The 72,089-nt window shown below is 43.1% G+C and overlaps 2 protein-coding genes across 2 annotated transcripts; both read left to right on the top strand.

Moving 5' to 3' along the window:
• Window positions 1-33,205: 33,205 nt before the first annotated feature.
• On the top strand, window positions 33,206-37,775 carry LOC140453734 (claudin-7-like). The gene is made up of 2 exons (XM_072548692.1): window positions 33,206-33,773; window positions 37,654-37,775. The coding sequence occupies exons 1-2, from the start codon at window positions 33,206-33,208 to the stop codon at window positions 37,773-37,775; spliced, it is 690 nt and encodes a 229-aa protein (XP_072404793.1).
• A 9,659-nt stretch (window positions 37,776-47,434) lies between these two features.
• On the top strand, window positions 47,435-48,106 carry LOC140453735 (claudin-4-like). The gene has a single exon (XM_072548693.1). The coding sequence runs from the start codon at window positions 47,435-47,437 to the stop codon at window positions 48,104-48,106; it is 672 nt and encodes a 223-aa protein (XP_072404794.1).
• The last annotated feature ends 23,983 nt before the right edge of the window (window positions 48,107-72,089 follow it).

Below are 72,089 nucleotides of genomic sequence, written 5' to 3' on the forward strand. Positions count from 1 at the left end.
TAGCTGAAGAAATAAAATCTCGCATTTGTAATTGTAAAGTTATAACCTTTGTCACAACTTTAAGACGTTGAAAAGTGTTTCAAACTAATTATTATTCACATTTGAAGTGTTTCTGTATTGTTATTTAGGCAACATGGCTGCCAGTTTGTGCACTCTCTCATACATGCAAAAAAACAATAATCACATAATCTGGTTTTTGTTGAGACATAATCATTGACTAGGAGACTGGGGAGAACTGTTCAATTCTTCTTCACAATAGAGCTGTTTTTTTTCACATTTACATGTGAGAAGAGAGGTGCCCTTGCTTTACCATCTCATCTGAAAGACAGATTGGAGTATATGCTCAAAGTTTGGAGTGGAACGTGAGCCCACAAAAGTTTTAGAATGAAGGCAAGTCTGTCACTAGCTGAGGTAGGGCAGGTACAAATCGAAAAATTACTGGTGATCGTTGGGGAAGAGACTGAATGGCCAGATTCAACATAGCAACAGGACTGAATCAATATGCATCCGACTGAGAGCTGTCAATGCTGTCAAGGTCACAAGGCTGTATTTAGCCACATTACCACCTGTAGTGTTGATATGAATGTAGCATTTGTATCTTGATATAAAAATCTTATCCATTTCACTGAGCCCAGCTTTGCAATACATGATTAACATAGCTTAGAATGTTCTGGTGGGTTAGTGAGTTTAAAAGTAATAATCAAAAAGAGACGGTTGGTCACGCAAGATGGAGCTGGGATCATTCCAGTCAGAGGAAATAAGTCGCATAGGCAGAGGTATGAAGGTTGAATGTTCATGAGTGAAAATCCTGGGGACCAACACTCTAATGAGAAATCTTGAGTCAGGGACTCAGTGACAGAACTGACTAGACTAAGACTGATCAACTTGGCTTGACATGGGATGTGATTGTGAAGTTTGCATATTGTTTGTAATTGGTTTGTTATGTGATTTATTAATAAAACATATTACACTCATTGTTGGTGTCTGTGTCATTTGTTGCTGTTAACCTTATTGAGTCTTGATAACACTGGCCAGGAGTTGGACAACAGCAGGTTGAGTCAATATGCCTAAAGAAAAGATACAAGAACTTGGTAGTTTAGGTTCACGATGAAGATTTTCAACTTACACCAAGGGGGTTTTAACACTGTTACTGAAATTCTTGACGTGAGATTCAAGCAAACTTGAATGAACTTTTAAAAAAATACTGTCTAGGCCTCAGCTGGAGTAATGTGTCTGATTGTGGGCGCCACAGTTTAGGAAGGCTTTCAGGGAGATTTAGTAGATGTGCAAAACTATGAAGGATTTGACTAGAGACCATAAGGAGAAAAATGTTTCCAATGCTATGGTGCTGGGAAGATCCAGATGGAAAGAATTGACTGAAGAGCCAGTTGGGAGATGAAACACTTTGCCTTTTGTGCAGAGAGCTGTGGGGGTCTGGAATGAACGGCCTGACCTGTGGAGGGAGCAGCTGAAGTGGTAATTTTGAAAGAGGTAAACATTTGAAAAGAAAATTTTCTGGATGTGGAGAATGGTGCAGACTGGATCATTATTTGACAGGTACAGTAAGTTTAATTGTCTCTTTCCACTCGGCAACAGGACATCAGGACGGTTCCTGATGAAGGGCTTGTGCCCGAAACATCGACATTCCTGCTCCTCGGATACTGCGCTTTTCCAGCACCACTCTAACCTTGACTCTAATCTCCAGCATCTGCAGTACCCAATTCCGCCCAACAGGACATTATATCCTATCCAAATGATCCCATTTTAATTCACGGAGTGAAATTAGTGTCAGGGGAGTCAGAATGACAATCCTGAGGAAGTGCAGGGTATGCCTACAATCCAAATTGGCATGAAAACAACTTTGAGAAAGAAGTGCAGGAAGGGGACCTGACTCTGCAAAGGAAGTATCATATCTTCTCAAGCTTCTGACATAAAATTAAATTCTGATCGTTGTAATTTCTGTGAGAGAGAAAAAAGAACCGGTTGCATTTCTCGAAAGGTTAATATAGAATTACCCTATCCTTCCACGGCCGAACAAAGAAATGTCAGTTCCTAATAATCGCATCAAATTTCATGGAACAGAGTTATATGTTGAACAGTAATTGGCAATTTCCTCCAGAGACACACATGGCAGGTTTACCACAGTAAGATTTTAGAAACCTCACAACACAGAAGAAAGAGGAAGTAGGGCTAGCACCGGATGACCCTTATCTATAACTTGGTGCTCTCTCAGCTGACGTCAACCTCCGTCATTTACTGCTCAATCCTTGCACAAGATCACTGTTACTTTTCTTGTGAACAGCACAGAGCACATTTCTCAGCCCGGGACACCTGGAAACATTTTGTGGCGCCTTGGTTAACTTCTCGATAAGACAAACTATCGGGGGCTTTCCTGCTCTCGGGGCCACGAGAGAAATAAAACTCAATAAAATGGAAAATATTAGTGTGTTATAGAGCAGAGAAAGCAAAACTACGCAAATACACCTTACTGTAATTCTTCTGCTGTCAGGTTCGATAGCAGGAAAGGTGCTCAAAACGACAATCATTTACCAGCGAGCTAAACCTGGCCGCGTTATTGATAAGAGTGTGTGAATCCACAGGGCCAGTCCGGAACTAAGATATTTGCTGATTGGTTTTCATTTTGCGCCCAATTCCTTCCGCACGACAGTGCAATGGGACATCAACAGATAATGCAGAAGGACCTTCAACAGGCCAGGCAAGGTCTGTACTAACCCTTCATCTCAGTGAGCTCTCATCAAAGCTAGCTAGCAGGGTGGGGGCATTTAAACAGCTTTTCAGCAAATATCGAGCAAGTATAGGCAATGAGGAGGTTCAGGTTAGAGTGGGGCTGGAAAAGCACAGCTGGTCAGGCAGCATCCGAGGAGCAGGATATTCGACGTTTCGGCCAAAAGCCCTTCATCAGGAATAGAGGCAGGAAGCCTCCAGGGTGGAGAGATAAATGGGAAGGGGTGGGGCTGGGCAGAAGGTTGCAAAGACTGCAATAGATGAATGGGGGTGGGGATGAAGGTGATAGGCCAGAGAGGAGGGTGGAACGGATAGGTGGGTAGGGAGGTAGGACAGGTCATGAGGTAAAAACGAGGTAAGGTGCTGAGCTGGAAGGTTGGAACTCCATTAAAGTGGGGGGGAGGGAAAATGAGAAAACTGGTGAAGTCCACATTGATGCCCTGGGATTGAAGTGTTCTGAGGTGGAAGATGAGGTGTACTTCCCCCAGGCGTTGGGTAGTGAGGGAGTGGCTGTAGACGGGGTCCAGGACCTGCATGTCCTCAGCAGAGTGGGAGTGGGAGGAGGAGTTGAAAGGTTCAGACACGGGGCAGTGGGGTTGATTGGTGCTGATGTCCTGGAAATATTCCCTAGAGGAGGTTCAGCCAGGACCGGGAATAAAAGCAGAAATGAATGTCCACAGTAGGATGGAGGTCAGGTGAGCTAAAGCAGAAACTGGATGGTGGGGCAGAAGTGAACAGTAAAGTAAAAGCAAAACATGAATCTGAAGGAACTGTAAGTGGTTACAGAGGGGTGAATGTCAGCAGTTACGGCATCATTTATAGCTGCTGACCATTCTGATGAAACACGATCAAACTGAAACTGGGGAGCAATTTTTATTGGAAAGACTAAGAAAGGTTCTGGATGGGGAGCTAAAGGATTTGGGGAAAAAGGACCTAACATCTTAAAATCAGGTTATCAACCTGGCTGGAACTGAGAGGGGAATGCATGCATATGACCAAAGCATTGAGTTCACTATAATCATGAAATCACGAGTGTGTTGTTATTCTACTTTTCATCTTTAGATGTAGCTGATCAGGTTTCCTGAGCCTCTGCATAACACAGCAGCGACATCCAGAAATAGTTTGGAGGATGCAGTTCAGGAGGTAAAGTGCCTTCACTCCAATGTTCCTGGAGTCAGAATGTTCTATCTAAGCAACTCCCTGAGCAGGCATCTGCTCCAGGCCTCAAATCCAGAACACCACCACAAGACCTCCCACTCAGGCCTCTGACCAATCTAACGTCCATGTTCTTCACTAGAAAGCCCTCCAGTGCCTTTTCTAAGCCTCTAACAGCCAATCTCAAGCCCCCAGCACTCATCGAGAGGTCTCCAATAACACCAACGTAATCCTCCAACCCACTGAAACCTCTACTTCTCCTCAATCCTGAGACAACCTCAATGTCTCTGGGCTGCTTCATATCCCATTCTTAGGGCCGTGACCCTGCACCAGAGAGCCACCAATGGCCTCTTCCACCCCCACCCCACTCGCTGTTCACTTCGGCCTCTGATATAGCTGCCCAAAATATTGCCACCAAAGCTGCTAATTATCTCTCCTACCTGAAACCTGGAATTGTCCCCACCCTCTGAGCGTGGCCTCTCCCAAACCTGTCAGTGCTCACTTCCCTGATACCGTTAACCAACTGAGTCCTCACCAGACTGGAAGCCATTTCACAATAGACTAAAACCACATTGTGCATTGGATTCCCAACCTCTGGGCTCCCTATACCTTTCTGATGTATCCTCTCCTTCCACTCGACATGAGTAAAGATTCAATTTTCTTCCTCCCTCTACAGAGACTGCAGACCCACTGAGTTTTCCAGCTTTTTCTGTTTTTATTTCTGATTTCCAGCACCCACAGAATTTGATGAGACATTGGAATCTAGTGTAATCTAGGCTCAGAGGCCTGAGCTGATAATGAATGGGTTGTTCTGAACACCAATGGTCGGGGGAGACAGAGTTTCTGTTATATATTGGCTGTTCTAAACTAAGGCCACTTTTCAGGGTTAGATAACACAGGCAACTGACTGTGTGGAGTTTGCACATTCTCCCCGTGTCTGCGTGGGTTTCCTCCGGGTGCTCCGGTTTTCTCCCACAGTCACAAAGATGTGCAGGTCAGGTGAATTGGCCATGCTAAATTGCCCGTACTGTTAGGTGAGGGATAAATGTAGGGGTATGGGTGGGTTGCGCTTCGGCGGGTCGGTGTGGACTTGTTGGGCCGAAGGGCCTGTTTCCACACTAATCTAATCTAATCTAATAAGGAGCAAAAAGGTTGAAGTTATTCAAAGATTTGCCAGAAGATCTGGAGAAGATACATTGACCTCATGAATCCAGCTTTGAAACTTTATGTCTGCACTGCCCTGGAAGTCTTTGAGGAGACAGTGTGGAGACCCTCATTCTGTATCTCACCCATCTGTGAAATGCTTAGCGTAACACTGCTTGGGGCAGGGGGGGCGATCGGAGTTAGTCTGTGTCTAACTGTACCAGACCTGGAAGTTTTGATGGGACAGTATGGAGGGAGATTTACGCAATGTCAAACTCATCTTGTAACTAGCCTTGAACTGTTTAATAGGACAATGTAGAAGGGACTTTATTCTCATCTCATCCATACTGTACCTGCCCTGGAAGTATTTGATGAGACAGTGTAACGAGTTTTATTTTGTATCGAGCTAATGTACCTACCGCAGGAACATTTGACAACGTGGAAGGAACTTTACTCAGTATCTTGCCTGTGTTGCACTTACCTGGGAGTGTCTAACAGGACAGAGGTAGCTTTATAAGCTACAGCTGACCTGAGAGTGGGGATTGAGGAATGTGTGGGGTGGATGATTAAAAACTTTGAAGGAGCAAGAAAAAGTTGAATAGACGAGGTTAATTATTGATACGATTGAGATGGACAAGAATCAGAAGAAGTTTGCAGAACAAGTTTTTCTCATATTATGCATTGTAGGTCAGGTTCTTGCTAATCCTCCCAGGTGCAGAACAGTATCAAATTTTGGATGGTCTTGAGAATTGCCATTCATTATTAAAAGAAAAGTCTGTTGGGGAAAAAAAAGACTTTAAAAAGATTTTTATCAGTGATTGGTGTAGGAAGTGTATCCACAATAAGTACAAAATAGTTGCCAGTGGGGTACACAGAAAGGAAATCCATGGTTGACGTATTCACATATACAAATCTATTCTATGCAGCATATGAGAGGTGTAGTTCTTTTATTAGAAATAATGAAAGTGAGTATAAACGAAGAAATCATAGTGTGGGGAGTTGTAAGCATGTGTGGGCTGAAAGGAGAGAGGTGTCAAGGGCATTCTCCCTGGGAAAGTTTTGTAATTATACACTTTAGCATTAACCATGATGCATAATCAGCCAAAACATGACTGATCAATTTGGCCACTTTCCAAGTCTATTTGATCAGCCCATATTGCCCTAAAGCTGGAAAACACCCTGGAGCATTCTCCTTGTATGACCTTGACAGTATGTCATTAGTGAATGGGAATACATCTGCAAGATGTGCTTGACCTAGAAATAGATTTGTGCCTGGCCTGAGACATGCCCAATGTTGAACCTCAGGTCTCACTTACCAGACCAGCAAGCTGTTACAGTTGCTCTGCCTTCTAAGGCAGTTCACTGGTGAAGATAAGTTTAGGTTTTCATCCATTGCGGGCTCGATGGGCCTTATCTCTGTGCTGTAGACCTCCATGACACTACGAGTCTAGTTTTGCCCATCGCTTTGCCAGTACTTGTCTTCTTGTAGATGTGGGATGAGGTGTGTAGCTGGTGAGTGGAGGAGCAGGACGAGGTGATCAGGAAGGCAGGAGAAGGAATGAGTGTTCTAGATGGAGGAGGAAATTAAGAAATTGTGATCTTGTTGGAGAGAGAGATTGCAAAAGCGGAAGGTGGGAGGGAATAAATAGTCTGGCAATAATTAATTCTCCTGGAGTGAGAAAGGGAGAGATTGACTGAGGTGAAATTGTGTGGCATGGTGGTTAGTGCTGTTTCTGGAGTTGAACATGGTGAGGTGTCCTGAGAGAGTGAGTAGGCAATGCACAGGCCATGCAGTGTTAGTGGTATGGGATGATTGGGTGGGTGAGAATGAGTGAGGGAAGATATTGTGATCATTGTAGACCATGAGCATCATGTGTGTAGTAGGAGAATTAGAGTGAGGGAGGTAACAGAGAGATGATGTGGATAAGTTTGGATGTTGAATCTTGAGGAGGGCTAAATTTGTCCAGTTCCAAAGATGGGTGGGGAAATAAATTGTCAAGAGGAGGTAAAGTGTCTGCAAAGGGATATGGAAGGTTAAGAGACTGTAGAAGAAAATTAGCAGAGGGCGTATAACATGGGTAAATATATGAAGGGCTTTTGCCCGAAACGTCGATTTCGCTGCTCGTTGGATGCTGCCTGAACTGCTGTGCTCTTCCAGCACCACTAATCCAGTATTTGCTTTCCAGCATCTGCAGTTATTGTTTTTACCTCCATGGGTAAATATAGTCAGGCAACACACGACACTGGGCTATAGTCCAAGTGACTTCACGACAAAGGGTCAGCGTTCTGAAAGCTTGTGATTTCAAATAAACCAGTTGGACTATAACCTGCTGTCATGTGAGAAAAAGAAGGAAGCATATGTCAGGTAGACAGGAGAGATTAAATGAGTCCTTGCAGTAGGAGTATACTTAGGTGAGAAATCAGGAGGGCAAAAAGGAGACATGAGATAGCTTTGTCAAATAAAGTTAAGGAGAATCCAAAGAGTTTTTACAAATACATTAAGGACAAAAGGGTAACTAGGGAGAGAATAGGGCCCCTCAAACAAGGCAGCCTTTGTGTGGAACTGCAGGAGATGGGGGAGATATTAAATGAGTATTTCGCATCAGTGTTTACTGTGGAAAAGGACATGGAAGATATTGAATGTAGGGAAATAGATGTGGACATCTTGAAAAATGCCCATATTACACATGAGGAACTGCTGGATATCTTGAAACCCAGAAAAGTGGATAAATCCCCAGGACCTAATCAGATGTAACCTGGAACTCTGTGGGAAACTAGGGAAGTGACTACTGGGCCTCTTGCTGAGATATTTGCATCATTGATAGTCACAGGTGAGCTGCCAGAAGACTGGAGGTTGGCTAATGCCGTGCCACGCTTTAAGAAGGGTAGTAAGGACAAGCATGGGAACTATAGACCAGTGAGCCTGACCTCAGTGGTGGACAAGTTGTTGGAGGGAATCCTGAGGGACAGGAGGTACATGTATTTAGAAAGGAAAGGACTGATTGCGGAAAGTCAACATGGCTTTATGCATGAAAAATCATGTCTCACAAACTTGATTGAGTTATTTTGAAGAAGTAACAAAGAGGTTTGATGAGGGCAGAGCAGTGGATGTGATCTATATGAACTTCAGTAAGACATTTGACAAGGTTCCCCATGGGAGACTGGTTAGCAAGCTTAGCTCTCATGGAATACAGGGAGAACTAGCCATTTGAATACAGAACTGGCTCAAAGGTGGTGGTGGAGGATTGTTTTTCAGACTGGAGGCCTGTGACCAGTGGAGTGCCACAAGGATCAGTGCTGGGTTCGCTACTTTTCCTCATTTATATAAATGATTTGGGTGTGAGCATTGGAAGTATAGTTAGTAAGTTTGCAGATGACACCAAAATTGGAGGTGTAGTGGTCAGCGAAGAAGGTTACCTCAGATTACAACGGGATCTTGACCAGATGAGTTAATCGGCTGAGAAGTGATAGATGGAGTTTAATTTAGATAAAGTGAGGTGCTGCATTTTGGGAAAGCAAATCTTAGCAGGACTTATACACTTAATGGTAAGGTCTTAGGGAATGTTGCTAAACAAAGAGACCTTGGAGTGCAGGTTTATAGCTCCTTGAAAGTGGAATCGCAGGTAGATAGGATAGTGAAGAAGGCATTTGGTACACAAACCTTTATTGGCCAGAGTACTGAGTGCAGGAGTTGGGAGGTCATGTTGCAGCTGTACAGGACATTGGTTAGGCCACTTTTGCAATATTATGCGCAATTCTGGTCTCCTTCCTATCAGAAAGATGTTGTGAAACTTGAAAGGGTTCAGAAAAGATTTACAAGGATGTTGCCAGGTTTGGAGGATTTGACGTGTAGAGAGAGATTGAATAGGCTAGGGCTGTTTCCCTGGAGTGTCGGAGGCTGAGGGGGTGATGTTATAGAGGTCAATAAAATCATGAGGGGCATGGATAGGATAAATAGACAAAATCTCTTCCCTGGGATGGGGAGTCCAGAACTAGAGGACATAGGTTTAGGGTGAGGGGAAAGATATAAAAGTGACCTGTGGGGGCAACTTCTTCACACAGAGGGTGGTACGTGTATGGAATGAGCTGCCAGAGGAAGTGGTGGAGGATAGTACAATTGCAACATTTAAAATGCATTTGGATGGGTATATGAATAGGAAGGGTTTGGAGGGATATGGGCCAAGTGCTGGCAGGTGGGACTAGATTGGGTTAGGATATCTGGTCGGCATGGATGGGTTGGACCAAAGGGTCTGTTTCCATTCTGTACATCTCTGACTCTCTGACTTCTGACTTGGTGTACCCAAGTTCAACACAGGCACCTCCACATCACAGGTAAATATGATCTTGTCTATTTTGACATGAAGAATTGAAAAACAGTATGTCATTTAAATGGAGAGAGATTGCAGAACTTGGTGATCCCAAGGGATCTGAGTGGTGTTAGTACATGAATCACGTAAAATTATTATGCAGATACCATGAGTGATCAGGAAGGCAAATTTGACGTTGTTGTTGATTGCAAGGAAAATGGAATATAAATGAAGGAAGTTTACAGCATTTGTACAGGGTGTTTGTGAAACCTCACCTTGAGTACTCCATACAGTTTGGTCTCCTTTATTTGAAGAAAAGATAGAATTCCTTTAGAAGCAGTTCAGAGGAGGCTCGTTCAATTCAGTGATGGGTTGAAAGGAAAGGTTGAACATTTACCCAGAGGAGTTTAGAAGAATGAGAGGTAAACTCTTGACAATGTTTTGAGGGGACTGAATGGTGAAGTACAAAGTGGGTATTTACTCTCATGGGTGACATTGTTTAAGAATGAGAGAGAATAACGGAATAATTTTTTTTCAGAGGATCATTAGAGTGTGGAGTTCAGTTCTTGCAAAGTGGAGGCTGGGTCTTTAAATGAATCAAGACTCAGTTAAATAGATTATTTGATAGACAAGGCAGTCAAAACTTGTGGGGGTGGGGGTGGGAAAGATTGGGGGGCAGCCAGGAAAAGTGGAGATATGACCACAGCCAGATTAGCCATGATCTTGGGGAGTTGGCTCAAAGGTATGAAATGGCTCGCTCATCGTCCTCTGTTTTCATGTTCATAAAATATCCCCAAAGAGAAGGAGATGGACAATAACATAGAGATACAGAGATAAGAGCAGATAGAGACACATAAGAGGATAACCAGAGAGAGTGAGTCAAAGAGGAAGATGAGCGTGAGTGTGAAAGGGAGAACAAGGAACATGCTGGGACTAAGTTCGGAAGTAGCCGATACTGAACGCTGATTGCAAGGGAATTTTCTGCAAAGTATTGGCCTCCTTGTTCAAAGTGTGTCACCATGTGTTTCTCCTTTAAGCAGAGTGGAAACAACCAGTGTGTAATGTGAATTAACATCCTTGCAACCTATATAAAAATCCCCCATTCCTGTGAGATGTTGTTTGACCTACCCTTGTGGTGCTCCACCCTCTTTCACCTACTGCAGTAAACATTAGTTGAGAGTGCGAGCATTCACAAAATATTAGCCCATCCCATACTTCCTTCTATTTTTCCTTTTTTTTTGGTGCAGGTTTTTGCAAACTAATTTCCTTAGGCCAGATTCTGAAATAGATATTGGATTATCGCTTCTGTTTTCAAAAACAGAATGTCTCATTGAATGTCAGTCCATAGTTGAACACTGATAATTCTTGCTGCAACGTTGTATGTACTCACACTGATACTATTATGATTGTCCCAATTATCTTTACTCTGCTTTAACATAAGTTTCAGTTTCTGCATATGAATCCTCATCTATAACTTCAATATCTCAGGGTTAACACTTTAAAACTGATGATGTTGCTTGTTATGTTTTATGTCAGACTTTTCCTTATCAGTGGTTATTTCAGAGGATGAAAGATAACAGTCACAATTCTCTTAACAGTTTCATCTGTTAATTTATTATTGTTTGTAAAGGGAATTTTAAGAGAATAAAGAAATTACATTTATATAGCTCCTTTCATAAACTTGAGACATACCACAGTAAATTAAAAAGTTTTAAAATAGTTACTGGTAAACGTAAAAAAAACTTGGCAGCAATTTTATCTACTAAAAGCTCCCACAACTTGTAATAATGCAATAGCCTGTTAATCTCTGTTGATATTATTGAGATAAGTATTGGATAGCACACAAATGAAAAAGCACTTATGGAACATTTACATTCACTCAAATCTTAGAATAGAATCTTTGTCTTAAAATGAGAAGATGCCACACTTAATTTCCTATCCAGAGATGCAGCCCACTAAGAGAAACACTCTTTCAGAACTGGAACTGTTGTTCCAGATTGTGTGCTGAATGAAGTCTCTGTATGTAATCCAAAAGCTGTTTGGTAGGGTAGAGGTGGAGAAAATGGGAGGATTTTATAAAGCCTTACAAGAGTGGGAAATGTGGCTTGTGGGGTGACTGAACGAGGTGGGCGGTGAAACTTTGATTGACCAATAATGGCTTGTAATGTCGAGATTGAATTAGTAGTCTGTAGAGTATTGGGTCTCACAGCATCCTGTGACAGGTTCCCACCTGTGATATGTTGCGTGCCATAAATACTCATAAGTGCAAATGTTTTAAAATTACACTCTACCTTCAAGATAAAGTCAGAGCGTAGTTCATGTTCATTTAAAGATGGTGCACACCAGTCAGCTTTGGGCAGTTGTATCTGAAGTCTATGGTTTTATTTGTTATATTCTGTGGGGCAAAGGAACGGAAGAAGGTGGCATGGAGGCTTCAGAATGGCAAGGATGAATCAGTAGAGGAGAGCCACAAGTGGAGGAGCTCAGGGTCTTAGAGGAATGGAATAGGGAAGAGCCCGGTAGTGGAGACAGTCAGTCAAGGTCGGAAAATGAAGGGCTAAGAGGTAGGATCAGTACTGTCCACGTGTGAGTCCATCTCAGGGTGTTGGCTAGCAGTGTCCTTACAAAACTTTCAGTTCAACTGCAACACTGCAAATATCCTCACTGAGAGTGATCTAAGATCATATCCTGTATAATTCAACATTTTTTCACACAGAAGGTGATGCATGTATAGAATGGGCTGTCAGAGGAAGTGGTGGAGGCTGGTACAATTACAGCATCTAAAAGGTATCAGGATAGGCACGTGAGTAGGAAGGGTTTAGAGGGATATGGGCTAAGTGCTGGCAAATAAGACTAGATTAGCTTAGGATATGTGGTTGTCATGGACAGGTTGAACTGAAGGGTCTGTTTCTGTGCTGTACAACTCTATGATTCTATAAAAAATGATGAGGTATGGATAGGGTGGATGGTTATAGTCTTTTTCCCAGGCAGGAAATATAAGGGCCAAATATTTACGTTTAAAGTAAGAGGGAGAAAATTGTCGGGAATGTGATGCCAGGGGAGTTGGTAGAAGCAGATGTGATAGCAATGTTTAAAAGGCATTGAGGTGGACAGGCAAGCAATAGATGGATATGGACTGTGTGTAGGCAGGTGGGATTAGATTAGAATGACATCATGGCCGGTACAGACATAGTGGGCTGAAGGGCCTGTTCCTGTGCTCTATTGTTCTATGTTCTAATAAAGAAATGTTCCTAACTCGTGGGTAACGAGCAGTTTGTGCCAACCATGAGGTGTGTCAGATCATATAACTCTCTGACTAAGCTAGTCTCAACAAATACCAATGACGTACACATGAATAACATGAGAAATGTTTACAAGGGAAATTTAAACATACAAAACAGCCATGCCCTGTTTTACTGTCAATAAATCTGATGTTAACAGAGAATGGAGTTGGGCAGGGACATTACGGCCGTGATGAGGAGCCTCACTGTTAGTCCAAGAGGCAGTTTATAAGCCTCCTGTTTTGTCTTCTCCCATGTGTTCAACATGTCACACACACGTACGGTGCCAGCATTTTAAACTTTAATGAGAATCACATGAGAATCAGCAAAGAACCAGCAATAAGAGGGCTGAAATGACACCCAGTTCTTGTTCTGCTGTTGGGAACTGTTAGGGTTATAGAGCCATAGGCCCTTCAGCCCTCCATGTCTCTGCTGATACTAAATAGCAAACTATATAAATCTCATTTACCTGCACTTGTTCCATATGCCCTGATGCTGCTTAAATGTTGCAAGAGTATCTGCCTCCACCACTCTCTCAGGCAGCACGTTCCTTTTATTTACCACTGGCTGGGTGAAAGAAGCTTTCCTTGGATCTCCCCTAAACCACTTCCTCCTCAACTTAAATGTATGCCTTCTAGTCTTAGACACATCTGCCAATGGGGAAGAGATTCTCATGATCTACACTGTCTATGGCTCTCATAATTTTGTGTACCTCAATCAGATTCCTCCTCAACATCCTCTATTCCAAGGAAATCAAACCCAGTTTATCCAGTTTCTCCTCATAAATTAAACTTTTCATTCTAGACAGTATTTGATGAACCTCCTGTGCACCCCCTCCATTGCAATCATGTCCTTTCAATCGTGCGGCAACCAGAACTGCACACAGTATTCTATCTCTGGTCTAAGCAATGTTTTATAAAGTTGAATGAAGACTTCCATGCTCCTATCTTCCATGTCCCAGCAAATGTAAACAAGCATCATGTTTCTTCTTTCCCCTGACTATCTGAGCTGATACATTCAGGGATCTATGGACTTGTACTCCATGGTCCCCTTGTTCCTCAGTACTCTCGGGACCTAGCATTCATTGTGCATGCCTTTCCCTTATTAGACCTCCCAAAATGCATCACCTTGCACTTATCAGTATTAAATTCCATTTGTCATTGTTCTGCCCAATTTACCAGTTGATCAATGCCAGTAGATCGAGATCACCCTCCTCAATACCACCAATTTTTAAGTCATCTGCAAACTTACTAATTATACCTTCTACATTGGTCTCAATAACTGATACACTGTTGGTCACAGGCTTCTAATCAAAACGTTATGGTTAAAACATCACTGGTAAAATTCCACCTAATCTTTGAAATTGCAGGAAAGATAAATATTTATCCACTTCCTTTTTGAAAGTGCCCGTTGGATCTGCATCTACTACTCATTTAGGATCGGTTTTTTTTGTGCCATATTTCTTAGCTCTTGGACCTTCTGGTTACTGACCTTCCTATTACTTGAAACCATTTCTCCTTATTAACTATATCAAAACAATTTGAATACCTGTATCAAATCTACCCACATATGCATGTCATGGCAGGCAATATAGCTGCATCTTGCATTTCGATTCATTTTAGAATAATTACCAGAAATGTTGTTCTGAGCACTGGAAGCTTAGCAAGTTGTTTGTGACAGTGTTGTGAAATTTTTGGTCCTCGTGTATGTATCTGATTCCGGGAAATTCCAACTTATATTAATACCAGAAATCCTTGAATTTGAAGTAAACAATGCATACCGTCACCTTTATCCTGTTGTGTTGAAGCATACACTAGCTTTGTTAACTGTGGCTGAATGATAGCACTCCTGCCTGTGATAATTATGGGTCTTGTTCCATTATACTTGAGCTCATAATTCAGGCTGTCACTCAAAGAAGGAGTGCTGCTTGTGGGAGTTGTTGTCTCTTAGATGAGATCATAAACTGAAACCATGTCTTCACCTCTCAGGTGGACCTGACTTGCCACATTACTCCTTCAATATCCAGTACTGAATGACGATAAATTTCCTCCAATTACTTATCTGGAAGGTCATTTCTGGCCTCTTCAGCTATAAGAAACATGTTGTGAAACTTGAAAGAGTTCAGAAAAGATGTTGCTGGGACTGGAGTGTTTGACCTGCAGAGAGAGGCTGAATAGGTTGGGGCATTTTTCCCTGGAGCAGCAGAGGCTAAGGGGTGACCGTATAGAAGTTTATAAAATCATTATTAAGCTGGAGAAGATTCAGAAAAGATTTACCATGTTGTTGCCGCGTATGGAATGTTTGAGTTATCAGAAAAGGCTGGATAGGTTGGGACATTTTTCACTGGAGCGTAGGAGGTCGAAGCCTTGTAGAAGTTTATAAAATAATGAGGGGTATGGATAGAGTTAATGGTAGTTGTCTTTTCCCGACGATGGGAGATTTCAAGACTGGGGACACATTTTTAAGGTGGGAGGAGAGAGATTTACAAACAAGAGGAGTAAAGTTTTTACACAGAAGTGGTACACATGTGAAATTACCATCTTGAGGAAGTGGTGGATGTAGGTACAATTACAACATTTAAAAGATATTTGGATAAGTACATGAATAGGAAAGGTTTGGATGGATGTGGGTCAGGAGCAGGCAGGTGGGACTGGTCTAGTTAGGGATTGTGTTCGGCATGGACTGGTTGGATCAAAGAGTCTGTTTCCATGCTGTATGACTATGGACAGGTGAACAGCTAAGTTCTTTTCCCCAGGGTAGATGAGTCCAGAACTAGAGAGCATAGGTGAGAGGGGAAGGATTTAAAGGTGACCAAAGGGCAACTTTTTCACATGGAGGGTGTTGCATGTATGGAATGAGCTACCAGAGGAAGTGGTGGAGGCACTTACAATAACAATATTTAAAAGGCATCTGGATGGGTATATGAATAGGAAGGATTTATAGGTATATGGCGAAATGCTGCCAAGTGGCACAAGGTTAATTTAGGATATCTGGTCGGCATGGACAAATGGGACTAAAGGGTTTGTTTTCATGATGTACATCTCTATGACTCTATAACTGAAGTTATTATCTTAAGTCTTTGCCACAAACTGGTTTCTAGCTGACAATTCTATCCCTCCCCCCGATCATTGTCCGAGACTGAATCTATGTTCACAACCTCAGTATCCTGTAACACTGAGATGAGCTTCTGATCGCAAGTGCTCTCCATTACCATCACCTATTTCATAATACAGCCTGCTTCCACCTCTGCCTCAACCCATAAGCAGCTGAACTTCCCCATCCATGCACTTGTTATCTCCATATTGACTATTGCAATGCTCTCCTAGCCAACTCTCTTCCTCCATAGCCTTCGGCTCAACCAAATCTCTGCTGCCTATCCTTTCCAATCATCACCCTCTGCTCACTGACCGAAATTGTCTCCTGGTCCAACAATGCCAGAAGTATAAAATTCTCATTCTTGTGTTTTTAATCCCAGTGTCGCCACCTTCTTTCCTAACTTTTTAATTCCTTTTGTCAAATGACGTCACAAGAACTCTTCACGCAGTTTTGACTTCATGTGAAACCTTGACTATATTTTCTCCATTGTTGTCAGCTCTGCCTTTGTCCGCTTAAACAAACATCGCTGGAATTTGGTCCCTAAATCATTTCGCCTCATCACTCTTCCATCATGACATTCCTTACATTCTATATACTTGAAGGATTTTGGCTACTAATTCCAGCACATGATCTTTCGAAAGATCATTAAGCTGGAATGTTAACTCTGTTTCTGTTTCCACCGATACTGCCTGGCTTGCTCAGCATTTCAAGCATTTCCTGTTGTTATTTGAGGTTTCCCATTTCTGAACATCTGCAGGGTGAATCACTCCAAGGGAGTACAATCAGTATTTTGCCTTTGATTTTGTCAAGTAGTTATGTTCTAAGGAGCACTTTAAAGAAAATAGGAGAGAGGCAGAGTGACAGTAAGCTTTAGAGTGCCCAAAGCAAGTGATTAGTACAATTTGGCATCTATTTTCTTGTATCTCCTAGGCATGATGCTCCTTACAGGTAATCACTACATAGAATTTACAGCACAGAGTCTGTCCTACACAGTTATGTATGCTCTGTATGAGCTCTTTCCCATCTCTCTTCACCTAAACCCAGCATTGTATCTTACTGGAACATTTGTCACTCATGTTTACCCTGCTTGCCTATGAAGATATCAATACTAATCACCTCAATCAATGTGTGAGGCAACACATTTCACATCCTCCACATCCTGAATAAAGACATCTGTCATGGGTTTCAGATTGGATTTAATAGTGACTACTTTACATTTAGAACCACAAGCCTTGGTCTTCTGGCAAATGGAAACATCATGGAGTCAATCTTTACAGATTAGGAAGCCTGGGGAGTGTACTACTCAATGGGAGAGCAATCACCCACAGGGTCAGCTCATTCATTTCTCACTTCCCTGACAACTTGTTTGACCGTTAAGTTCTAATTGGCAGGTTTGCAAATCAGAAGCACGGAGCTTGGCATCTGATCAAAAATGCAGAGATCAACCAAGATTTCCAGGATTAGTTCAGGCAGGATAGAAATGTATCTGGAGTTTCTGATCTGGTTTTTCATTTCTTCCTGGAGGCCTCAGGATTGCTCTGGGGAGTGAATATACAATGGCACTTTGTTATAATGTGAATGTTGGTGTCAAGAGGTGAACCCCTGCTTTAGATGTAATAGTTGGACTGTGTTGATAAGAACCTTCTTTTTTTCCCCTATTGTTAAATAGCAAAATGAAAACTTCAAAAAGCATTTACCTCTTTTGACAGCTATAAGACCCCTGCTGTAAAACTGAATTTCTCTTTCTCCCAGGTGTCGCCTCATGACTGATGATGACTTCTTTCTACTCTGTTATGGTAGGTCATTAAAACGGTCCAATACTGAATCCACATGCCCTGCTACACAGTGGGCTGAGTCTGTTTGAAGAAAGGCACTCTGGTTCCCATACACTACATCAACTGTTGGCACTTGGTCTCCAACTGGACCTGTCAGATATGCTGAAAATGGTTGGCATCAATGGAGATGCTTCTTCACCAGTTTTGGGCAAAAGACACTCAACAATTCCACAAGAACGTTGCTTTTTTGCAGGGCAACTTTGAGGATATTCTTGAAGAATTTGGTCTGGCTCTCTGGTAACTGATTGCTGTGACAAAAGTTTTGATACTCTTGCACTACGCATGCAGATGATGTGGTCCACCCAACCCTAATGCTGGGGACACAGTCACAAATGCATAGAAATAGGCCCTTTGGCCCACCAGATCTATGCTGACCAACAAGCATTAAACTGCATTTACCTGCGCTTGGTCCATAGCCTGCTATGTCCTGACATTTTAAGTACTAATTCAGAGGCTTCTTCAATGTTGAGAGTATCTGCCTTCCCCACCCTCTCAGGCAGCACATTGCTACTACCCTCTGGAAGAAAAGTTATTTCTCAGATCTCCTCTAAACCACTTACTCCTCACCTTAAATGTATGCCCTCTGGTCTTAGATATGGCTGTCTTGGAAAGAAATTCTTACAATCTACATCGTCTATACCTCTCATAGTTTTGTATACCCCAAACAGCCTCCTCTGCTCCATGGAAAACAAGTCCAGCCAATCAGGTCTCTTCTTATAACTGAGACATTTCATTCCTGGTATATTGAATAATGGTATACCAGACTGTCACTGTTTGGTGATACACAAGGTATTGTGAATAGTCTGGGTCAAGGTTTGATGGAGCAGAGGCTCTTTAACTCTCTGTCGTTATTCATTTGGTTTTTCATGTGCTGTCCCGTTCAGCAAGACTCCAGGCCAGCTGTAGTAATAAGTAAAACATATCTTTTCAACTGTGGTCTTGCAGGTTACAAATGCATCAGGTTCAACTGATTTTGGCCTTGCATTCAACCTTCAGCTTCGTTCATCTCCTTGATTTCCTTTCTCTTTACATTCCTGTAGATTGAAAAGACATTCTCAGTGAAGAGTCCAGTGTACTGGTATAAAACAGAAACCAGGAATGTTACAGAAACTCACCAGGTCTGGCAGTATCTGTGGAGATAGAAACAAGAGTTAAGGCTTTGACTACAATATGTCTCTTTTTTTTAGAACGTAGAACAGTACAGCATAGAAATAGGCCCTTTGGCCCACAATATTGTGCCGAACATGATGCCAAGTTAAACTAATCCCTTTCTGCCTGTCCATGGTCCATATCCCTGCTTTCCTTGCATATTCATGTGCTTACCTAAAAGCCCCTTAAACCTCCACCACCCACCCCTCCTCCCATCACATCTGCCTCCATGCCTACCCCGGCAAAGCGTTTCAGGCACCTACCACTCTCTGTCTAAAAACACTTACCTCACAAATCTCCTAAGAACTTTTCCCCTCTTACCTTAATTGCATGAAATCTGGAATTAGACATTTCAACTCTGGGACAAAGTTTTTCCCCCATGACCAATTGGATAAGCAACAGACACTTTTAGTTACCCAAGTTGAAGATTGTTGAGCATTGGTTTTTCAGAAGAGAGAAGGATGGAACGTGGTGGGGTTTTTTGATATTTTTTTTCTTTAAATGAACCTGCTCAGATGTATTATGTTAAACCTTTGGAGCAGGTGGATCATAAACTTAGGTTTTCTAAATGGACACTACCAGTGCACAGCAAGAGCCCTCAGTGGTGGCTTTTTAAATTATTGAGAGAGCGTGAGGGTGAGTGAGTGAAACGCTTGGTGAGGGTCTAATTCCAGGTTTTGTTTCTTAATATTATCAGTCAAGGTACCTTACCACTGGGTTCATTCTTTCAGATTAAACCATCTGTGCCTCAATGGTCACCACATCCTATTCTGAAACGAAAAATAAAATCAAATGAAAGAAATCAAACAGTATTTTACTTTCAAAGTTGAACATTGTCGTAGTTTTGACATGTAGCCATTCTTCCTTCATTTTAAATATGGCTGCCAGTGGATTCCTGAGGGATTCACCACATGACTACCAGCTTCTAACCATCATTTCCCACCCCCTCCAAGTCCCACCTCTCACCACTGGCCACACAGCATGGCCATTCTTGAAGTTCCCCCTCCATCCCCAACTCAGTGCACTTTCCATGACCAACTGGAAAAGCAACAGACACTTTAGTGCAGATTAGATTCCCTACAGTGTGGAAACAGGCCCTTTGGCCCAACAAGTCCACACCGACCCTCCGAAGAGCAACCCACCCAGACCCATTCCTCTACATTTACCCCTTCACCTAACACTATGGGCTATTTAGCATGGCCAATTCACCTAACCTGCACATTATTGAACTGTGGGTGGAAACAAAGCACCCGGAGGAAACCCACGCAGACACGGGGAGAACGTGCAAACTCCACACAGACCGTTGCCTGAGGCGGGAATTGAACCAGGGTCTCTGGCACTGTGAGGCAGCAGTGCTAACCACTGTGACACCGTGCCGCCCACTTTGTTACCAAAAGTGGTGATTGTGGAGTATCAGACCAACATCTTTTGACTTTGTTTGTTGTGGCATCCAGCAGACTAATCTTTTTTTGATACTCCACTACATTTCTGGATAGTTGGTAACACTTCACTTTAGAGGTTACACAGTGTTTCCTGATTTATAATAGATCACTATATTATGAATGTTTATGATATGATACCATAATTTATGGTATTACTACGAGTCATCCTCACACTCCTTTCTACCCATAATTCATTATTGTTTAACAAAAGGGTAAGTTTCTTTGCCAGGTATCAGCTTGTGCTCCATGCTTCTGATTTTTCAGCTGCTCCTCGCCTTATCATTCAATCATTTTGTTCTCGAAGCATGTCATAATATTGGGAATTGTGAGAGATCACCTTTAAATGTTTCACACAGCAGAAAAAGTGTAGAAAAGCCTAGAATTTTGTCAGTGGCACCAGAAAATTTCCAATCTTTCTGCATTAGCTTAACCCCGTCAACAGCCAAACATTCTTGTATTAATGATCCCATTCATAGTCAAAATTACACAGTTACTAGGATAGCAATGAGCAGTTAAGTTATGATACAAAAAATTGCCTGAAAATAAAAATATTATACTTCATCTGTCGTGACACTGCCAGTCAATTTACCTTGCAAGACCTCATTATTTTTCATGTTTAATATTTCTGACAAAGGTATTGGTCTGAGATGTTGGGCTGGATTTTTTAAGGCATCTGGAACTGCTCTCAGAGTCAACAGGCAGTATGGTGGAGGTGGGTATGGGAGGGGAGCCTGGAATCATCTTGTTGCAATGGCATTTATTCAGCAGGGAAAGTCTCCATGGCATGGGCATCTAGCGGATGTCTACCTGCGACAATTAGTTGCCCATGTAAGGACCACTTCCTGTCCCTGCTGGCACATTACCGGTTTATTAATATATCAGTCAAGGTACCTTACCACTGGGTTCATTCTTCCAGATTAAACCATCCAAGCCTCAATGGTCACCACATCATACTCTGTAACGGAAAATAAAATCAAATGAAAGCAATCAAATGGTATTTTACTTTCAAAGTTGACCATTGCCGTTACAGCATTGTGCAATGAGACTGCCGTAGTGGGTTTCCAGGATTTGAAAGCCTTTGTAGATGTGGGCACTATGGCTTTGGAAAGGAAGCCCAGTAGCAATGGTCACCCTGGAATCCCAACTCCCATTCCCCAATGGGGCTTTCTAATGGTGCTGGCAGCTTTGTGGGCAAGCAATTTTCCTCAAATAGCTGACAACCTCAAAGATGGTCAATAAATAGACCATCATCTATAAAAAGCAACCTCAGGGCCCTGCTTATTTCATAGAATTTTAGAATCTCTACAGTGTTTTATTTGCCAGAGAAATCTCAATTCCTGCTTTCCCAATTTCCTAAGCTGCAGAAAAGTCCTGTTTAAAGAGATTTGGATAACGATTTTATGAGTGGCAGTGGAGTTTGCCACATAGCTATGGAGAACAGAGGAAAAAAAGATATTTCAAGGTTTCCTGTATACTGTCAGAATGGATGAACATCCTAGAGTTCTGTCTGATTTGCCTTTGAAATGTTTATATCGGATTTTACACCATAGACTTGGGAACAGGATGAAATAAGTGTCTGGAAACTGTGTTCAGGAAGAACGCACTTGCATGGTGGAAAGTGTGACAGTCTCTGACCCTAAAAGCAATATGCTCAGGATAGTTTGTAACTTGTTTGAAAGGTGTATGAAGCCTGTCATTTTTTTTTGTAAGCATTTTTGCAAAAGATCTTTAAGAGTTTGCATGAATTGTAAAGATATCTTTTGTAATTCTCCTGAATAGGAAGTGTTGTGCTTGTGATCTGATGACTCTGACTGGAAACAGGGCTAACAACAAGAAAAAGGCCATGTGGCTGGATACAAAAGAGAAATGCAGATATGAAGGAGAGCAGCAAGCAGAGAAGCTCAGGGTAAAGATAAAGCTGTGGGTGTAAAGAAAAAGTAGACTGAGACAGAGAAAAAGGAACACATCAAATTCTTGTGAGAAGTACAGCACTCAGGAAGTGGTCAATTTTTCTGTTTGACAGAAGTGAAGGTGGGAGCTCCTGGAATGACAGTGTGAGCTGGTTATAAGGAATTAAACCTGGAAAGTTATGTGAATACCTCAGGATTTCCAAACAACTCTGTTTTTCCCAGAATTGGTTAAACTCTGGTCTGGGGTGTTAATAAGTTTGTGGTTGAAAAGGATTTCTGGAATGGTACAGCATGAGGATTTTCAAGACTGGGGTGGGTGGGGGGTGGTGGGTGGTGGGGAGAGGGGATGAGGATTTGTGGATGTGTTTGGCCAATGTAAATAACATCTTTGAAACTTGAAGGTGAAAGCTGTTGTCGGTTAAGGCCCCTAACCTACCCAGCATGAATAAAGAACAATTTGTCATGGTACTGTTCAGCTACATGGTGTTGCATTTATCCAGGGAGTGCTGGGGGTTGCATTAAATGCATCTTTAATACTACAAATGCTGGGAATTTGAAACGGAATGCAGGTGAAACCTAGCAGGTCTGGCAGTTTCTGCGGAGAGAGAAACATTTTGAGTCTGGTATGACACTTGCTGAGTTTCTGCAGGATTCTTTGTTTCAGATGCATTTTTTTGTGTTCTTGACTATTTGCAGTGAAATCTATGTTTTTATTTGAAGTATCATTTGTTGGTTAATTCACATAATTTGTATTGGATCTGATTTGTGGAAATGAAAAGCTACAAAATGTGAAATATTATAGTAAATTTGAAGCTTATTTAGTAAGGTTGGTTATCACTGGTTTACAGATTCTCCATTGGAATTAAAACAAAGGTGATTAACAGGGTGCATCATCATAGTGCACATGGTCTGTGGAAAGAAATAAATTAATTAAAATAAAGTTCACTATGCAGTGTAGATGACCAGATCCCAGGACTGATAGACGGAAAAGACCTTTCACACACCTGCTTTTCTTGGTTTAGAATAATCTTAGAAATTCTTTGTTTTCAATGCTCAGCCTAAATCTATCCCTCCCCATTCCTTTGCTCTATTTCTTACGCCTAACTCTTTTTTTAATCTTGTTATCTCTGTGTCTTTCTCTATCACTCTTTCTTTTGAAATGTTTATTTCATGTTTGTAGGTTTTGAACAGCTGCCTAAAAGAAATTCACCAATCAATATTAGATTACTTACAGTGTGGAAACAAGCCCTTCAGCCCAACAAGTCCACACATTCCCTCCGAATAGCTACCCACCCAGACCCATTCCCCTACATTTACCCCTTCACCTAACACTATGGGCAATTTAGCACGGCCAATTCACCTATGCACATTTTTGGACTGTGGGTGGAAACGGGAGCACCTGGAGGAAACCCATGCAGACACAGGGAGAACGTGTAAACTCTACACAGAGAGTTGTCTGAGGCGAGAATTGAACCCATGTCTCTAGCACTGTGAGGCAGCAGTGCTAACCACTGTGCCACCATGCCGCCCATTAAAAGTGGGACAACTCATGGCTGCATTATCGGCTCACTGTCTTTTCCAGTGCCCAACGTTTTTGGCCTTCATCTTCAATGCTTTTACATTTGATCGATGCATTAAATTTACAAGCATTTTGAGATGGATAAATAATGGGGAATGCATCTTCATCAACCCTTGAGGTGTTAAGTAAAGGACCTCCATTTAACAACATCACTAAAGAAAGAAGGAAGAATGAAAATGAATTAAGGTTAAAATGGCTGCTAAAACCTGTCTGCAATAGATGCAGTACTCACAACAATTTATAAAAGTGAGTTGGGTTAATGCCATAATGGGAGAGCAGCCGATACTGATTGCTATGGATTGTGGGACTATCCTTCTCGAAATGCTTGTAAATTTAATGCATTGATCAGATGTAAAAACGTTGAAGGTGAAGGCCGAAAGAGTGATTAAGCTATGTGAGAAACAGCATGGAATCAGTGTGAAAGGACTAACAGCAATCAAAGGCATGGTACACTCAAGCAGATTGGATGAGGACTAGTTCTGTGCCTTGTTTGGGTGAACATTTATTAGCACATGTGGCAGTGTGTTTTCAAGTTCTGGTGAAACTGGAATGTGCACGAAAGGTAATCTCTTGCTTCAATCATGCCAACTTTCCTGGCTGGTTTAAACATCACCTCTTGCTTGGCTGCCAGTTTCTACTTCTATAAGGAGAGACTGAGAAAATTGGGTCTGTATTAGTTTAGAAGAATGAGAGGCAATCTCATAGAAACTCACAAGTTTCTAAAGGGCTAATCAATGTAGGTGAAGAAAGGGTTTTACACCTAGCTGTGCTATCTGGAACGAGGGTAGAGACTTAAAAAAAGCTGCAGATGCTGGAATCCAAAGTAGACCAGCAGGAGGCTGGAAGAACACAGCAAGCCAGGCAGCACAAGGAGGTGGAGAAATCGACGTTTTGGGTGAAGAAGGGTTACACCTTCTGTACCTCCTGATGCTGCCTGGCTTGCTGTGTTCTTCCAACCTCCTGCCTATCTAGTCTGGATCTGGGAACCAGTCTCAACATCAAGCCATTTGAGACTAAGATTCGGAGAGGGATTTCTTAACTCAGAGGATGGTGGGTGTTTAGAATTGTCAGCCCCAGACACTGTGGTAACTCAGTAAAGAAATTTGAAACAGAGATTGATAGAGCCTTAAGCCAAATCGATCCAGCCACAGAATGATACAGACAATGGAAAGAAAGTTAGGAAGAATTGCGTGAGATCAGCGGCAAGGGGATTCCCAATGTCAAGAGTAAAACCCCATTTTCAGACCAATTGTTGAATGGTGAGATGGGACTCTCATGAGTGAGTGGTGAGTGTGTGTTAACATCCTCATTATTACTTAATCTGGCCTCATTGAGATGCAGTTTCCATTTGGAGTAGGGATGGGAAAGTGATGTTGAGGTAGATAATCGGGCATGATCTGGAGTGGTGAAGTAGACTGGATGGGCCGAATGGCCTATTTTGACTCTTATATTTGAAAGAAAAACAAGGCAGGATCATGGAATAACGGCTTTTAGAGAACTCTTATGATATTGATGGACCAAATGACCTTCTTCAAGAATTAAATAGGGACTACTTACAGTGTGGAAATAGGCCCTTTGGCCCAACAAGTCCACACTGACCCTCTAAAGAGCAACCCAACCAGACCCATTCCCCTACACCTAACACTACAGGCAATTTAGCATGGCCAATTCATCTAACCTGCACATCTTTGGACTGTGGGAGAAAACCAGTGCACCTGGAGAAAACCCACGCAGACATGGGGAGAATGTGCAAACTCCACACAGACAGTTGCCCAAGGCAGGAATTGAACCGGGGTCCCTGGTGCTGTGAGGCAGCAGTGCCAGCCACTGTGCCACCGTGCTGCCCAAAGGAACAAAGGTCCCACTAAGGCTTGGGCTAAGATTGCTGGATTCAGAGTGTAAAGTGCTAACAGTTCTACCATGGGAGCTGCTCACACCTGTGCTGTAAAATTCCATGATATAATATCGTATAAGAACAATAAAATATGATCGACAAAATTATAGTTACATAGTCCTATTCATGAATGCAGAAGATCCCAAAGTATTTCAGATCCAATGAAGTACATTTTAAAATACATTGACTGTTTCATGATTTTGGAGGTGCCAGGGTTGGACTGGGGTGTACAAAGTTAAAAGTCACACAACACCAGGTGATATTTGGTACCCCTAGCTTTTGGAGCGCTGCTCCTTCATCAGGTGGTTGTGGAGTATAAGATCGTAAGACACAGAATTTATAGCAAAAGTTTACAGTGTCAGTGAGTCATAGAGTCATAGAGATGTACAGCACGAAACAGACCTTTCGGTCCAACCCGTCCATGCCGATCAGATATCCCAACCCAATCTAGTCCTACCTGCCAGCACCCAGCCCATATCCCTCCAAACCCTTCCTATTCATATACCCATCCAAATGCCTTTTAAATGTTGCAATTGTACCAGCCTCCACCACTTCCTCTGGCAGCTCACTCCATATACGTACCACCCTCTGCTTGAAGAAGTTGCCCCTTAGGTCCCTTTTATATCTTTCCCCGCTCACCCTAAACCTATGCCCTCTATTCTGGACTCCCCCACCCCAGGGAAGAGACTTTGTCTATTTATCCTATCCATGCCCCTCATGATTTTATAAACCTCTACAAGGTCACCTGTCAGCCTCCGAGCAAGGAGACCAGAATTGCACATAATATTGCAAAAGTGGCCGAACCAATGTCCTGTACAGCTGCAACATGACCTCCCAACACCTGCACTCAATACTCTGACCAATAAAGAAAAGCATACCAAACGCCTTTTTCACTATTCTATCTACCTGCAATTCCAATTTCAAGGAGCACTGAACCTGCACTCCAAGGTCAGCAACTTGACTCTTATATTTGAAAGAAAAACAAGGCAGGATCATGGAATAACGGCTTTTAGAGAGCTCTTATGATATTGATGGACCAAATGACCTTCTTCAAGAATTGAATAGGGAATAGATTGGCTTACTTACAGTGTGGAAATAGGCCCTTTGGCCCAACAAGTCCACACTGTCCCTCCAAAGAGCAACCCAACCAGACCCATTCCCCTACACCTAACACTACAGGCAATTTAGCATGGCCAATTCATCTAACCTGCACATCTTTGGACTGTGGGAGATGATTGTTCCCACACTCAGCAACACTCCCTAAGACCTTATATGTGTATACGTGCTGCTAAGATTTGCTTTCCCAAAATGCAGTACCTCGCATTTATCTGAATTAAACTCCATCTACCACTCCTCAGCCCATTGGCCCATCTGTCAAGATCCCGTTGTAACCTGAGGTAACTTTCTTCGCTGACCACTACACCTCCAATTTTGGTGTCATCTGCAAACTTACTAACTACACCTCTTATGCTCACATTCAAATCATTTATATAAATGGACCCAGCACTGATCCTTGTGGTACTCCACTGGTCACAGGCCTAAAGTCTGGAAAGATCCCTCCACCACCACCTTTGACCTTTAAGCCAGTTCTGTATCCAAATGGCTAGTTCTCCCTGTATTCCATGAGATCTAACCTTGCTAACCAGTCTCCCAGTGTTTACATCACACTGTAAACCTTTGCTATAAATTCTGTGTCTTACGCTCATATACTCCACAGCCACCTGACGAAGGAGCAATGCTGTGAAATCTAGTGCTTCCAAATAAATTGTGTGATTTTTAACTTTGACTGTTTCAGTGTTAGAACTACCCCACAAACAGCAATGTGACAAGAATGAGATACTGTATTTTTAGTTTAGTTGATTGATTGAGGGTTAAATACTAGCCTAGACTTTGAGGAGAACCACCCTTCTCTTTTTTGAAATCCAGCCATATGCAGCTGAGGCAATTGGCAAGGCTTCAATTCAACAACGTCCCTCGGAAAGAGAGCACCTTTTGAAGATGCAGTATGCTTTCCATTGTGGGAGGCGAGCTCCCGACATACTTCACCTTCTTGGGCAGGTCCTTCAGGATCGAGGATGACTTTCTTCCATTCCTGAGGTGTGGGTGTTGAGGTGCCTAAATAATTCAATATTGGATCCAAACATATTGCCACATCATAAGATCACAGAATAAAAAGGAAGGGAATTAGAAAGGTATTGAAACTGAATAACAATGTGCAATCTAAATTAGGTCATAAACACAGTTTATTCTAAGTGATTATATGTTTAATTAGGTTATAGTTGCTCTTTTAAGCACTTTGCAGATTCCCTATGTTATGATAAGATGGAAACCGATTCATTTCCTGGTTATTCAGTGATTAAGCTATGTGAGTAAGAGCACAGAATTAGTACGAAAGGACTAACAGCAATCAAAGGCATAGCCCTCATAAGCAGATTGGATGAGGACTGATTCTGTGCCTCGATTGGGTGAAAGTTTATTAGCACATGTGGGAGTGTGTATTCAAGTTCTGATGAAACCGGAATGTGTGCGAAAGGTAATCTCTTGTTTCAATTGTGCCAGCTTTCCTGGCTGGCTTGAGCATTAACTCTTGCTTGGCTGCCAGTTTCCACTTCTAGTTGGATGATCTCAGCTGAAACAAAGGCAAAATAGACAGTGTATTAGCAAATGAAATAAAAGCCGCAAATTCTGGGACAATCCATGGGCAGCATCTCCTCAGAGGCTGACAAATTTTCATCGGAACTGGGAAAAGTTAGAAACTTAAATCATTTGAGGCAAGTGAAAGTGGGGTGAGGAAAAGAACAAAATTGATTACTTGTGATATGGTGGAAGACAGAGGAGATAAAGTGAGAAAAGAGTTGGGATTGCACAGCCAATGAAGTGGTGATAGAACAACTAACAAAGCTGTGTCTCAGATGGTGTGAATGACAGATTCATGAACTGCTGCCTATGGAATGCAGAAACAAGAAAATTGAGTTAGAACCAAACCCTGAAAAGAGAAAGGCAACAAAATGGAGATGAATTGTACAATTTGAAGTTATTTGAATCTATATTGAGACCAAAAGGCTATAAAGCATGTGCTGAATCGAAATACCAATGCCAAAAAAGTGATGGCCTCCTTTTTCTCTGGTGGTTTCAGTAGTTTTCAGTGGGTTTGAACCTGACATGTTCTGGGCACTATGCAAGGTCACGTGATCCTACCTGCACTCATTGACACTAAAGTAATAAACTCATTCATAAAGAATATAATGTGCCTACTAGGACAATTAGGGGGAGAAAAGGACCAGTGGACAACAAAACAGGGGGTTGAGGTGGAGAGGTAATTAGTGTCATAGAGTCATAGAGTTGTACAGCACGGAAACAGACCTTTTATTCCCCAATTAGATATCCTAAATTGATCTAGTCTTATTTGCCAGCATTTGGCCTATATCCCTCTAAACCCTTTCTGTTCATGTGCCCATTCAAGATGCCTGTTAAATTTTGGAATTGTACCCACCCCCACCTCCTCTAGCAACTTGTTCCAAACACATATCATTTTAAATGTACAAAGTTAAAAATCACACAACACCAGGTTATAGTCCAACAGGTTTAATTGGAAGCACAGTAGCTTTCAGATCGCCATTCCTTCATCAGGTGGTAAGGAGCGGTGCTCCGAAAGCTAGTGTGCTTCCAATTAAACCTGTTGGACTATAACCTGGTGTTGTGTGATTTTTAGCTTTGTACATCCCAGTCCAACACCGGCATCTCCATATCATTTTATGTGTGTTCTTTACATTACGATTAATTCTTTTAGGTAGTGTTGAGGTGAAGACTCTGACCTGCAAGCACCTAAGAATGGAGCCAAGTGTGAAAAGAGCGATAGCGATCAAAGATGTGTCCTCACAAAGCAAGTTAGATGAGGTCATCAGTTTCTTTGGCACCTTCAGCTGGAGTCAATTTGCTTATCGTAATGTAAGATGTCACCAGCATCAACAACCTTCCACATTTAAAAACATAAACATCAGACGTAAGAAGAAAAAAGTTCCTTAATAAAAACAAAAAAGTGCTCTAAATACTCATTGAGTCAAATGTGATCTGGGTGGAGAAAATTCAAAATAATGTTTCAGATAAATAAATTTTCTTGTTTGTTGAATAGATTACTGGTTTTACTGTGCTCACATGGGACAACAGAGACAAGAGAGAGTGAGAGGTGGGTTTGATTTGGAGCAAGAGGGGTAAGAGAAGAACAAAAGGGATGGCAGTGAGGAGGTTAAATGAGAGCAGACATAGCAATGTAAGTCAAAAAGAATTTGGTGATGGCACAAATGGAGAAGCAAAAGCTGGGTCGAGCAGATCTGTAATTGTCAGCAGCAGAATTTATATTTTACTCTCTGTGAAAATGGGAACAGAGATTCTGAAGCTGGATGACTTTCTGAAAAGGAAGAATGTATAAAGTTAAATTTAAAATGGCTAGTGGGTAAGGGTACCGGCTCATTGCTCACTCATAGAGCCAGCAGATAAAATGGGCTGAATGGCCTCTTTCTGTGCTGTAACAATTCCATGATTCTGTGATTGATGAACACAATGTTCAGTCAAGAAGGCTGTAAAATTGAAAAGTAGAATGCTTGTTCTATGCTCTGCTAGTTTCTTTCTGTCACTTTTCCTGCCTCTCATACTGACTGCTGGTTCCTGTGAGGACAGGGCAGATTTCACCTCAACCACAAGATGGAGCTCTTTATGACAAACTATTGAATTTCCAGCCACAGCCTCAGAACTTCCCAAAATGGTCCACCGTCAAGGAGGTGCTTTCCTGACGTGGAGTTGTTGTTGCAATGTGAAGAAATGCAACAGTAGATTGAGCACAGCAAGATTCCACAATTGCCATTAAGATTAATGGCTAATTAAGTAACTACTGATGTCTGTTTGGGAATAAACGCTCATCAGGTCAAAGGAGAATTTGCGATTTCATTTGGAGTCAGCATGGAAACAGACCCTTCGGCCCAACTCATCCACGCTAACCAGATATCCTAAATTAATCTAGTCCCATTTACCATCATTTGGCGATTATCTTCCAATTCATATACCCATCCAGATGCCTTTGAAATGTTGTAATTGTACCAGCCTCCACCACTTCCTCTGGCAGCTCATTCCAGTTGCATGCCACCTTGTGCATGAAAAGATTGCCCATAAGATCCCTTTTAAATCTTTCCCCTCTCACTTTAAATCTTGGCCCTTTAGTTTTGGACTCCCCTACCCTGAGGAGAAGAACTTGACTACTTATCCTATCCTTGCCTTTCATGATTTTATAAACTTCTATAACTTGAATAAAAGTGGAGCACCGACACACCCAAAAGGGTAAACGTCTTATTGTTGAGCATCTTATTCAATGTGCAACACCTTTGTCAATGCAACACTCCCTTTACTGAAGACTTAGAACAAGGGGCTTGAACTCACAACTTTGAGGTCAACAGCTACTAATGAAGTAAACTGACCCTGAAAGGGTTAAAATAAAACAAATAATCGTGGATGCTGAAAATCTGAAACAAAAACAGAAATTGCTGGAGAATTTCTGTTTTTGTCTTTAAGGATGAATATTTTCTGAAGGTAGAGGTTCAAAATACAGCAGGGGCTAATGACACTGGTATTGGGCCACAATGAGTCTGTGAACCTTATTTTTGATTCCGATTGAGGGACTGGATAGGCCATGTTGAGTCGTTTGAAGTCACGCATATCGTAAGCTGGGGACAGAAGACAAATGACCATCAGCATAGACCATTTAAAATATTCCGACAGCAGGTCTCCTTTAGCTCAGAGTCAAAGGTAAAGGGCAGCATGGTGGCTCAGTGGTTTGCACTGTTAACTCACAGTGCCAGGGTTCGATTCCAACTTTGGGTGACTGTCTGTGTGGCCTGTGTCTGTGTGGGTTTCCTCTGGGTACACTGATATTCAGGTTGTGTGCATTAGCCATGGGGATTGTGAGGGTAGTGGGATGGTGTGTTGTGTTTGGGTGCGATGTGCTTCAGAGGGTTGGTGCAGACTTGATGGGCCAAATGGTCTCTATCTGCACAGTAGATTTTCAATGAAAATGAGTGAATGAAAGACTAATTTTACACCATGCATCTCATGACTTCAGACCATCCAGTACTCATCACAGCCAATGAGGTCCATCGGAAGTGTAGGAAGTATGCACAGTCAAATCCCACAAATGGCCATGCAATGTTCTCCTGATGTGGGTTGTAGGATCAAGGCACGGGGGAAGGCGGGTCACACTACCCTGCACTTCTCCAATTATAGAGCGGTGGGATCTTTGACAGAGATTTGTTTTAATATTTCCCACATGCAGTAGAGTCTCTAACTCAAGAATCAGAAGTGGGGCTTAGAACCACAACTTTTTGATGCAGAAGCAGGAGCGGGCTCACCACTGAACTAGGAAGCAGGGGAAACAGGGCAACAAATACTGAATGAATGGTGCACATCTTTCAATCATATTGACTGAGGCTGAGTAGACAGTGTGTTCTGGAGATATGTCATCATGATTCATCCTGATTGGGTAATATGTAAGTGAGTGATGAGACACATTAAAGTTAATGTTCAAGGTCTAGCCGTGGTGTTGTGGGTCCAGGGCAGCTCCTCATACAAACTTGCGCACACACGCACAAACACGTGTACATACACACACACATAAACACACACATACACACAAACATGTGTGCAGGCACGCACACAGAAACATGTGCGTGCACACATGCATACACAAACACACACACGCGCACACCCAAGCACATGCATGCACACAATCACGTGCACACACACCAACACATAAACACATGAGCGTGCGTGCGCGCACCCATTCATACAAACATGTGCGTGCACATATACACACACAGACCAACACATAAACACATGAGCGCATGCACGCACACACACACACCTACATACATACAAACACGTGAGTGCACATACACACTTCGGAATAGCTGAAGTGTCAGGAGCTTCTGCTGTGGGGAGGAGAACACCCTCAGCTATCAGACTAGAGCACCACCCCCTGGTATTTGGTGATAAGTATCTCAAGAATTTAAGAGATGATGGGGACAGTGAAGAAAGAGTAACTGAGGTGGACGATCGGCCTTTTATTGTTGAATGACAGAGCAGGCTCAAGTAGCTGCATGGCCTACACCTGCTCCTAATTCTTCTATTCCTAGTCATTTATTTCATCCATTCAGGAACCCAGTTAATGCAGCCAAAACACCGCAGGAAATCGGCCAAGGGAATATTCTATCGAGACCTTATATATTGCTTCTGATGTTTCGAGGCAACAGCAGCATTTACAACATTACAGCAATGTGAGGCCACTGTCAAACACTTGAAGATCAGCAGCTTTGCCACTCGCTTGTAGTTCTAACTGGTGTCTCTCAGATCTGTCAGTCCTTTTCTATTCCCTCTCCCTGCTCCTCCCACACAGAAATCCATCCTTCAGTATGTGCAGGGAGAGCTGCTGACAGTATCACTTCCTTTGTGCCTTTGGCAGTGAGAGATGGTCGAGGTGAGAGCCCTTCACTCAGGGGCCTACCTTTCTCTTTGGCATTACGGCAAGTTAACCCGGTGACCCTGACGGTCAACCAGGGAGAGAGTTGCTGCGGGGACAGCAGTTCAGCATTTCTGGGAAGTTGCTGAGGGATTTTGGGCAGATCCTATGGCGAGTGCCGGCTTCCAAGTGGTGGGATTCGTCGCTGGCTTGGTCGGGTGGTTCATGGCCTGCGTTGCTATGGCGATCCCACAGTGGAAGATCTGCAACCTCGGCGGCAGTACGATTCTGACAGTGGAGGAGGGCTGGGTGGGGATCTGGATGAGCTGCATCAACGACAGCGGGGGTCTCCTGAGCTGCGATGTGTACGATTCACTGCTAGCCCTGCCATCTGACCTCCAGGCAGCCCGGGCCCTCATGTGCTTGGCCGTGGCATTGGGCATTTTCGCTGCGGTGGTGTCATGCGGGGGCTTGAAGTGCACCAAGTTTGCCAGGGCTGAGGAGAGGTTGAAAGCCTCACTGACCATAACTGGAGGGATTTTATTTATCGTGGCAGGAATATGTGTCCTGATTCCTGTCTCCTGGACTGCTGCCAATATCGTGGCTGATTTCTACAACCCGCTTGTGCCCATGTCCATGAAGACAGATCTGGGAGATGCCCTGTTCCTAGGCTGGGGCTCAGCTTTTGTGCTTGTCCTAGGGGGGAGCATCCTCTGCTGCTCATGTCCAGCAGCCAGTGAGCACAGTGAAGGCTACGTGAGGAATTGTACTCACTATCAGCTCACAGCCCCTGCAAACAGGTAATGGTCGCAGACAAAATCCTCAACTCTGTCCTTTCTCACAACTCGGCTCAACAATCTCCTGACTAGAGACCCACAATCTAACTTTTTTAAACTTCAACTCATCCAGATTTCTGCTGCCTCTGTGCTTGCACCAAATCCCATTCATCCAATGCCTGTATTTAATGACTTCCATGTTGAATCCCAATACACTGGAATATTACCATCACTACTCTAAGGCCTCATCCTTCCCAGAACCACCTTGCTCGGTAAAAGATCCTACCTAAATGTAGATTGTTGTTGTTTCTATGGAAGGGTTCACCTGATTCAGTCAGCCATGAGCACCTCAGCAGTAAGGTCACAGTTTGTTATAAATGGAGGATGCCAAATACTCTAGAGTGGGAATTATCCTGGTCAACAATGTCATAAGGTGTCTTTGGTCCCTGGGGCTGAGTTGAATCAAGCTCAAGTTAAACTAGAGGTCTTGCAATTTCAATAATGGAACAAAAATACTTTGGAGTGAGTTACCAAGCTGAAATTTAATTGAGAGGCTCAGGGAGTTTACATTGAATAACAGAATCCAGGGAATGAATTTGAGGCTGGAGATTAATCGAGGAATTCAAGAGGATGAATTGTGGAATAACAGATGTCCAGGAATGAAGTACAGAGTAGAATCTAAACAAGGCATGTAAAAGTTTATGGAGAGTATCAGATATCTGGCAATGGAATGGATCAAAGTAGCAGTGTGAATCCTGACTGAATTTTATTCTTTTGGTCACTAGCTGAGGAACACCATACATTCTTTGCAGATCTCCTCAGAATATTCAAAATAAGGTCAGCTGTCTGAACTCAGACCAGAGGAATTAAATCCAGGATGCTCAGACTCAGTTAAACTCAGTGAGACAGCAAAAGAGGATGATGTTTGCTGCTGTTTGGGGAATCCAGGAAGTTAGCCTGCCAATTCTGCCTTTATTTCTATCACCTACGTAACCTTCGTGAAGCTTTGAGTAAAAATGAAAGCTGTCAAATGCCGACCACAGCACTATGGCTGAGCTGGAGTTTGATGATTGTGAACTGAATATTTTTACAGGGCTTTGTAGAACTTTCTGGAAAGTTATGCCGTCGTTATTCACACTCTGAAATGACCTCTTCATGGCAATGATGGTTAGAACCATCATAGAGGATTGATAAAGGAATGATTATGCAGCATGAAGCAAGATCAGGTGTAGCAGCTATGAATACTGTAACTGATCCCTGTACAATTAGAAGTCTCTTAAACCATCATTCATTAATAGAGACATCTCACTTTCACTCAGAGAAATGTAGTGCTTGATTGCAGGATCACCTCCAAGTCTGGCTTAGTAAATAAATGATGTAAGCGCTGTGCTGTGCCACTGATGTGTAATCCATAGGAATAGAGTCATAGAGATGTACAGCACAGTCCCTTCAGTCCAACTTGTCCATGCCGACCAGTTATCCTAAATTCATCTAGTCTCATTTGCCAGCACTTGGCCCATAGCACTGAGGAGTGTGGAATTGTCAGAGCTGCCCTCTCAGATGGGCTTAAAAAATCTCTTTGTACTATTTCAAAGAAGTCCTGTCTCCTGAAAAATGTTTGTTCCTCAATTAAACATATTACCAGGTCATTAGCACATTGATACTTGTAAGAGCTTGCTGTATGTAAATTAGTTGCCTTGTTTCCTGCATTGCAATAGTGTCTGTGCTTCAGAATTGTTCCATTAACCATAAAGAGTTTTGCAATGTGTGACGGTCAGGTAATGTCCTCTAAAGATGAAAGATGAAAGTTTTGCATTGGGATAGGCATATAAAGATTTGTGTTGAGAGTGTGGTGCTGGAAAAGCACAGCAGGTCAGGCAGCATTCGCGGAGCAGGTGAATTGACGTTTCGGGCATAAGCCCTTCATCAGAAATTCCAGATGAAATTTGGAATTTCTGATGAAGGGCTTATGCCCGAAACGTTGATTCACCTGCTCCTCGGATGCTGCCTGACCTGCTGTGCTTTTCCAGCACCACAATCTTGACTCTGATCTCCAGCATCTGCAGTCCTCACTTTCTCCCACATAAGGATTTGTGTACATTTTGTGTATATCCATGATTATATACACACATCCTAATTTGCACTAATTCTGGTTCTTCTGTAATCCTGTGTTATCTGACTTCTAGCTAAGTAAAGTTTCTGTTCACAAATTCTTAACCCTCCATAGTCTCATCCCTTTGTAACTTCCTCCAGTGCCACAACTATCCATGAATCCAGCATTTGTCCAACTGACATGCCCCTTATGAACACCCAATTTTTGATCACTCCACCAATGGCTACTATGCCTTCAGCTTTCTAGCTCCCAGCTTTGAAATTCACACACATTCCCTCCCAACCTCTTTACCTCTCTCTTCCTGAAAATTGTTCCTTTAAATCTCCATATTTGACCAACCTTTGGTCACCTAAACAAACATATCCTTGTGTAGCTTTAACTGAAACTGAGTCTGGTAGTGTTCCCTGTGAAGTGACGTGGGACATTTTGTTATATGAACAGTAGTTGTGTGTACATATCTGGAAATAAACTAGTATTTTCATTGAGATGTTTATTTCAATAATTTCACATGATGATTTATTTGTAAATCCCAGGATCAACATCTGAATCTGCGTTTATGATTCTACAATATGGACCAGGAAGCATATTCAGAATTCCTGCAAAATTCTCTACCCAGACAGTTTTGAGGATTAAAGAGAAATCATCAAACTCTATTATGAAATATATATATAACAGACGTAATGAAGCTGTGCAGAGTGACCTTTACTCAGATTGATCGCCAACTGGTCCAAAACGGAAACTGTTCTGCTTTCTAGAACTGAAATCTTCTAAACCTGATAAATGCAATGTGTAGGTGAATATCTCATTTTACTATGATTGTCACTGCCCTGACCACTGGTGTGAGTGGAATATAGTGTTACATATTTTTATGGCAGTATTTTTGGAATGAATTGTTTATTGGAAATTTATTTTAAAAATTGGCAGTGACAACTTTAAATCCATTGCTTCTCACTCATCCTATGTAAATATGGAAGCAGGTCAGAGGCTGGGAATTCCGTGCGTTGGTAGGTTGCATCCTGTAACCTCAGAGCACTATCTCCAGAGCACGATTCAGGAGTGTCCTGGCATGCTCTTCTCTTGCCTGGATGAGTATAACTCCAGGGGGCTTGGCATATATTATGGTTCGACATGGAATCTGTTAGTATTTTACAAAAAGGAGGCTATACGGGTTAAGTGATCTGAATAAGTGCATTTATTGGCAGTAAATATATAGTAAAAATGAATTGCACGTTCCTTTGTCTGTTGGGGACTCCCTGAGATGGCTGGTCTGGAGAACTCGGTTCCTGGCATTAGTCACGATCCCAGTCCAAGGTGAAACAAAGTCTCTGATATTGATACCATCTGACGACTGTCAGCACTTTCCCAGACATTCCATTGTGCAGAAAACATCATCCAGGTGACTCCAACTACACAAAAGAATGGTTCCCCCCAGACAATCAAGGTCATGCAGGAAAAACAGGCTGTCCTTATATTAGGATTGGAATTTTCCACTTGTCTCCAATTGCTCATTCTCATGTCAAATTAACCTTTAACGAATAAACCTGAGTGGTCTGGTTTGAAGGCATCATTTTTTTTCAGGGTACTACTACAGCACCATTCAGAATGAAGGACGGGGATTACATGATTGGTACCCCATCTATCACAATAAACATTCACTCCCTCCACCACCAATGCTCAGTAGCAGCAGTGTGTACCAGCTACAAGATGCACTGCAGAAATGTACTAAGGCTCCTCTAACAGCACCTACCAAACCCACAAAAACTTCTATCGAGAAGGACAAGGGAGCAGATGTATGGGATCACTGCCACCTGTTGCAGCAGAGGGGTTGAATTCAAGAGTCGTGAGGTGATGTTGCAGCTGTACAGGACCTTGGTAAGGCCACATTTGGAGTACTGTGTGCAGTTCTGGTCGCCTCACTTTAGGAAAGATGTGGAAGCTTTGGAGAGGGTGCAGAGGAGATTTACCAGGATGTTGCCTGGAATGGAGAATAGGTCGTACGAGGATAGGTTGAGAGTGCTAGGCCTTTTCTCATTGGAATGGCGAAGGATGAGGGGTGACTTGATCGAGGTTTATAAGATGATCAGGGGAATAGATCGACAGTCAGAGACTTTTTCCCCGGGTACAACAGAGTGTTACAAGGGGACATAAATTTAAGGAGAAGGGTGGAAGGTATAGGGGGGAATGTCAGGGGTAGGTTCTTTACCCAGAGAGTGATGGGGGTATGGAATGCGCTGCCTGTGGGAGTGGCAGAGTCAGAATCATTGGTGACCTTTAAGCGGCAATTGGATAGGTACATGGATAGGTGCTTAAGCTAAGACAAATGTTCAGCACAACATCGTGGGCCGAAGGGCCTGTTCTGTGCTGTATTGTTCTATGTTCTATGTTCTATTGTTCCCCTCCAAGCCAATCACCATCCTGACTTGGAAGTATATTGCCATTTCTTCAGTGTCGCTGGGTCAAAATTCTGGAACTTGCTCACTCAGGGCATTGTGGGCCTACCCACAGCACATGGACTGCAGAGGTTTAAGAAGGCACCACCGTCTTAAGGGTAACTAGGGAGGGGCAATAAATATTGGCCCAGCCAGTAACGTCCATGGCATTAAAGTGAATCAAGAAGAAAATCCTGAGGATATAGTTTGCTTCTCCAGAACCAATGTTTAAGCTTACTAAAACCAACCACAAGGAATTCTGCTGGCCCATGCTTACAATGTAGTGTTATTGAGATTTAGGACTGGAGCTTTACCGGCACATGTGGCTCCTACTGCCTACATTCAGTGTGGATCCTTAGCCTGCACAGGCAAAAGGTGGGACCTTGGAGGGGATTTTCGAGCAATACCACTGACCGTTTTGGTCGATGTTGAGACAGCAAGAGGATGGAGAGGTGTTGCTGTGGGGGCTTTGAATACTCCAGTTGTGCAATTCATATTGTGAGGTAGACAAGCAGAGATCACAGCAAGCCTGGCGTTATCAGGAGGTGAGTCGTGAAGAAAGGTTTATACCTGAAATGTCAACTTCTCCACCTCCTGATGCTGCTTGGCTTGCTGTGATCTTCCAGCCTCCTGCCTGTCTACTTTGGATTCCAGCATCTGCAGCTTTTTTTGTCTCTATCCATGTTGTGAGGGCCTCCATGTTGTGAGGGCAGCGATTGTTGAGGTGCTTCTGTGGGCCACAAAGTAGCCAAAAAGAAATGTTAATTTATGTTTTGGCTTACCCATCTCCACTTAGTGATGTCCCTGCTTCTGGAAATATCTTACGGTGAGTGGGATACTTTCTGCAACCATTTTACCAACTGTCTGTCCCCAATCTGATTTGGGTTGGTATAATTCTCATTGAACTCATAAACAGAACCAGCCGATGCCACGAATCAACATGCTACCCTCCCATTATCCATTTCTGATTGATCCCCAATGAAAATAAATTAAAAGGATCCCTTTTTAAATGGTTGTAAGTGCATTAAGTAAGTTGCATTTGGAACACTGTCAACCAGGTTTACAGAATCTGCAGGTCCATTTTGCAAAACTGCCAGTGGTTTAACGTGAGCTGGCAAACTCCATCAGGATGGTGAATATGGGACGTTATATATCAAATTGACAGCGGTAATCCTTTGGGGCAGAGTTAAAGGAAATTGGATAGAAGATGAGCAAATGTCTTCATCAAATGAGAATTGACCATGAAATGCTTAATGAGACAATGCAGAGAAATCTCCATTTAAACTGTTCTTAATATCTAACTTACCAAAAATGCAATTGTGCTACTTCAGTTCTATTCAATCCTCTTTTTTTTTCCCTGGAGAGAAGAAGCTTTGGGAGGATAAATCCTACACAAGTCATGGAATGGGATTCCCTCCAGCAATGAGGGAGATCAACCTAGCGGATAGAGGGCCAAATGTAAGAACCTTTAACCAGGGCTTCCATTCATGCAGAGAATTCTCCTATTGAAAGCAGTGCATGCTAAAATGGAAAGTTATCCATCTCCTGAAGGCCAGCGATAATGTTACCAGTACGTGAAGAGGAGAAAGTATTACTGGGAAAGTGGATATCATTGTCTTAGATTACAGCCTGATTTCAGCTAAGGTGCTCATAGCAGGATTAAAGAATGATCTTTGCCAGATGCTGTCCAAAGAACTCATTATTTGATATCAGATCACTCATACATATCACAATTGGAGGGCAGTAATATTTTAATAGAAGTACTAATTAACCTGTCTAAGATTATCATTAAAACAAAGGAGTTTCTGATTGGGACATTAAGAATTTGTTTGAAATGCACGATATGTCCTGCTGGAAGAGTCTGTGAGGGGTAGCCCGGGAGTTGTGACTTGGAAAACAGGAAAAAGGTAACGTTTGCAGAATGAAGAGTGTGATAGACACTTAGAACACTCTGCTGACTTTAAGTACTTGGTGGGTTTTGTTCTAGATTCAGGATAGTCTTAGAGTGGCACCGTGGCTCAGTGGTTAGCACTGCTGCCTCACAGCACCAGGGTCCCTGGTTCAATTCTAGCCTTGGGTGGCTGCCTCTGTGGAGTTTGAAACTTTCTCTGTGTCTGCGTGGGTTTCCTCCCACAGTCCAAAGATGTGCAGGTCAGGTGAATTGGATGCTAAATTGCCTATAGTATTAGGTGCATTAGTCAGAGGGGAAATGGGTCTGGGTGGTTACTCTTCGGAGGGTCGGTGTGGACTGGTTGGGCCGAAGGGCCTATTTCCACACTGTAGGGAATCCGATCTTTCCCAGGAATGTCCCTGAAGAGGATTTTTATATATCCATCTTTTCTCACCTTCTTTTCAAGTTAGATGGAGGCTTCAGAATTGATTGCCTCTAGTGTTTATGTGCATTTTGCTTGTGGTTATTGGATTCAGCTTTTGACGAAGGGCAGAGTGCATAAGTAAATGAGGGAGAAAGGAATAGGGAGGTATGTTGATGGGGTGAGATGAAGAGAGGAAAGGAGGTGTCTATGATAGCTAACAAAGAACTATTGGGCCAAATGTCCCGTTTCTGCTCTGTAGAATAATTATGTTGATGCAGGTGATATGTTTATTAATTCTTCAGAGTTAAGGTTACATCAACCATTATATAAACCTGCCGATCAGGAAGATCATAATTCTGAGTATTTTCTATATGTGGCAGAGATACTTTTCTTCCTTTGTGACATCATAACAAAAATTACAACTTAAGAGAACAACATGGAAATAGTTTTCACTCCATTACAGAATGGACTTTAAATGGGATGGGGGACTGAATTTACCCTGCAGATCACCAAGTTCCCAGGTTTACATGACAGCCCTTATTTACTTTTGCATTAACTGATACCAGCCAGGCTTTACCAGCTGTTGGGCAACGGCACAGGAAATTGATTGGAGTTGGCCCTGGATACTACCAGAGAGAAGTGATTTGAAAGTGAAAGTGGACTTGGCTGTTCTGTAAGTGTTCTCTACAGTCCAATAGCCAGCTGTCATTCACAGCCTAGCCTCAGTCATAGAGTCATGGAGATGTACAGCATGGAAACAGACCCTTCAGTCCAACCCGTCCATGCCGACCAGATATCCCAACCCAATCTAGGTCCACCTGTCAGCGCCCGGCCCATATCCCTCCAAACCCTTCCTATTCATATACCCATCCAAATGCCTCTTAAATGTTGCAATTGTACCAGCCTCCACCACTTCCTCTGGCAGCTCATTCCATGCCCGTACCACCCTCTGCGTGAAAAGGTTGCCCCTTAGGTCTCTTTTATATCTTTCCCCTCTCACCCTAAACCTATGCCCTCTCGTTCTGGACTCCCCGACCTGAGGGAAAAGACTTTGTCTATTTATCCTATCCATGCCCCTCATAATTTTGTAAACCTCTATAAGGTCACCCCTCAGCCTCCGACGCTCCAGGGAAACAGCCCCAGCCTGTTCAGCCTCTCCCTGTAGCTCAGATCCTCCAACCCTGGTAACATCCTTGTAAATCTTTTCTGAACCCTTTCAAGTTTCACAACATCTTTCCGATAGGAAGGAGACCAGAATTGCACGCAATATTCCAACAGTGGCCTAACCAATGTCCTGTACAGCTGCCACATGACTTCCCAACTCCTGTACTCAATACTCTGACCAATAAAGGAAAGCATACCAAATGCCTTCTTCACCATCCTATCTACCTGCGACTCCACTTTCAAGGAGCTATGAACCTGCACTCCAAGGTCTCTTTGTTCAGCAACACTCCATAGGACCTTACCATTAAGTGTATAAGTCCTGCTAAGATTTGCTTTCCCAAAATGCAGCACCTCGCATTTATCTGAATTAAACTCCATCTGCCACTTCTCAGCCCATTGGCCTATCTGGACCAGATCCTGTTGTAATCTGACCATGAAGAATAATCACTTAAGAGAGCGAATTACTTCTATTTGTGGAACTGTGGGGCAACAAGCCCACTGATATAGCCAAGAAACAATGAGGGAAAAGTGGAATTTTGTTGCTCCTGGATGCGGACACAGTAACACATAGATTTAGTAAAACAAAGAATTATTTTTCCAAAGCACACAACAATGAGGATAGCGAATGTGGTCCCCTTGTTCAAGAAGGGGAGTAGGGACAGCCCTAGTAATTATAGGCCAGTGAGTCTCACTTCTGTTGTAGGCAAAGTCTTAGAGAGAATTGTAAGGGATAGGATTTATGAACATCCGGATAGGAATAATGTGATCAAGGATGGTCAGCATAGTTTTGTGAAGGGCAGATCGCGCCTCACAAACCTTATTGAGTTCTTTGAGAAGGTGACTAAGGAAGTGGACGAGAGTAAAGCAGTAGATGTGGTGTATATGGATTTTAGCAAGGCGTTCGATAAGGTACCCCATGGTAGGCTACTGCAAAAATTACGGAGGTATGGCATTGAGGGTGCATTAGAGGTTTGGATTAGGAATTGGCTGGCTGGAAGGAGACAGAGGGTAGTAGTTGATGGTATAGGTTCATCTTGGAGTGCAGTTACTAGCGGTGTTCCACAAGGATCTGTTTTGGGACCATTGCTGTTTGTCATTTTTATAAATGACCTGGAGGAGGGCCTTGAAGGCTGGGTGAGCAAGTTTGCGGATGATACGAAAGTCGGGGGAGTGGTGGACAGCGAAGAAGGATGTGGCAGGTTACAGGGATATAGATAAGTTGCAGAGCTGGGCAGAAAGGTGGCAAATGGAGTTCAATGTAGCTAAGTGTGAAGTAATTCACTTTGGTAGGAGTAACAAGAAGATGGATTACTGGGCTAATGGTAGGCCACTTGGTAGTGTGGATGAGCAGAGGGATCTTGGTGTCCATGTACACAGATCTCTGAAAGTTACCACCCAGGTAAATAGTGCTGTGAAGAAGGCATATGGCATACTGGGCTTTATTGGTAGAGGAATTGAGTTCCAGAGTCCTGAGGTCATGTTGCAGTTGTATAAGACTCTGGTGCGGCCTTATCTGGAGTATTGTGTACAGTTTTGGTCACCATACTATAGGAAGGATGTGGAGGCACTGGAACGGGTACAGAGGAGGTTTACCAGGATGTTGCCTGGCATGGTAGGAAGATCGTATGAGGAGAGGCTGAGGCACTTGGGACTTTTCTCATTGGAGAAAAGAAGGTTTAGGGGAGATTTGATAGAGGTGTACAAGATGACTAGGGGTTTAGATAGGGTTGACAGTGAGAACCTTTTTCCGCGTATGGAGTCAGCTGTTACTAGGGGACACAGCTTTAAATTAAGGGGAGGTTGGTATAGGACAGATGTTAGGGGTAGACTTTTTACTCAGCGGGTTGTGAGTTCATGGAATGCCCTGCCAGTAGTAGTGGTGGACTCTCCCTCTTTATGGTCATTCAAGCGGGCATTGGACAAGCATATGGAGGTTATTGGGCTAGTGTAGGTTAGGTAGGCTTTGGTCAGCGCAACATCGAGGGCCGAAGGGCCTGTACTGCGCTGTATTTTTCTATCTTCTATGTTCTAACACCAGGTTATAGTCCAACAGGTTTATTTCGAGGTACAGGCTTTCAGAGCACTGCTCTTTCATCTGGTAGCTGATGAAGACGCAGCACTGCAAAAGCTTGTACTTCCAAATAAACCTGTTGGACTATAACCTAGTGTTGTGTGATTTTTAACTTTGCCCACCCCAGTCCAACACTGGCATCTTCCCATCATGGCTTTCCAAAGCAGTTATCAGCTGTCCCTTTAAGTCCATTAGCCTCCATTACGCCTGGAAGATCTCGGGTTAGCATGGCTATTTTGTGTTTCACCATTACTCCCTGAAGATTGCATTCAGGATCCTACAACCTGGAAAAACATTTGGAGTTCCATTTCCCGAATTAAAAAGACTTCTGTCAGTTTTGCATGGGAATGTTTAGGGCATTCTCTAAATTAAATCAGGCAGGAAATTTAGTTCCCTGACTTTCCATAGCTCTTTCCTCTGCCTGTTTACTGCTTCTTAGGAACAGAAAGGGTGCATTAGAAATCCCTTATCTCCTCACTCACATTTCTCATCAAGAGACAAATGTATTGATTCTTTTCAGGTTTTTTTTTCACCCTGGTAATGGATTTGAAAGTGTGTTTGGTTGCAAACTGCATACATCAAGGGGAAAAAAACATGTGTTCATGGCTTCCATGGGGGAAGGCCACAAATGACAAAAAGTTTCAAAATTGTATGTATCTACTGTTGGAAAATGAAGGTATTGGGGAGATCTTTGTACCCAAACAACAGAAAGTTAACATGCAAGGTCAGCAAGCAATTAGCAAAGGAAATAGTATGTTACCCTTCCTTTAAAGAGGTTGAGTTTTTATAGAAAGCAAGTGTTTGTAAGACATTGGTGAGACCACGAAAAGATTGTCTTTGAGGGAGTTTAACAAAGTTTATTAGATTGGTCTTCATAATTGGAAAGTATGTCAATAAAGTGAGATAAAATAGAATGGATCTGTCTTCTCTGGGGTTTAGAACAGTGAGATGCGACCTCCTTGAAATGGATAACATGTTGAAAGGGTTTGCCTGGTTGGTTGCTGAGAGACAATTTCTCCTGATTGAAGAGTCTATAACAAGACATCATAGGGCTGCATTTTTTGCAGAGTTGAGATAACTCTGGAGACCATAAGAGTGGTAGGCAGGACCTAGATGAGCAGCCCATTTCCAACTGATATGATTTTTGTCAGTGTAGTAAATGGGTGAGACGTGAGTTGCAGAGTGTGAAACATGAAACTGGTGTTGAGTATAAATAGGTCCCATTATCACAGTTCCAAGAGTCTTACCCATAATGCAGGAATCACAAAACTATGGAGGAGACAGGAAAATTCTTGACGGTTGGATCAGATCTGTTATTCGCCATGGCCTGAAGTTATTCAAATTCGCAGTCCTTTAAAAAAAGCTAGGCTGCAATGATAGCTTGGTTAAAGTAGATGCATGCTTTGTTGGTGGACTAAACCAATTGACAAATCATCTGGTGTAACTTAAAAAGAATTCCCACCTTTTTCTGCAGTTCTCATTGCTGACATTCCTCATGCATTGTTACTACAGTTGAGCTCATAATGAACTCTTGGTTTATCTGAGCAGAGAGGCTGAGTTCAAATTTTGATTCACAGTTTTAATAGAATACGAAATAATTAGCTGTCTTTGATGTGGTTTTATGAATGAGAGTGTTCTGTTTTTGTGTGTGAAGTGTTTATGGCTGAGAGTGCAATTGGACCGTTAAAAACTTTTCTTTTCCCCGGCTCCTGACCCTGGATGGGTGGCTGTGGAAAAAGCATGGGTTAAAAGAGGTGGCATGGAAGGGACGTGGAGAAATCTGGTGGTATCGTTAGGTAACAAAGTGGCACAAAGGGATATATTGGGGGTGGGGTGTTGGGTGAGGGGGCTTGGGCATAATGTTGAAAGAGGACAAGTAAACAGCCTAACAACCTTTCAAAAAACTGGGTCAAAGTTTCAGAGAATTGAAACAAGCCTTCTATCCAGCCCACCTCAGCACTCACCCAATTCTGATCTGCGTCCAAGGATAACAGTCCAAATTAATCCCCGAATCTCTGCAGTAGAAATTATGAATGATGGGACCCTGTACATTAGAGGATCTGCCAAATTGAGTCATTTCCTAACTCAGTTTATTCACCTCAGCTGTGAACATCTGACCTGGGACGTCAGCATAAAGGTTTGACAGTTTAGGACAGAAATTTCTTACTGTAGAACATTGTGAATCTTTGGAATTCCCTGGGCAATTGCTCAGTGTTCAGTACATTCTAAACCTAGGCCAATAGAGTTTTGATATTGAAGGAGTCAAAGAGGATAGTACGGTAAAGTGTAGGTAGGTGGTCAGCCATTATACCTTGGAAGAACATGCTCAAAGTGCTGTCTGACCTTCTCCAGCTCCTATATCACTCTCATTTCTTATGTCCTTATCTAACAAAAACAGCTCTCGTTGCTTGTTCCCCAGAGGCTGGTGTCATGAGTTGACTGTAATCAGTGATAGCCCAACACTTGGACACTGCAGCCAATATTAACTCACATATTTCAAAATGAAGCAAATAAAATTTGGGTATATACTCAAGGAAACAAATTGAGATTCTATGAATCATTTACATTGGAATTTGTTAAAAGTATCTACAAGTATTTTTAAACAGTCTGTTTGGACATGACACCCACCTGGGACAGATGAGAATTGAAATCAAACCTTCGGGCCCAGGGAATAGTATTAATAGACCAATTAAATCTAGGTGGTATTTAAGAACAAATAGGCTTTAACATTAAAGAGGAATATATTCCACTGCTGTCTTTTTCTTTCTTTACTAATCTCTTTAAAGTTGGAGTCAATCAATGTTAGCTTTTCTAATTAATTGTGAGACATTATTAAAAAGATCTTGCATATGATTTAGTAAATTGTCAGGGTAATTTAATCTGGCTTCACCTTTAAGTGTTGGCAACTGCTTTTAACAGTAAGAGTATCAACTGTTCAATTAAAATTCTATTCGGCATCATTGATTCCCTACCTCTTTGTATTTCATCACCCCCACCCTCCCGAACAGAAATCCATCACCTGGTGACTGAGGCTGATGCAATTTTACAAGTTGCTGCCGACATCATTTAAGCTTTCCCTGGAGCAGAGGGGCCAAACTGCCAAGGTTCAAACTTCTTTATTTTGGTTAAAATACTTCTCTTGTCATTCACTAGCTCTTCATTGGCTGTCATCTGGAATCTGCAGATGTAAACTGGACAATAGCATCCAGTGAAGGATCCTGTGATCAGACTGAACTGTCAAATAGACAGAGAAAAACAGAAAGACAGAGACAGAGTAAGAGACTTGGATTAAGAAGGAGAAACAAGGGAGAGAGAGAGGGGGAGAGAGAGAGTGTGACAGAGGTAGGGAAAGAGAGAGTGAGAAGAGTAGGAGACTGAAAAAAACAGAGTGTAAGAGAAACACAGGTATCAACAGACAGAAGGGACAGACTGAAAGAGACTAAGTATTAAAGAGAACGAGTGTGAGACTAAGCAGCATAGAGACAGAGGGAGAGAGATCGATTCCAAGATAAGTGGAACTGTGACGATCATGGCCAGCACTGTTCTGGAATGTTTTGGCTTCCTAATTGGTGTAGTAGGATGGATGTGTGTCTGTGCGGTTACAGGAATGCCACAGTGGAAGATCACACCATTTATTGGAAGCACCATACTGAATACAGAGATCACATGGGAAGGGATTTGGATGACCTGCGTCTACCAGCAGACATTGGGCCGGTTGGTATGTGATAGCTACGACTCCACACTTGACCTCTCTGGGGATGTGCAGATGGCAAGGGCCCTCATGTGTCTGGCCATTTCCTTGGGACTCCTGGCCATCATGGTATCAACAGTGGGAATGAAGTGCACGTACTGCGCTGGGGATGACAGCAGAGTGAAGGGCTATGCGTCCGTTATCGCTGGCTGCCTTTTCTTCCTGGCTGGCCTGTGTGTTTTGATTCCTGTGTCATGGGTCGCACACAACATTATCACAGACTTTTACAATCCACTTGTGCCAGAGGGTTTGAAGCGGGAACTGGGAGATGCCCTGTACCTGGGCTGGTCTGCCACCTGTTTCCTTGGTATCGGAGGAGCCTTTCTCTGTTGCTCTTACCCTAAAAACAGTGACTGTAGACAAGGCTATCGGAAGAGTAATGCCACAAATCCACCTTCGGTGCCCATTCAGAACCCAGCAGCTTGTTACTCGCTGAAGGAGTATGTCTGAACTCTCCACTTGAACTCTGAATGACATTTTTTGTTTGTAATAGCGACGGGTTTCTGCGATTGTTCTCATTAATTTATTTCACGTTCTTACTGAGTTACAGCCCTGACTGTTTAATGGTTAGAAATAAAAGATTGTTTCTCACAGTGATCAACCACACTGCCTGCTGAGATACTGATCCCTAAAGACAGGACATCTCTAGGACCCATCTCAGTTGGGTAAAGCCTGTAATGACCCTGGCAAATAAAGTGGGGAAAGTAACTATGTACAAAGCACCTGGATTTTTGCTTTTGACAAGGATGCAATGAGTCCTGTTTGAAATGCACACACATGGATGCGAGCGAGACAGAATGAGTTTTGGCATAAGTGCCTCTCTCTCCACTTCAATATTTCGATGATTTGTCTCTAGGTGCAAGTAATCTGAGCGTGGTCAGCAATGATTGTTCTGAAAAGGGTCTGGTATGCTTTTCTCTTGAGTGTTTGCTTTTAAGGTTGAGTGATTCAATAAGCCACTTCCTACGTAACAAAAGTAACTACACTTCAAAATGCACATCATTGAAGTTCTTTAGGACATCCTGATACCATGAAAAGTGCAATGCAAATGCTGAGTATTCTTTCTTCAAAAGGCATTAAAAATGGAATTGAAGTCAGGTGCAGTGCTGACCAGGTAAGGGGCACATGGGAGAATGTCTTCTCTGAAAGACATATTTAGGTTTATTTTTAAATGGCATTGTAAGGAGTTATGGCTGTAGATTATAGACGTAGATGGTTGGAGATATACCAAGAAAACACAAGAATTAATTTTCAGGGACATTGGAAAAAATACATGAAACAACCCTAAATTATTTAAAATTTAAAGTGGAAATTCAGTTTAAAATATCTGGAAACTAATAGCTGGTACAGTAAAGGTGAAGCTGTCAGACATAGCTAAAGTCCAATTGGTTCACTATTGTTTGGTAATGAGGAAAGGAAATCTGCTGTCCATACCTGGTCTCGGCCTATATATGACCCTCCAGTCCCAACACCAATGCATTTGACTCTTAAATACCCTCTGAAGTGGTCAAGGGAACCATGTAGTTAGATCAAAAAAGATAGCATTGTTTTAAAAAGAATGTCCACCATCACCTTCTTTTGTAAATGGGGACATGCATAAACTGCCAGCCTTGCCTGCAACACTCACCTCCTGAGACTGCACTTAAAGTTGAAGAATAAGGGAGCCTTGAAATGGAAGGAAGCTGAGATTTCAACCAGGTTAGGCTTACAGGTCTGACTCTGCACAACATCCAATGGGAATATAAGCAGAAGTCCTAGAAAACTGGAGGAAGAGTCTTAAAATTGAGGCACTGTCAGATTTAGAGTGAATGAAGGTCAGTGAGCACAGAGATGATTTATGAATGAGTTAGTATGGGTAAAAAATAGAAGCAGATGAGCTCACATACATGTGGGTGGTAGGTGGGAGGACAGGCTGATGAATATTTAAACAATTAGTAGCAAAGGCACACATGAGGATGTCAGCAGCAGATAAGCCAGGGGTGAAGTTAAGCAATGTTACTGAAGTGTGAGCAAAATGTGTTGCTGATGGATGGATGGATATGTGGTCAGAAGCTTACTTCACAGTTAAATATCAAGGTTCCAAAGAGTGACACAGCGGCTCAGTGGTTAGCACTGCTGCCTCGCAGTGCCAGGGACCTGGATTCAAATCCAACCCCGGATAACTGTCTGTGGAGTTTGCACATTCTCCCAGTATCTGTGTGGATTTCCTCCAGGTGCTCTGGTTTCCTCCCCCAATCCAAAGATGTGCAAGTTAGATGAATTGGCCATGCTAAATTGCCCATAGTGTTCAAGGATATGTAGGTTAGGTGCATTAGTCAGGGGAAATGTAGAGTAACAGGGTAGGGAATGGGACTGGGATACTCTTAGGAGGGTCAGTGTGGACTTGTTGGGCCAAATGGCCTATTTCCACACTGTAGGGATTCTATGCAATCTGCTTCAGCCCCAAATATTTGCCTGGGGAAAGAATGAAACAGGATTGCATGGGATGTGCAACAGGAGAGACAGCACAAAACAGAGCATTTGTCTTGTCAGTCTACATCAGTGTTTATGCCTCACTTCTGCTTCTTCCCATTTTTCATTGTCCAACTCCATCAGGAAAACTCCCTAACACTTTCTCAGGAATTGGTGGTTGGGAAATGGTGAAAGCAATGGTTTCAATCTTTCTGGTATTTGCATGGCAGAAATGGATGCTGGTCAAGCAGTGTAACAAACCAGAGTCAAGGCAGAAGGATTGAGAGGACTGGTGCTGAGGTCCAGTTGGGGATTTGCTGGTGTCCTTATAAAGCATTCAGAGATAATGTCACTGAGAAATTGCATGTGGGTGAAGAACGGGATGGAGCAATGGATAGGTCATTGATGGAGCAGGAAGAGTCCTTTGCTGCAAATTCTCTGGCTGCAGCTCAACTGGCAAGGACGTTGCCATCTATCAAGGAGACGGAAAATGTAGTTTGTGCTGCAGAACCCACCATTACCTGCGAATGGCTGGTATAGAGTCCTGTCACCAATCATCCTCTCTTGTCTGGGCCTAAGGACCTGTTTGGTGAACAGTGCTGGACACAGAGACAGGAAGAGACACTTGCCTCACCTACAAGATGTAGTTTACTGCACAGCAACAATAGGTACAAATTATATTGGCTGGTTGGACATAATTACTTGGGCCATCAGGAGACAGGGATGACACTTCTGACCCCATCAGGATTTTGAGCAAAACTCCTGATTCTTCCCCCGAGTCATGGAATGTCATTAGATGGGGAAGCTTAATGCAGTGTCCAACATTTAGCATTTTGGAACCATTATGTTATGCAACAGCTTTCAATGTGTAGGGTATCATCCTTAATAAGTGGAATACTGCATTTAACATCAAACACTCCCATGGCATGTACAGTACAGCTTAGATACAGAATAAAGCTCCCTCTATTTCATCAAATAATCTCCAAGCAGATACAGAGTGAATACAGAGTAAAGCTCTCTCTCTACACTTTCCACTCTGGTGATTTACGAGTGAAACTAAATGAGAAGGCACCTGTCTTAATAAGGCGTACTCTATTGCATGATAGTAGTGGTACACGGTACATTGAAGATTAGAGATAATAACTTAGAATATCGGAAGACAATGATGACACATCATCAGAATCTCAGATTAAACTGTTCTCCAGCCAAAGCTGTCTGAAATCATATTGGGTGAGATCTAATGCTGCCTTCAACATTAACTCTTTGTGAATCATTACCCTACAACAAAGAGGAAGTATGATATGAGTATTACGTGATCAACTAAGTTAAATATTGCATATCAAGAAGGTGGAAAATGCAGTTTAACACTTGTCAGAATCACATAAAGTGTCAATATTCACTTTGATAAGTGCCAGCTTGGTGCTATAGCAATGCAGATGGACAGCACGCAGGATTGTGGGAAAACAGGCTTGGATTTGAGAAATGACAACCTCAGTTTTGACCTTGTCGCGTTTACCCCCAGTCTGAACATCTTTTTAGAGGAGAAAGTTCCAGATTTTCATTACCCATTAGTATGCGAAGTGAAGAGACCTTGTACAATTTTTTGTTTTATTGTTTCTGGGGTTTTCCAGCTTGCCTTTATTGATGGGTATCTCCGAAGAAATTTGTGTTCCTGTGCCTAACCAATGTCTTTTTTAAGATTCTATCTCTTACATTATGACAATAAGAAAACCCCTAACAGTACAGCCTTTAAAATATATTTGGGGCAGACTTATCGTTGTGATATTTTAGGATATTATCACTATAATAAGGGCATTAAAACATTTTGCTTCTTGTTAGTTCTGAAAGATTTTACTCCACCCTCTTTCTGATTTTCTCATCTCTGAACTTTATGTGTACTTTTCTCAGATGCTTTCCAAAGTCTCAAAAAATTGCAAGCTTCAGTAGTGGTAGTATATTTTTGGTGGTAGAGATTTGATAGGCTGAAGGGCCTCTTCTCTTCTCTGTAATTTATGATTCTACAACCCAGGTGCCATGGCGGAAAATGAGGCCCCAATTGCCAGCAGTGGGTCTGGCTCAGTGATTTTTACCAGAAATGTTGATTGCCCTCAGGCCATATGGCCATAAGGTACAGGAGCAGAATTAGATCATTCAGCCTGTTGATTCTGCTCTGCCATTTCATATTTTTCTCAACCTTATTCTCCTGCCTTCTGCCCATATCCCTTGATCCTCTTACCAATCGGGAACCTATCTACCTCTGTCAACAGCCTCCTTTAACAAGGAGTTCCACACATAACCAGTCTTTGGCTGAAGAAATTCCTCCTCATCTTAGTTTTAAAGGGTCCTGTCTACGCACTAAGGCTGTGCCCTTGGGTCCTAGTCTCTTCTACCAGTGGAAACATCTTCTCCGTATCCACTCTGACCAAACCTCTCATTATTCGGTATAATTAGATTGTCTACAGTATGTAGACAGGTCCTTCAGCCCAACAAATCTACACCGGCCCTCCAAAGAGTAACCCACTCAGATCTCATTCTCCCTACCCTGTATTTAGATTAGATTAGATTCCCTACAGTGTGGAAACAGGTCCTTTGGCCCAACTAGTCCACACCAACCCTCTGAAGAGTAACCCACCCAGACCCATTCCCCCTAACTAATGCACCTAACTCTATGCAAACTCTACACAGATAGTTGCCCAAGGCTGGAATCAAACCCGGGTCCCTGGCGCTGTGAGGCAGCAGTGCTAACCACTGAACCACTGTACCGCCCCATTTACCTCTGACTAATGCACCTAACACTATGGGCAATTGTGCATGGCCAATTCACCTGACCTGTACATCTTTGGATTGTGGGGGAAAACTGGAGCACCCAGAGGAAACCCAAGCAGACACGGGGAGAATGTGCAAACTCCACACAGACAATCGCCCGAGGCTGGAATTGAACCCAGGTCCTTGGCAATGCTAACCACCGAGCCACCATGCCATCTCAATGAAATACTTCAATGAAATCCCCTCATTCTTCTAAATTTCATTGAGTACAGACCCAGAATCCTCAACCATCCCTCAACCCTTCATCATCAGCACATCCTTCCTTCGATATGGGACCAGACCTGCTCATAGTATTCCAAGAGACATAAAAACTGCAGATGCTGGAATCCAAGTTAGACAAGCTGGAGACTGGAAGAAACAGCAAACATCAAGAGGTGGAGAAGTCAACATTTGGGTTTAACTCTGAAGAATGACCTGACCCTCAACAACTTATCCTTCGAATCCTCCCACTTTGTTCAGACGAAAGGGATAGCCATGGGCACCCGTGTGGGTCCCAGTATGCCTACCTCTTCATCACGTGGAACTGTCTATCTTCCGTAATTACATTGGTACCATCCCTCACCTTTTCCTCCGCTACATTGATGACTGTATTGGTGCCACCTCGTGCTCCCATGAGCAGGTTGAATAGTTCATCAACTTCACAAACACCTTCCACCCTGAACTCAAGTTAACTTGGACCATCTCGGACACCTCCCTCCCCTTTCTGGACCTCTCCGTTTCCATTTCTGGCGTCTGACTAAACATGGACATCTACTTCAAGCCCACTGACTCCCACAGCTAACTGTACTAAAACCTCCTCCCTCTCCCCTCCTGTAAAAATGCTATCCCTTACTCCCAATTCCTCCACCTCCACCGTGCCCCAGGAGGAGCAACTCTCCTCCTAGACATCCTATGTCAAGGACTGCAATTTTCCCTCCCAAATGGTCAACAATGCCCTTCAGCACATCTCCTCCACTTTCCTCACCTCCGCCCTTGAACCCCACCACCCCAACACAACAAGGATAGACCACCTCTGATCCTCACCTCCCACCCCACCAATCTCTGGATACAGCACATCATCCTCTACTACTTCCACCACCTACTGGCAGACCCCACCACCAGAGAAATATTTCCCTCCCCACCCCTATCAACATTCCGCAGAGACCATTCCCTCCATAGTCCCTCCACCAACCAATCCTCCACTCCTGATACCTTTCCTTGCCCACACCTCCCCTCTGACCTCCATCCAAGGCCCCAAAGGATCCTTCCACATTCGGCAGAGATTTTCCTGCACATCCAAAAACCTCATCTACTGTGTCCGTTGCTCTCGATGCAGTCTCCTCTACACTGGGAAGATAGGACACCAACTTGTGGAACGTTTCAGAGAATATCTCTGGGACACATGCACCAAACAACCCCTCTGCCCTGTGGCCGACCACTTCAACTCCCCCTCCCACTCCGCCAAGGACATGCAAGTCCTGGGCCTCCTCCACCGCCAAATTGTAGCCACCCGACACCAGGAGGAAGAACACCTTAACTTCTGCCTTGGGACCCTCCAACCACATGACATCAATGTTGATTTTGCCAGTTTCTTCATCTCCCCTGCCCCCACCTCATCCCAGATCCAACCCTCCAACTTGGCACTGCCCTCTTGAACTGTCTGACCTGTCCATCTTCCTTTCCATCTCTCCGCTCCACCCTCTACTCTAACCTATCACCATCACCCCCCCACCTGCATCTACCTATTGCCTTCCCAGCTACCTTCCCACCAGCTTCAACACCCCCCTCCCCCATTTATCTCTCAGCCTCCTTCCCCTCCCCCAACATGCCTGATGAAGGGCTTATGCCCAAAATGTCAATTCTCTTGCTCCTCGGATGTTGCCTGGCCTGCTGTGCTTTTCCAGTGCCACAAGGTTTGACTGACTCTCCAGCATCTGCAGTCCTCACTTTCTCCTGCAATATTCCAAATGTAGTCTGAGCAGAGCCTTATACAGCCTCAGCTGTACATCTGTACTCTTGTATTCTCATTGCCTTGACGGATGCTAACATTGCATTTGCCTTCCAAGCTCAGGACTCCCAAGTCCATTTGTGCTTTTGATTTCCAAAGCCTTTCCCCATTTCGAAAATAATCTGTGCTTCTTTTTTTCCTACCAAATCTCACACACATTTAAAACCTATTTGCTTGGATGGATGTAAAATATTTTATGACATTGTTTCAAAAAACAGCAGGGGAGTTATCTTTGGTATCCTTCCAATATTTATGCCTCAGTTAACATCACAAAAAATAAATATCTGATCATTATCACATTGCTGTTGGTAGGAACTTGCGTTGTGCAAGTCAGTTGACACATTTCTTGCATTACAACAGTGGCTACACTTCTGTAAAGTAATTTGGGATGTCCAGTCATGAAAAGCTCTATATAAATGCAAATCTTTCTTAAAACATGATGTATCTCTTATTTGAGATATGTTGGAGTAATTAAAGAATACACATAGTTGTTAACTGTGTGGACAGCTGATTGCAGATACTTATAGACATGACTCAGCCTGAAATTAACAGAGTTTGTAAGTCAGTGAGTACCGAAACACACAACATAGTTGGTATGCTTAATCTGCCTAAAAAGACGCCTTCGTAATTGATTCTCATGATAATGACAAATAGTTTGTCTCATTGCTCAATATAGGTAGCTGATCATGACAGCCGTGGGTGGTGCAAGTAGAGATTGTACTTGAATGAGGCCAGTAAGAACCACAATGGAAAGTTGAAAAGAATTTAGAAGAAACCCAATTGGCTCCATTGAGATCTTCATGCAGAAACAAAATCAATAATCATCCAGGGTCTAAGGTTCTGATCACAACTGGTCTTTCCTGCTGGGGACAGTTTTTTCACCTCTGGGGGTGGCAGGATACAATGAAATAGTTTGCTGGCTTTCGAGCCTTGAAATTAAAGTGGTGGCAAATCTCACATGCAGAATGGTGCTAGAAATTATGCCACATCTACATAAAACGTGTGAGTTGTGGATGAGTTTGTAACACTTGCAAGTGAGCCCTTCACTTTCATGTCCCCCCAGCTGGCTGGGGAAGAATTGTCGCAGCTCCCTGGCACAATGCCCGAGACCATGGCTCCTGTTCAGCCCCAGGCAGGAGAGGGCACAGTGATGTCAGCAATTCAGGATTTTATGTGAGTATATAAGCAGGGGCAGGCAGATTTGTGAGGAGCACTAGGTAACATGATGCAAAGGTTGCAAGATGGCAGCAACACCATTAGAGTAATAGAGTCATAAAGATGTACAGCACGGAAACAGACCCTTCGATCCAACCCATCCATGCCGACCAGATATCCCAACCCAATCTAGTCCCACCTGCCAGCACTCAGCTCCAAACCCTTCCTATTCATATACCCATCCAGATGCCTTTTAAATGTTGCAATTGTTCCAGCCTCCACCACATTCTCTGGCAGCACATTCCATACACGTACCACCCTCTGCGTGAAAAGGTTGTCTTTAGGTCACTTTTATATCTTTTTCCTCTCACCCTCATTCTATGGCCTCTGGTTCTGGAATCCCCCACCCCAGGGAAAAGATTTTGTCTACTTATCCTATCCATGCCCCTCATGATCTTATAAACCTCTATAAGGTCACCCCTCAGCCTCCGACGCTCCAGGGAAACAGCCCCAACCTGTTCAGCCTTTCCCTGTAGCTCAGATCCTCCAACCCTGGCAACATCCTTGTAAATCTTTTCTGAACCCTTTCAAGTTTCACAACAGCCTTCTGATAGGAAAGAGACCAGAATTGCACGCAATATTCCAAAAGTAGCCTAACCAATGTCCTGTACAGCTGCAACATGACCTTCCAACTCCTGTACTCAATACTCTGACCAATAAAGGAAAGCATATCAAACACCTTCTTCACTATCCTATCTACCTGCGACTCCACTTTCAAGGAGCTATGAACCTGCACTCCAAGGTCTCTTTGTTCAGCAACACTCCCTAGGACCTTATCATTGTGAGCCTGCTGGCTCTGTGGACAGGTTGGCAGCTGCCATGTAGAGCCAGAAACACCAGCCTCAAGATCTGTGCAAAGACCTACACTCCATTACTCAAGCAATTAGTGCTCAGCACCAAATGCAGGCAGAAAAAGGGACTTTGATATCATTCAAGGTGTCCCTTCCACAATGGGACAGTGTGGTGCCAGAGGAGGGACCATACTCACCCTCCCCAGAAGTCTTCTCTCAGGGCACCCCAGAGGTGGCCAGGCCTTTCTCCTCAACTCTGCTTCATCCCCTGCACCTTGTAGGTGTTCAGGTCAAGGAAGGTACAACATCCTGCCTCTGGGCAGGAAGTCTGGTCACATACTCACAAATTCCCCCACGGTTCACTCAACCAAACCTCTCAGACCTCCAGACTGGACCGTCGGGCAGGCTTCCCCCACCCCAGCTGTGGAAACTGGGAGTGTACTGAGACATACAGGGAGAGCAAAAAGGAAGAATACCTTCTCATGGCATAATGGTGACATGGGTGATTATAAATATGACCTGGCATGTATAGATCTATGTTCATTTTCCACATCAGCTGTGTGTGAAAATGTCTGTCTAGCCAGAACGACAACATTGCAGGTACAGGGCCTAGCCATTCATAGAGCTGTGCTATGTTCAGGGGTCCAAGGTGTGAAGTGAGCAGCTCCATGTGCAGGCAATAGATTTTGGAAGGTACTTACTACTTTTGCTAACACAGTAATTTGTGGGATTAATTTGTAATGTTACATGGTATGGTTAATCATGCTCTTGGAACAAGAGTTTGTATACCATACAGAAGGTAAATGTGTCAGAATCATACACTAGATCTTGGTTCCCGGTTTCTCTCTCCCACACTGTGTGGGTGCCTGTGTAGGGTCCACATCTCTTGAGACTGAAGCAGTCTCCCTCACTGAAGGAGACCCAGCCGCTGCCCACTCTGGATGTGGTTGCAACTGTTTTCATTTCCATTATTTACAGCATGATGATGGGCAACAGCAGAGTCTCAGACCCAGCCTCTTACTATTGGCGAACTCTCAAATGTAAACATTCTCTTCTTAGCAGCCCTCCTTGTCAACTCCATAGGTTTTGAACTGTTCCAAACCCCATCTAACCCATCTACCTCAATCTTCATCTACCCAGTTTACCCTCAATCCCCATGTATACTTGACTGAGGACTACTCCCTTGGACCTTTGAGACATGCTCACTTGCTTGAAGCACATGTTTCAGACCTGCCAGATCTGCAGTGTTTCTTTAGCATTCTCCATTTTTATTCCAAAAGTACTGTAAGCCTTGAGGATAAAGCTGTAGGAGCAAAGTATAATGCAAGGCAAGGATGCTGTAGGATCCTGATACGTACAAAGTGAATGAGTGTCAAGAGACCAAGTGAGGATTGCTGGGATGTAGCCTGGTGCAGCCCATGAGCTGGGTGCCTGTTCATACGCAGCAACACCCCCAATGAGAGATGCTAGTGCACTCTGAAGTGCAGCATTAAAGTGCAGAAACATACTGTAAGTGGATTGGTGATGTGCCACACTGATGCAGTGAAGCTAGTACACTTTGGATGCTAAAAAATGTGGATGGGAGGTGTTGTGTGTGGCCGCTGCTCCATGGACAAGACCCTGAATCGTTGGTGCCAAGTGTCGAAGGTCTGGAGGAGCAAGCAGTGAGCTGGAGTCACCAGGTACCCGTTCACATTTTCATGTCGGGAATTCTCGAGGTCTCGTTTCTATCTGTGTCAGAATGGGAGCTTTCATGGTAATGAGGTGAGATTAGTAATAATGTGGATACTAATGAGTGATAATCCCTGATAATAGGTCACTCACCACTCACTAATAAGAATCTTGTCTCAATGTGTGGCATTTGGTTGAAGAAGATTTTTGAGTGGGAGCAGCAGCGGAGGTAAGACGAACCAGGAAGGCTACAGCTACGGTAAGGGAGATATTTTAAGTGACTTACCAGTAGTGGCCAGCGGTGTTTTTCCTCCATAGAAGGAGCGGGAGCAGTGGCGGAAGTGATGCAGACCAGAGGGGCTGCCGGGAAGGAAAGTAAGTGACCATACATATTAGCAAGGTGGCTAAACCCGAGGCACTCCCACCCGCCCTCCTCCTCTAACCAAGTTAGTAAGGTACGGTTCATTTCTAAACTTCCTTTATTGAATATAAGTTTATTGCTTGATTTTATAGCAATTGAATTAAGCTTTCTTGTTTAGTATTGTGTGGGCATTCAGATAAGTGGGGTATGGATGCTAGGGCCGCTGCTTGCTCCTCCTGCAGAATGTGGCAGGTGAGAGACATGACACACGTCTCCACTGGCTACATCTGCGGGAAGTGCACCCAACTCCAGCTCCTTGAAAACCGTGTTAGGGAATTGGAGCTGGAGCTGGATGAACTGCAGATCATTCGGGAGGCTGAGGGGGTAATTGAGAGGAGTTACCGGGAGTTGGTCACTCCTGAGGCTCAGGAAAAGGATAGATGGGTCACAGTTAGGGAGAGGAAAGGGGACAGACAGACAGTGCAGAGATCCCCTGTGGACATTCCCCTCAGCATTAAGTATATCGTTTTGGATACTGCTGGGGGATGACCTACCAGAGGAAAACCATAGTGGTCAGTTCTCTGGCACCGAGCCTGACACTGTGGCCCAGAAGGGAAGGGGGCAAAATAGAAAAGCGCTAGTGGTAGGAGACTCGATTGTTCGGAGCATTGACAGGAGATTTTGTGGTCAGGATTGGGATTCCCGGAAGGTATGTTGCCTCCCTGGTGCCAGGGTCTGGGACGTCTCTGATCGGGAGTATAAGATTCTGAAAGGGGAGGGCAAACAGCCAGAAATCGTGTTACATATTGGCACCAATGATATAGCCAGGAAAAGGATTGAGGATATAAAAAGTGATTTCAGGGAGTTAAGGTGGAAGCTGCAGAGCAGGATGAACTGAGTAATGTTCTCGGATTTACTACTGGTGCCATGAGATAGCGAGGCGAGGAACAGGGAGCGGGTGCAGCTTAACATGTGGCTGCGCAGCTGGTGTAGGAGGGAGGGCTTCAGATATGTAGATAATTGGGAAGGTGGGACCTGTACATGAAGGACGGATTGCACCTGAACTGGAAGGGGACCAATGTCCTGGGTGGAAGGTTTGTTCGAGTGGTTCAGGAGGGTTTAAACTAGTATGGCAGGGGGGTGGGAACCTGAGCTATATACCAGTGTTGAGAGTTGATGGAGATGAGGCAAAGCAAGTAGTAGTGCAGCCAGTGGGAAGGAATTTCCTGGGAAAGAACCAAGGGATCGGTCAAAGTGTGTTTGCTTTAATGCAAGGAGTTTCAGGAATAAAAGTGATAAGCTTAGAGCATAGATCAGTACCTGGTGCTAAGATGTTGTGGCCGTAACAAAGACGTGGGTTTCTCAGGGGCAGGAATGGTTGCTGGATGTTCCAGGATTTAGAACATTTAAAAAGAATCGGGAGGGAAGAAAAAGAGGAGGGAGTGTAGCATTGCTAATCAGTGAGGGTATCACAGCTACAGAAGTTACCATTGCCGAGGAGGGTCTGCCTACTGAGTCAGTATGGGTGGAAATTGGGAAACGTAAGGGAGCAGTCACCTCATTAGGGGTTTACTACAGGCCCCCCAATAGCAACAGAGAGATTGAAGAAAGCATAGGTCAGTAGATTTTGGAAAAGTGTGAATGTAGTAGGGTTGTTGTAATGGGTGACTTTAACTTTCCCAATATTGATTGGAACCTCCTTCGAGCAGATGGTTTGGAAGGAGCTGTTTTTGTAAAGTGTGTTCAGGAGGGTTTCCTAACACAGTACATTGACAGGCCGATGAAGGGAGAGGCCATTTTGGATTTGGTGCTCGCAATGAGCCGTGGTAGGTGTCAGATCTTGCTGTATGGGAGAGCATTTTGGTGATAGTGACCACAACTGCCTCACATTCTACATAACTATGGAAAAGGAGAGACGCAGGCACAATGGGAGGATATTTAATTGGGGAAAAGGAAACTATGATGCTATCAGACGTGAGTTGGGAAGCATGGACTGGGACCAATTGTTCCTTGGAAAGGGCACTATAGACATGTGGAGATTGTTTAAGGAACAGTTGTTGCGAATGATGCATAAATGTGTTCCTCTGAGACAGGCAAGAAGGGGTAAGATAAAGGAACCTTGGCTGACAAGAGCGGAGGAGCTTCTCGTCAAAAGAAAGAAGGCAGCTTACGTAAGGTGGAGGAAGCTAGGATCTTGCTCAGCTCTAGAGGATTACAGGCAGGCGAGGAAGGAGCTCAAAAATGGTCTGAGGAGAGCCAGGAGGGGGCACGAAAAAGGCTTGGCAGGATGGATTCGGGAGAATCCAAAGGCATTTTACACGTATGTGAGGAATAAGAGAATGATCAAAGAAAGAGTAAGGCAATCAGGGATAACATAGGGAACTCGTGTATAGAGTCTGAGGAGGTAGGGGAAGCCCTAAATGAGTTTTTTGCTTCTGTCTTTACTAAAGAAAAGGACCTTGTAGTGAATGAAACCATTGAGGAGCAGGTAAGCATGCTGGAACGGATAGAGATTGAGGAAGCTGATGTGCTGAAATTTTTGACAAACATTAAGATTGACAAGTCGCCAGGGCCAGACCAGATTTGTCCTCCGCTGCTTAGGGAAGTGAGAAATGTGATTGCTTCGCCACTTGCGAAGATCTTTGCATCCTTGTTCTCCACCGGAGTCATACCTGAGGACTGGAGGGAGGCAAATGTAATTCCTCTCTTCAAGAAAGGAAATAGAGAAATCCCCGGCAATTACAGACCAGGCAGTCTCACGTCTGTCATCTGCAAGGTGTTAGAAAGGATAGGATTTATGACCATCTGGAAGAGCATGGCTTGATTAAATGCAGTCAGCACGGCTTTGTGAGGGGCAGGTCATGCCTCACAAATCTTATTGAGTTCTTTGAGGATGTTACTAGACAAGTTGATGAGGGTCGAGTGGTGGATGTGGTGTATATGGACTTCTGCAAGGCATTTGATAAGGTTCCCCATGGTAGGCTCGTTCAGATGGTCAGGAGGAATGGGATACAGGGAAATTTAGCTGCCTGGATACAGAATTGGCTGGTCAACAGAAGACAGCGAGTGGTAGTGGAAGGAAGGTATTCTGCCTGGAAGTCAGTGGTGAGTGGTGTTTCACAGAGCTCTGTTCTTGGGCCTCTACTCTTTGTAATTTTTATTAACGACTGGATGAGGAGATTGAAGGATGGGTTAGCAAGTTTGCAGACGACACAAAGGTTGGAGGTGTCATTGACAGTATAGAGGATTATTGTAGGCTGCAGCGTGACATTGACAGGATGCAGAGATGGGCTAAGAGGTGACGGAGTTCAACCTGGATAAATGCGAAGTGATGCATTTTGGAAGGTCGAACTTGAAAGTTGAGTACAGGATTAAAGACAGGATTCTTGGCAGTGTGGAGGAACATCGGGATCTTGGTGTGCAGGTACATAGATCCCTTAAAATTGCCACCCAAGTGGACAGGGTTGATAAGAAAGCATATGGTGTTTTGGCTTTCATTAACAGGAGGATTGAGTTTAAGAGCCGTGAGATCTTGTTGCAACTCTATAAAACTTTGGTTAGACCACACTTGGAATACTGTGTCCAGTTCTGGTCGCCCTATTATAGGAAAGATATGGATGCTTTGGAGACGGTTCAGAGGAGGTTTACCAGGATGCCGCCTGGAATGGAGGGTTTATCTTCCGAAGAGAGGTTGACTGAGCTCGGAGTTTTTTCATTGGAAAAAAGGAAGAGAGGGGACCTAATTGAGGTGTACAAGATAATGAGAGGTATAGATTTTTTTCCCAGGGCAGAAATTGTTAACACGAGGGGTCATAGTTTTAAGCTGTTTGGCGGAAAGTATAGAGGGGATGTCAGAGGCAGGTTCTTTACACAGAGAGTTGTGAGAGCATGGAATGCGTTGCCAGTAGCAGTTGTGGAAGTGAGGTCATTGGGGATATTTAAGAGACTGCTGGACATGCATATGGTCACAGAAATTTGAGGGTTTGTACATTAGGTTTACCTTAAATGAGGATCAATGGTCGGCACAACATCATGGGCTGAAGGGCCTGTTCTGTGCTGTACTGTTCTATGTTCTAAGATGACCTTTTGTACTTGAAGGTGAGAAGGACTTCACCAGACATCTTACCCAACTTTCCCAAATTTCTTGCCATAGCTCACATTAATCAGGGCCTAAGAAGACACCACTTCATAATTTGAAGAAAAATCAACTCTGAGCAAATGTAAATGAAAAAAATCACATGGGGAGTTTTTGTAAAATGTTTTTATGTGACGTTTTTTGACTCTGTCAGTTTAGTAGCTGAACAGTTTGGAGACTGGAGTGGTAAAATGTTATCAAACATCATCCAGCCAGGTAACAGATGGTCTGCTCACTTGATTGACTATGGAACGGCAGGCATTATGAAAATGTCCCAGATAACCAATCTTAGGACTGTGGGGGCGGGGTAAGTGCTGACTGGGTCAAATCATGTGATAAACATATCCAATCAAAGTTGGTAACCCTGTCTGGCAGGGACTGAGACAGACCTTGTCAATAAGGTCTGCTGTCTAACCAATAGAACATTAGAAATGTCTTTATGTGTTTGTATATAGAGTGGGTCTCTAGATTACCAGTTCATTGACATTATCTCTATGCTCCAAAATTAGCCATGTCGCAAGCCAAACCTTCTCAGTACAGCTACAATATTGCCAGCTTTTTGACAATGTGAAGAATTTCCCACGTATATCATGTACACAGAAAGCAGAACAAATTCTATCTCTCCAGCTAGTACTCTATTTGTCTATTCTGGATTATCAGCAAAGTGATGAGAAGGGTCCATCGACAGGCTTTCAAATGGCACTTCAGAAGGAAGAACCTGTTCACTGTTTGGGTTCTACTAGGTCCCCTAAGGTCCTGGCTTCATTTCAACAACTCGTTGGTATCAGAACTAGCACAATGGGTGATAGTTATTCTCGTTGGAGGTCAGTCATCTCAACTCCAAGTCCTGGAATCATGGAGTCCTTACTGTGTGGAAGCAGGCCATTCGGCCCATCCAGTCCACACAACCCCCCCGTACTCTAATTCCGTAACTCTGCATTTCCCATGGCTAATCCACCTAACCTACTTATCCCTGTAGATTATGAGCAATTTAGCAATGCCAAACCTCCTAACTTGCACATCTTTGGACTGTGGGAGGAAACCAAACCAGACACCAGATGAACATACACGCTCCATACAGACAGTTGCCCAAGGGTAGAATCGAATCTAGGTCTCTGGTGCATTGAACCACCATGGCACACAGCACTGCAGGAGTTCCTCAGGTTCGTGTCCTAGGCCCAACGATCTTCAACTGCTTCAACGACCTTCTCTCCATCATAAAGTCTGAAGTGGGGATGTTCAAGGATGATTGCACAATGTTCAGCATCATTCACAACCCCTCAGATATTGAAGCAATCCACGTCCAAATACACAGGATCTTGACAATATCCAGGCAGACTTAATTGATGCCAGGTAACATCAAGAGCAAGGCAATGAACATGTCCGACAAGACAGAATGTAACCATCATCCATTGACATTCCATGGCATTACCATCATTGAATCCTCCAGTATCAACATCCTGAGGGCTAGTAATGACCAGAAACTCAACTGGACCAGCCATTGAAATACTGTGATTACAAGAGCAGATCAGAGGCTAGGAATCCAGCAACAAGTAACTCACCTCCTGACCCCCTAAAGCCTTTCCACCATTCACAAGGCAGAAGTCAGGAGTGTGATGGAATACTCTCCAGTTGCCAAATTAAGAAGCAGCCCACACACCCAATCCACCACTTTCAACATTCATTCCAATGCATAGCAATGTGGACCAGCTGCAAGTTGCTCTGCATGACTGCCCAAGGCTCTTTCAACAGCACTCACTGTTTCCCCAACTCTACCACCTAAAAGGCAAAGGAAAGCAGAGACTTGGGAAAATCACCAACTGCGAGTTCTCATTGAATAGTGGAACGAGGCTCAAAGGCTGAATCATCTCCTGTTGATCCCATGGTGTTTTAAAATGATAAAAAGCTACAAAACTGTAAATTTGTTGGAAGACATTTTGTTAAAGGAAGTGGTGATTTCATCAAGTCCCATTGTGTTTGGTATATTTCTGATTCATCTAGAGAGAATGTCAGTTCCTTTATGTGCAAGAACTTTATTTGCAGTGCTTTGTTCAATGCCTTAAAATGCTCCATGCTTAATCTGTAGCTTCTTTATGTTTTGAAAGTTTACTTACTTTCATCTGAGTCCACACCCAGGTATAACCAATCAAGCACAGTGAGCACCAATGATGAACAGGCTCACATAATCAAATATAGAACAACTGAATAGTTTACAACAAGAGCACTGGATTCATTCTGGACACTGAGTTGCAATAAACAAAATTTAGCTGGAGGAGACAGGGCAGAATAAAACCCATGTGGTGATACCCATTGTCAAGAGTCTGTATATGAGGAAAGACAAGAAAGAGCTGAATAGAAGGCATCAGAGAAGCAGTTTTGTTGAAGGTCACAAGATGGTTAAGGGAATGAAACAGTTAAATCAAGAAATTTACTTTAAAGTACATTGACCTCTGTGTTTTTGCGTGTTTGATCATTTTGAACTGTTTCCAACATGGGAGATTTACTTTCAGTAGAGGTGATTTCTGAGTTGGTGATTTTGGTAACTGCTTATCTTTAGCCATCAGCCTTACACACATGCTGCCTAAACTGCTCTGTTAGAAACATCAGGAAAGAGTGATTTGATTATAGAGTTTTGAACCTTTCAAGGGAAAGACATAAAAAAGTTTCTGCAGGTGGGGGACAACAAGAATTTGGGACTCAATACTGCAGACCGACCTGGTTTGATTCCACTTTTGATTCACAGATCTTTAACATGTAAAAGCCAGTCTTCGAACCCATAAATACAGTTGCAATGGATACAACGTGGCCCTGTAAACCTTTCAGTGACTGGAGAAGTTAATTCAGCAGCAATGATCAAAACATTTAAAAATTATGCAATTTTCTTTAAAATGTAGGATAAATATAAAACAGAGAGAGATCATTATAAAGGCAACTTTTATTTATGTAACATCTTTAATGGAGTAAATTTTCAAAGGGGCTACTCAGGAGCATTTTCAAACAAAATTTGACACCAGATCACACATGGACGTATTGGGGAAGTTGACCAGATGTTTGGGCAATGTGGTAACAGCAACTTAAGAAAGAAGTGAAGAGAATTAGGGAAACATTTTCAGAGCTTCTGGCACAAGAAACTTGAGGCATTACAACCAATTGATGTGAACGCAGAGATCTTAGAGGGTTGCAGGAGATTAGACCTTTTAACAGAAAGGTCAAGTGGTCTGGTCTGTCTCTGTCCTTTAGTGTGATGATGCGTCCTCTTATTATTTTAGCACTTTGGATGATCTTGTGGAAAACAGAGAGTCAGCATGGATTTACGAAAGGGAAATCATGCTTGGCAAATCTACTGGAATTTTTTGAGAATGTAACTAGCAGAGTTGATAAGAGAGATATGATTGGATGTGGTTTACTTGGAGATTCAGAAGGCTTTCATTAAGGTCCCGTATAAGAGATTAGCATGTAGAATTAAAGTGCATGGGATTGGAGGTAGTGCACTGATGTGGATACAAAATTGATTGGTGACAGGAAACAAGAGGAATAAGCAAGCCCTTTTTTCAAGTGACAGCCAATGACTAGTGGCTTCGGTAGGGATCAGTGTTTGCACCCTGGCTTCTTTCAATGTATATCAGTGATTTAGATGTGGGATCTAAATGTAATATCTCTAGGTCTGCAGATGACACAAAGTTAGGTGTGACGAGGCTTTAGAGATGCTTCAATGTGATTTGGATAAGTTGAGTGAGTGGGGAAATTCAGGGCCAATGCAGAATAATATGAGGCTACCCATTTTAAGAGCAAAAACAGAAAGGCAGGTTATTATCTGAATGGTGATAGATTGGAAGGTGGGAGGGACAATGAGGGACAACTTGTATACTAGTCGCTGAAAAAAAAATTGTCAGTGCAGCAGGCGGTGAAGAAGGCAAATAGTGTGTTGGCCGTCATAGAAAGAGGATTCGAGTACAGGAGCAGGGATGTCTCTCTGCAATCGTGCAGGCCTTGGTGAAATGACACCTAGAATATTGTGTACAGTTTTGGTCGCCTTATCTGACAAAGGATGTTCGATTAAGCTTTACCACATTGATTCCTGGGATGGCAGGATCCATGTATAAGACTAGATTGGCTAGGATTATATTCATTGGCGTTTAGAAGAATGAGGGGAGATTTCATAGAAACCTATAACATTCCAACAGGGCTAAACATGGTAAATGCAGGAAGGATGCTCCTGATGACTGGAGAGTCTAGAATGAGGGGGTCACATTTTAAGGACATGCGGTACACCCTTTCGGGCTGAAATGAGGAGTATTTCTTTTACCCAGAGAGTGATGAGCCTGTGGAATTCTCTACCACAGAAAACGGTTGAGGCCAAAACAATGAACTTTTTTTTCAAGAAGGGGCTATAGTAAAGGGATTAAAATGTGTGGAGGAGAACAAGGTATTAAGTTGGATGATCAGCCATAAACATGTTGAATGGTGGAGAAGTGTCAAAGGACTGAATGGTCTGCTCCTATTCTCTATGTTTCTCGATTTGGAGATGCCGGTGTTGGACTGGGGTGTACAAAGTTAAAAATCACACAACACCAGGTTATAGTCCAGCAGGTTTAATTGGAAGCACACTAGCTTTTGGAGCGACGCTCCAGGACAATCACCTGATGAAGGAGTGTCGCTCCGAAAGCTAGTGTGCTTCCAATTAAACCTGTTGGACTATAACCTGGTGTTGTGTGATTTTTATCTATGTTTCTCAGTTTCTTGGAATGTGTGCATTTAAATGGTGAATGCTGCCGCAGTCAAGCTGAAGAGTAGAAGGACAAATGTATGGACAGGAGCTGGCCATTCAGCCCCTTAAGCCTGCTTGGTCATTCATCTGGATTGCAGCTGCTCTGGGGTACATGCTTTAGAAGCATTGGAAATGATGTCAGTCACAATTTAGGATGAGGGTGTATTCCAGGAAATTAATCAGATGACCCTCTCTCATCCAGCTTCCAATCAAATCCAACTTGTTTTCAAAGAAAATATTTAATGTTCTGGTGATTCTTACATGAGATCCCTGAAAGCAACATATTAATCTTTTTGAGTTTGACTCAGTGATCCAATTGCCAGGCACTAGACTGGGAGAGTAAGAACATTTGAGTGAAAAAATGGCTTCCCTTTGAATGTTTCTTATGGCTCCATCGCTACAATACTGTCTCATGTACTTTGGCCTCTGCCCTGACACTGGGTATAACTTTACCGTATAAAAACGCTACCCAACATCCTTTTTAGTTATACACCCCTATCAACACCCTCTGATAAACCACAAACTTCAATAAGGTATGTTCTGTTTATTGCTGACATGTTAACAACCAAAGGACGTCACACGCCCTGCCTTCTCACCAATCCCTCACCAATCGTAACTGATTCTCCACAGGTTCTGAAAAGCGTTAGACTTTCCGTTACTCCCTCCCTAACAGTCAAACCATAGAACCAAGACATTTTTCCCCTTCCCCCAACTACATGTGACACTGAAATGAAGCCTTGCCTGCCAATATAGCTGAACATCAATTTGAATTGAATTGAATTAGCTTTATTGTCATGTGCACATGAATGAGTGCAGTAAAAAGTTTGCAATGTCACCACTTATGGTGCCATCTTAGGTACCTTATACCTAAGATATTTAAGATTTGGAGGTGCTGGTGTTGGACTGGGGTGTACAAAGTTAAAGATCACACAACACCAGGTTATAGTCCGACCAGTTTATTTGGAAACACTAGCTTTTAGAGTGCTGCTCCTTCATCAGGTGGTTGTGAAGTTATAATCCCCAACCACCTGATGAAGAAGCAGTGCTCCGAAGGCTAGTGCTTCCAAATAACCTGTTGGACTATAATCTGGTATTGTGTGATTTTTAACTAAGATATTTAAGATGCTTAAGTTTTTGGTACAAAATTGAAAGAATAATAAATAAAAGTCAAAGTTGTACAGTCAAAAGGTTTGCTCTTGGATACTGCCTTTCATGTTGTCTGAACGTCCAAAACACTCTACAGGAAATGAGCAACTTAGTCTTTACACAGTAACTGTAACAATGACCTAAGCTGCCTGGCGGATATTTTCAGATATAGAGAGTCATCATGGGGTAAAAGGTTACCTTCTGTGTTGCAAAGAATCTATGACATATTCTGCAAAATGTAACACTGAGCTGCATGAGGAGATATTAGGACAGATGATAGCAAAACTTGGTCAGTGTTAGGCTTTAAGAAATGTACTTAAGGAGGAAGAAGTAGTGGAGAGATTGAGATGTTTTGGTAGAAAATTCTCGAGTTTAGGGCCCAGGTACTTGGTGGCACAACTTCAGTGGTGCAGCTGTTAAAATCCAGAATGTTCAAGAGGCCAGAATTGCAGAGATCTCAGAAATGTATAGGGTTGAAGAAAATTACATACGTAGAAAGGAGGGAGGTCATAAAGGAATTTGGGAAAAAGGATGAAAATGTTATTGCTAAGACATTGCTGTTCTTTTGAAATCTATCACAATTGTAATATTATCCCACAGAATAGGTGGATCCTCAATATGGACTGAAGTCTGAGATTATTCAGTATTTAAGGATTTATGCAAGACTGACATTTTACAAAGGCAATGGGTATGGTGATGGACTGGTTATGTTACTGAACTGATAATCAAGAGGCTTGAATTAATAATCCTGAAGAATGTAAGTTCAAATCGTATCATGGCAATTTGGGTGTCTGAATTCGGTTTCAAATAAGAAACCTGAGAATAAAAATCTAGTGGAGAAAGTGAGGACTGCAGATGCTGGAGATCAGAGCTGAAAATGTGTTGCTGGAAAAGCGCAGCAGGTCAGGCAGCATCCAAGGAACAGGAGAGTCGACGTTTCGGGCATCAGCCCTTCTTCAGGAATGGCTGAAGAAGGGCTGATGCCCGAAACGTCGATTCTGCTGTTCCTTGGATGCTGCCTGACCTGCTGCGCTTTTCCAGCAACACATTTTCAGCAATAAAAATCTAGTAATCAGTAAAAGTCTCCAAAACCTGTTACCCTGACCTGTGTGAGGCGATATGTAATTGCAGTTCCACACGTCAGGGCTGACACATAACTGCCTTCTGAAGTTGCCCAGAAGCCCACTCTTTGTTTCGGACTACCAGTGCATCAGGAAGGCAGCTTAACCCTAATCTTCTCAAGGAGCAGGCAATAAATACTCGTCTTAGTCTGTGACACTTATGACAATTCCAGTCAGAAAAGCAGAAATGTCACTGAGCCTCCTCACACTGAGCCTACCCACTTCAGCAGAACCACTTTTACAAATGACTTGAGCAGACTCATGGAGGAAAACAAAATGCCAACTCCATAGTCACCAATTATTGGGATGCATTGATTGGATGCCACACGGTGGCATGTGGTCTGAAAACAAACTGACTTATTCGCAGTTTTCAGTCCAGTTTCCTATTAAGGACAATGCATATCACACATTGCAAGCAAGTGAGATTAAGAGTTATGATGACAGATTTACGGTTATTGCTGATTTTTATTTGAAAACAAGACAAGTAACCCACTGGGACTTGGTGGCAAATGTTTCCTGTTTTGCTTGTTTTGTTGAAAAGGGTGTGGTAGTACATTAAGCAGAGCCCTTTCAACTTTGGGTTCAGGGCATAGATGCCGACCAGATAAAGAATGAAGACCTCTCCTTCTTCCTCTGGTCACAACTGATCTGCAACCTGTGTCCTTTTATATTGGTTTCAGTGGCTTATGGGCCTGACATGAGGCATCATAGGTGTAAACTGAATGGATTGATTCACTAACCTTTGCTGGGACCTTCCAAACACAGGCACATTCAGAACTGGAAGAGCAAGGACAGCAGAAACATGGAAACTCCATCGCCACGAGTTGCCCTCCAAACCTTGCACCATTCTGCTTTGGAAATAAATTGCCATTCCTTATAGTGTCAAAATCATGTCACACCCTCCCTAAAAGCACTGTTGGAGTATATACACCACATGGACTGCAGCAATTCATAAAGGCAGTTCACCTATCACCTTCTCCAGGACAATTGGGGTTGGGCAATAGCCAGTACCCTGTCAGTGAATTGAAAAACAGCTAGATCCACTAAAAAGAAAAGGATTCACAATTGCTAAGATTTCATGCTTTGCAATTACCTAACACAGAACCACCCTTCCCCAGTCCCTAACCATTGCCTCCTCTAAAGAGAATTCCTTCACAACAGTTAGAATTTTCCCTCCCATTCCAACGTCTCCTTCTTTGGTTTTAAGTGTGACTTGGTGAATTGCCTCTCAGTTTTTCTGTGCATTAAAGCTAGCTTGTAAATGCAGGTTACAGCGAGGTCAAACAAGACACGCAGTGTTAATAAATGGTTACCTTCCCCTATGACTCTGGTGTCAGAATTTAAATGCAGCCCTCGTGGAAAAGGTGAAGTCTCCTCTTCTGCAGACATTCAATTAAACTCATGCTAGCATAGTTTCCATTATACCAGCTCTACAAATTACAACGAGTACTTTCACAGTAGATAGTCGTCAACTGGCAGAAGAAACAGGATTAATAGGCTAACATTTCCTGAATAATTGTTTTGCTTAATTTCATCAGAATTCTGTGATGTTTCTGATGTAAATGGGGACTTTTAAGGGGTTCCAAATATTGGATTCTGCTATGATGGGGTTTCACAGGGTCCTCCCCCATATCTCCCTGATTTGGAATAATAATTGTCTGGTCATTGGAAAATCTGGACCATTGTTTCCTAGGTTCATGTTTGACAGATGGTGACACAACACTGTGCTGTGAATTCAGAGCACTGTCAAGGGCAACCATGAAACTGGGCTTGTTTGCCCCCCTCAATATTTGTACTTCTACATCCTCTTCATGTAATAGATGAAGTATCCTAAACAGTGTTATTGTAGAGAGAGGATGTTCACTCTATTGTCTGCTTCAGCACAAGATCACACCATGTGTACTATATGAATCATAATAAACCAGAATGTGTATATATTCCATCGAAGGGCTTTAGTACGT

Source organism: Chiloscyllium punctatum, chromosome 27, assembly GCF_047496795.1.
Source record: "Chiloscyllium punctatum isolate Juve2018m chromosome 27, sChiPun1.3, whole genome shotgun sequence".
NCBI lineage: Eukaryota > Metazoa > Chordata > Chondrichthyes > Orectolobiformes > Hemiscylliidae > Chiloscyllium > Chiloscyllium punctatum.

What these genes read in the sequence shown, in the direction of transcription:
- LOC140453734 (XM_072548692.1), top strand. Translation starts at nt 33,206, where the DNA reads ATGGCGAGTGCCGGCTTCCAAGTGGTGGGATTCGTCGCTGGCTTGGTC. An exon ending in CTGCTCATGTCCAGCAGCCA is followed by an intron (nt 33,774 to 37,653) that starts GTGAGCACAGTG and finishes AAATGTACTAAG; the next exon opens with GCTCCTCTAACAGCACCTAC.
- LOC140453735 (XM_072548693.1), top strand. Translation starts at nt 47,435, where the DNA reads ATGGCCAGCACTGTTCTGGAATGTTTTGGCTTCCTAATTGGTGTAGTA.